Source organism: Archocentrus centrarchus, chromosome 11 (genome assembly GCF_007364275.1).
Source record: "Archocentrus centrarchus isolate MPI-CPG fArcCen1 chromosome 11, fArcCen1, whole genome shotgun sequence".
Taxonomy (NCBI): Eukaryota; Metazoa; Chordata; class Actinopteri; order Cichliformes; family Cichlidae; genus Archocentrus; species Archocentrus centrarchus.
The window spans coordinates 8,740,454-8,802,704 of NC_044356.1; the positions used below are offsets into that span (position 1 = coordinate 8,740,454).

The 62,251-nt window shown below is 44.3% G+C and overlaps 1 protein-coding gene across 1 annotated transcript; it reads right to left on the minus strand.

Annotated features, from left to right (window-relative positions):
• Nucleotides 1–1,176: 1,176 nt before the first annotated feature.
• nfatc1 (nuclear factor of activated T cells 1) lies at nt 1,177–48,398 on the minus strand. The gene is made up of 10 exons (XM_030741429.1): nt 48,017–48,398; nt 45,615–46,662; nt 45,157–45,316; nt 40,368–40,570; nt 38,577–38,749; nt 36,348–36,488; nt 22,984–23,039; nt 20,334–20,466; nt 15,707–16,327; nt 1,177–3,554 (listed from the first exon to the last, which is right to left on the minus strand). Exons 1-10 carry the CDS (start codon nt 48,033–48,035, stop codon nt 3,499–3,501), a joined length of 2,610 nt encoding a protein of 869 aa, XP_030597289.1. The 5' UTR covers nt 48,036–48,398; the 3' UTR covers nt 1,177–3,498.
• Nucleotides 48,399–62,251: the final 13,853 nt, after the last annotated feature.

Consider the following 62,251-nt stretch of genomic DNA (forward strand, 5'->3'; position numbering starts at 1 on the left):
AAATGATGTACCATAAGGCTGAAGCAGAGTCCACAAACCAATTACTTCACAGGGCCACTCCATCACTTTATGGCCAAAGTGTGGCCAAGAAACAAAGGAGCATTTCTCTTTAGTTCCCCTCATATTTATAGCAGACTTAACCTTCCTGACACTGACAAATACATCTGTTACCAAGAAATGCCACCTCAGAAACGGTTAAACAACTGTAAACCAGTGTGACGGTGATACAGACGTTACTCACCGCTCTGAAATGACACATTACAAACAACATTTTTCTCGTAAAGCCCTCGGTCATACTCTGGCTCCCTGAACTGGCCCTCAGTCATGAAACCTTTGGTCTACGGTGCGAACTCGTTTGGGTTTCCACCCGACACTGCAAACACTTTCCCCTTCAAGTTTGCATTCAGTGTGTAAAATGAACACTGCATTCAGTTGTTAGAACTAAAAATAAACAATAAAAATATTGATGGTTGGGAAATCTCTCCAGCTTTATCCTGACAAAGTGCCCGTGTGCTGCGGTTTGTCTGCCACTCCTTTCGGTTTGATTTGAGTGAAAAACACCTGCCTGGTCTCCAGCTGTGACAAGATTAACTGATTTAAAAGGAGCACACCAGTATTTTCTGCATATTTTTGTCTTTTACAAACATTTTTTTTACTGGCACGGCCTTGTTACCTTAACATTTCACCCACTGCTTTAAAAGAAAAATTGAGGGGTTGGTGGGTTGTGTGATTATTAAGGAACTTGAGCTCCGAGGTTTCTGCGGTAAAGCAAGATGACCTCGATCTGATCTTCCAAGATGAGGAAGCAGCAATCTGGAGGAAGAGCAAAACTCCGATCACAGCCCCGCTGATGCAGATGACTCTGAGGCAGCAAGAGAGATATTAAAGCCTTTTATGACTCCAAAAGCGACACCACCGTCCCCGTACAGCAGCTCCAGCAGTACAGCAATCTGTGCTGCACCGCCAGGTAAGACACCTGTCTGATCAACAAATCACACAAGAAGCAAACACAAGAGTGCAGGAGAGATGGAGATGCAACTTCTCTCAGTCATTACGGCTGTTTTCATGTCTCATCACCTCACAGCCTCCTTACTGAATTCATTCATACAGTAAAACTGAGACAGTACAGATCACAGAGATGAAGACATATTTATTGACAAATACACAAAATATCACAAAGGAGAGTTATGAGTTACTGATTGAGAATAACTGCATCCTCCGAAACATTTCAGTATGGCTTGTCTCGTGCTCCTCAGTTACAGAGATTAAGACTCATAAATACATAGAAAACTGGAACGAGTGTGCGAGCGCTGACAAATGAGCACGTAAACCACAGTATGCAGGTAACCGTCTAAAACAAGCGGTAAGATAAACATGAATAAACAGAGCTCATGCTACGAGAATAAATATGAAAATACAAAAACGTGTAAAAATGCATATATTCGTATTGCTGTTCACCGCTGCAAAGCAATCTTTGGATTCGAGACGCGGCGGTGAACGTTTACATTCTCTCAGAGACCGATGCTACCTGCACATTGCATAGCTTCCAGGGAGTAATAAAAGTCAAGCTTCATCAAAACTGAGATGATTTTTACACAAGTTAAACCAGCATTACTGCAGCTAACAGTTTGTTACTTTCAAGTCTATATGTATTTTTTTTTTTAATTTCTTATTAAAAATGACTGAACAAGGTGTAAAAAGCAGTTAAAGGTTGTTAAAGATGACGTGTTAATGCAGCGGCAGAGCCAGGCGAGTTTTACAGGGGAGGCCAGGCTGAAACCATTATTTACACGGGGGTGCCAAAGAAACCGACGTCTATTTATTTTTCCAGCTTGGCAAATTGGTGCAGTCTCTCTCTCTTTTTTTTTTTTTGGTCACTTATCATTTGCTCATGCAGCTTTGTAGCAGCACACTATGAGGACTCCTATAACACTCAATTACAGTTAGAAAATCTTTTTGCAAATGCTGCTAAATGGAAACTAAAGCTTATAAGATTATTACAATTTAAATTGATGGATGAGCTATTAAACTGTGCACGGTGGTAGCAAAATGTTTACAAAAATAGAAGTTACTAAATGTAACTCCAGTGCTGTGATTACTCACATACTTCTTTAATGAGCTGAGAGCCTTTCCACTTTAATGGAGGGCTAAAATAATTATTTATCCAAGCTTTTTAGGCAGAAACCCAATTTTTAATTTGTTTTTTGGCCATACAGAACTAATCTGAATAATGGAATATATGGATGAAAGTACTGGGACACTTTGAATTCAGGTGTTTTCAGTCCCTCTGTCACAGGTGCATAAAATAAAACACTGGTGAAAGAATGGGTCGTTCACTGTAAGCTCACTGTCAGCTGTAAGTGGTATTATTGCAAAGTGTTTAGGACCCACAGAAAGTTAGGCACAAAGTGTCAGACGGGGTCGCCGAGTCCTGAGGCGCACAGGCGGGAAAGTCACCAACGCTCGGCTGACTCAGTAACCGCAGAGCTCCATTAACATCAGCGCAGAAACTGCACCAGGAGCTTCATTAGGACCTGCTCAGGTGGCTGCTGCTGCTGTCAGCTTCGTGGCAGCTGCCATAATGTGGTTCAGAGTGCTGACCACAAATTTTTTGGGACACAGCTTCAATCCATCCTGGACTACAGTGCCTCCTTTTTAAAGTATTTGGACTTCACCTTTGGTTGTCCTCGCTCCACCCCTGCATTAATGAAACACTGACGGGAGATACCACTAATTTAGAGGATAAGTGCTTGTTGTTGGTTCTCTGCAAACAAGTTATGTCTGAACAGTTGGGAAAAAAACTTCCAACTTCCCACTTCCAAATGAAAGGCTGAACTCCAGACAGACATCACATGCACGTTACACTGTTACTCCATCTTTCTGTTTTTACTATAATCCCTTAATTGTCACTTTTACCCACAGTATGCACCATTCAGGAGAATGTACATTAAGCCGCCCTAAAATAAATGTAATTTGAAGTTTTGAGGTTGAATATGTGAAGCCATGTCTTTTTGCTTCCAGTCAAAAAGGCACTTGTCTTTTAAATGGTTTCTCTGTAAAGCCAGATATGCAAACCGAAGCATTGCACATACAAATTTATATACAAATGACATAACTCATAGGCACTGACTCATTTACAAACCGCAGCAAAAAACAAACAAAAAATAAAGTGAAATAAAATAAAAACAGAAAGCAAATCTTGGTCCTCTAAAAGCACACTTTGCCGTAAAGGTTGGAAATGGCAGGTTTGGCTGCTACATACTTAATTTACATGTCAGTCATGTAATCTATACCTTGGGTATTTTCTATGTAAAGTTATTATATATGAAAAACAAGGCACACGTTGGACCCTGGTCATCTGGACAAGACATTTACAATTGTTCTCCTCGCTGCTTCCTGCATGCTGCAGTCCAAACATGTGGAGCATAATGTCAGATTCGTTTGGAGCTTCACTTTTTAAAGTTGCCTTCAAAAAGTTTTGGCGGCGGCGACGGGAAACTACGCGTGGCTGTGTACGGAGATGCTCGACAGGTCGTTCCTGATGATCTCGTTTACTGCAAAGACAAAGAGAGAAAAGGACGATCAGTATTTCTGTGTTTCACCATCAGCCCTACAGGTGGCATCCAAAATATTCAGAGGCTCTTCTTACTCAGAGTGAACCTGAAACAAAGATGACGAACTCGATGTTCTGTGTTTTCAGCTTTTCACTGTTTCGTCTCAGTGTTTGTCAAAGTGGGCGGGGCGTCACCTTCATGCACAAAGTGTAAATGTGGCGTGGTTCCTGTCCTGAAGGGGCTCACATTGAACCCAAAACATTAGGTTTTCCTAAACCTAACAGAGGATTTTAGTGCATTGATTGAACTGGCAAGTGAAAGAACAATGACGTGTTTTTAAAGTAAGTCTTTAACTCTCGGCTGCAAATATTACCACAGTGCATCGAGGATCATCTCACCAACAGCCTCATATGATGCCGTTAATGAGGGTGCATTGCCATGGTGACGCGTCAGTAAGAGTAAACATTTAAGTGAAACCCCACCTGAGCGTTCAGCTTGTGTTTTCAGGACACGGTCAATCTGAACCTTTTTAAAGACTTGATTAGAAGTTTCTGACTGCTCTCTCTTCCTCTAAAGGATTCTTTTGTTTTTTTTTTCCCCCAAACTTCAGCTTTTAATATTGTAAGATTTAAATAAACATTAAAAAATTTGAAGGGAACGAGCTGCACAATATTTAAACAAAACACTGGCTTTTTATGACGTGAGCTGATATGGCTAACATCTAATAACAGCTGATAGTTTACATGTCTAACAGACACAGAGAAAATCACAACAACAGTTGCCTCAAGGCGTTTTACTCTGCAAGATAAGACACAACACTACAAGGGAGAAACCCCCACAATCAGACAATCCCTGATAAGCAGCACTAGGTGACGCCGGAGAGGAAGAAACCTCCTGCAAAACCGAGCTCAAGGAGGGGCACCCATCTGCCACGACCGGTTAGGGGGCTGAGGAGAAACAGGAAAGAAAAAGAAGAGCATAGGAAGACGGGACAAAACACACACTCTTGGAGTGAGAGGACACAATTTAATGACATGCCGCAGAGGTACATAAACACCTGGGAATGCTCAGCCTATCACAGTGTGTCACGTGAAGTCCCCCAGCAGACTGAGCCTACAGCAGCATAACTCAGGGTTGCTTGAGGGTCACCTGATCCAGCCCCGACTACAGGTCTAACACTTGTTAGCGCGTCTGTAAGGTGCTGTTTCTGCCAGTGTGAGCAAAACCCTCTGAGCCACACAGAACCTGTTATTTCCTCTGAGTCAGCCTAATAGAATCACTTCACACTGGAGGTCCCCAGACATTTTTTTTTTTTTATCAGGAGAGATGATGCAACATCCTGCTGCCTCCAGGTGCACTTGTTTATCAGTTTTTATCAGCTGTGTACAGATGGTGTGGGACATCCAAAGAGCAGCTCCACAGTCTGACTGACTGCAGCTGTGCATCAGTGCATCGCAGATATCGATGCACTGATAACGGGGAAAATCACAGATCTGTCAGACTTGAATAAGCTGTTTCCATCTTCATTTTTTCCGTTTTACTGTTCTTTGAACCGTTAACGTGAACACACTTATTACTTATTGGAAGACATTTTCACCCTCATCAGTCTCCTGTTTATTGTTTAACCCAGTATCTAGGTTAAGCCGCCCCCTCCTCTCCCCTCTTATAATGATGAGAAATGTGAGAGGGGAAGGGGAACACCCCTGGATCCGGCCTCAAGAACCCGAGCCAGAGAGCTGAGGGAGGAATTCCCTCTGTCTGACTGGTTGCTTAAAAAGTGGCCTGAAAACCTGAGATCCCCCCTTCACACAATGGAAGAAGTTATTATTTTTTTAAACATCTATTTTTACTGCAGGCAGCAGAGCAGCCCTTTCCTCAGGGACCCAGCACTGGCATGGACACTTCCTACCAGAAATACCCCACACTTCCTATCACAAAAACATGACAGGTCGCATGTGTTGAGCAAGAAATACACACACACACACACACACACACACAAAAAAGTCCGGGTGCGTGGGAGGCTGTCATGGTGAAAAACAAAATAATATGTGTGTCATAATCACCTAAATGTGTGGATACAAACCTTTCGTACCGAAACACGAAAATCCTCCAACTTGTCGCTGAAGCTGTTTACAATTACAGAGACGCGCTACACTCGTCTAGACGTGAAGTAAATGTGTTTGGCTCGCTGAGCGACTGCCATTAATAAAAAGGAACAACGAGATGTCTCTGGCATGTTTGATATCTACAGTATGGCGACTCCTCATTGCATCACAGAAACACATGGACACACTGAAGCTATTATGCAAATATGAGAGTCACAGTCACAGCAGCGTGTCCTCGTGAGAATCGACGTGGAGGAAAGTCATCGAGACAGCAGGTGATTTAAATCACTTCCTGTCGACAACACCGGGAGGATAAACATATTAAAATTGAAAATTCAAGGATACTGTCTTTACATTTCACCCTCTTATTATGAATAATTTACTGCCAAATCACAAGGTTGTTTTTTGTATCGAGTGCATACCTTTAAGTTACTTGATCTCATTATTTCACTTAACTACATGCTTACGAGCAGGGCTGAAATCAGTTACCAGTTAATTAATAAGTTGATGCACAAAAAATGAAAATACACTTTATTAAGTACATCTGCTCAACTGCTCGTGGCATGGCAGCTCAGCTCAATGCATAATAATATAAATAATAATCACTGACTACAACTTTTCAAATGTAAAGATTTTCTACTTCTCCTTGAAAACTGAACCTTTTGTCAGACATGAGCAGAATCTGGGAAATCACGACGAGCATCAGGAAAATTATAACCGGAGCAGCAACAGTTACAGTAACAAAGTAGTTGCACGTTGCACAATAACAGCGGCACGATTTTGGTGATTAAATAAAGTTGAGCACCTCAGCAAATGTAGGAAAATTTACCTACAACTTGTCATCAGTCACCTGTATTTATGTTTTATATAAATAGGTTGCAACTCCACCTTTATTTCATCGGTGAAAAACGGGCAGCGGCTTATTGTGTAGCAATCTTTCCTTCCTGCAGTTGAACCTAAACTCTCCAGAATTTAGCTTCAGGTTCAATTCTGTTGTGGTGACAGCAGAATCAGAACGGCCTGTTCTTCTGAGCATACAGGAGAGCAAGATGCTTTCACTGTGCGTCACCAGGACAGCATGCTGCCACCAGTCATGTGAATGTGAGACTGGCATTACCAGAAGACACACTTGAACCTGAAGAAATAAACTCTCCAACCTCGTCTCCACCCTCCTCCAGTCTGCTGCTCCGCTGCCATGTGTGCTCTCCTGGCCCGACTGCACTGCCTGACCTCCTCTCCCCTCTGTTTGATCTGGCTTTGACCTTGTGCACATCTGGAGGTAGAAGGATATAATAGCCGAGTTCGGGCCTCGAGGGCATGTTATTACACCGAATTCTCAACGTGCACGTCGAGCCAGGCGGCCGGCTGTAAATTGAGACCTTGTCAGGCCTCCACATCATGTCATCACCTGTCCAGTAACCATCCAAATCGTGCATGAATTATGCTCTGCAGATATTTTTCTTACGCATCATCATGCACCACATCTGGCGGAACGGCTTTCACAAAAGACTGACATGGTAAAAAAACATAATTCAGTTTATTCACATATGAAACAAAAGAAGAGCAGGCAGTAAAAATGTCTCTTTTACCTCACTGAGGTCACAGCGTGTACTGTTTATGCGCCTGTTGCCATGGCCTACTTTTCATTGTGGTGTCACATTTGATGCAGAGGAGCTAATTGAAAAAAATAAAGTCGATCTATCGATTTCTAAGTGTGTTTACAACGAAGGCCTAAAAATAGGCCCAGCACTACTGTGACATCTGTGTCACATTGATTTGCTTAAGAGAGCTGAGCAACAGAGATGCTGCAGACACAGACCAGCATCTGTGCTGCTTTTATTTCACAATATGAAATCTATGTGGTTTTTATTAAACTGTGAGAGCCATACCATAATCTTAAAAAAAAAAACTGTTAAGTGAGATTTTTCTGGAAGAAATTGAACCCAACAGATATATTGGTTAATATATTTGATGTATTGGTCTATTAAAGACAGCCTTTAGCAGAATCGGCATATATCAGCATATAGGTGCCAGATATACATTTTTTGCAGCACATGCAGCAAAGTAGCATAACAGCTGAGTGCATTTGTCATACTTTTGTGCAAAATTAATTGCTCTTTTCTCACATGGAAAAGGGTGGATTTGTTCAGGAGGTGGAGGAGACTGGCTGATGGTTTATTTCTGCCCTCACCTATGGCCATGAACTGTGGATAGTGACTGACTACAACCTGAGTGTGATCCCAAGAGTGACTGAGGTCACCAATAAAGGATCTCATTCACTCGGGAGGGTGTTCCTCCACTTCTAACACAGCAAGCTGAGGTTGTTCAAACATCTGACAAGGATGCCTCCAGGAGGTGAGATGTTTTGGACTCGTCTAACTTGGAGAGAGGTGTTCTGGGTATCTCTGCTTAGTCTGCTGTCCTAACACTGACCAGGATAAGTGACAGAAAATGGATGGATGGATTAAAATGAATAAACAATGTTCCCATCCTTGTCCGTCTGTGAGCCCGATCAATTTCAAACTTTGATGGAGTTCTGCTGAAGACCTGAGTTCAGAGCCACATTTGAGGATCTTCAGGTAAGGAGCGGTCTCTGTTGGTGGATAAACATCCTCTGACTGACTGATGACCGCAGGCACTGTATAAAAACAGTATCTGATTTTTACACTCTCCAGAAATCACTGCAGGTATCAGCACTGACCGCAGAGATGGAGTCGGGCAGACCCTAAAAATAAAACTGGAAATAAGAGTTAATAAAAGAAGCTCAGAAACAAGCTGAGCTCCATTCAGCAGATGTTGGTTTTGCTCAGCTGTCACTGAATTGCTCAAGTTTGAATTGGGTATGTTTTCAAGCTCGTATCTAATGGACCTTTTTTTTTTTCAGTGCTGTTATTACGTCTGTGTTCACACCAAAGTCAAGCTTCGAACTCCAACCCAAAGTGACAAAAGATTAATCTGACTGTAATTTGACGCAAGATTCTGAGCTTATTTCTGTCAGACTTAACATCTGCTCTGGATCGTGGATGTTGGGGTTTGATATGAAGTAATCCAGGAACCAGTTTCCTCTCCCATGGCTGCTGACTGCAGCTGCAGCTGCCTGATACAGCCCGGCTCTCCAACCAGGAAACCCCGAGGAACTCCTGAACAATTAGCAGGATAGCACTGTTTGCCTCATTAAAGGCTGAAAGTTGTCAGCATGAACCGGCCTATAACAACACAATAACACGGAGGAACCGATCCGGCAGCGAGATATCCGACTGAACCGTCAGCTGAGAGACCTGCAGTGATACAATGAGAGAGAAAAAAAAAAAAAAGGCCGGGGGCAGAAAACACCATGAACCCTCCCCCAGTTTACTGCCACGTCAAATCCAGGCCACAAGCCACAAGATGTTCTTGGCCCACATTATGAGGCTCCTACTGGGTTACTGCAAGTCAGTCCCACAGAGCGGTTCTGTAGTTCACCACAGATTCAGCCAAGTTTTTCTTTTAAACTCAGGTATTATTTTAAAAAGCAAATGTCTGAACAATTGACTACTGGAAGCCTTTTATACTCAAAGAAAATGACAGAAGGGGAGAAGGAATTATGATCGTGTATTTCAAATGCAGAATCATCGTTAGCCATACCAGCAGCAGCCTCTGAGGACGCCAGCGCTCGTTTGCCCGTCTGTCCAGGGCGAAACATCACCTTTAAATTTTGCGCAGCCAGTTATGGCGCTCCCGGGGGGGGGGTCAGATTTTTGTTTTTAGTGGAATATCTGCAGAATGATGAGATGGATGCTATCAGGGTGAACTGTGATAATATGGCAATCACACAAAGTCACATCATGAAGTCACAAAGATTAATTTGTCTGATATCTAAATCTAAGTATCTGTAAAACTAAGAACGTTCCTCTAACCCTCAGCTGCACTTTGTGTTTAGTGCTGATCAATAACTGTTAGCGTGTGTCTGTACATTTAAATAAGACGGAAAAAATGTTGGAATCATCTTTCAGTATAATTTAGGCGAAAGAGAGAAAAAGCGATTATAGCAGCAAATGGACTGCGTTTCTACTTCACTCTTCTAGTCAGACTGACCACTTAAAGCGCTTTAACCTAAAAGCCACATTCACCAAATGACACATATACAGTTCACACGTGGGCATCTTGCATAAGAACAGCTTCAATATGTGAACAGAAGCATGAGCTGGAGATGAGACCACAAACCTTCCACGTAGTAGAAGACCCCCCCCCGCCCACTCCCCCAAATACAGATGCCCAACAAAAGTCGTAAAGTAGTCGCTACAAAAAACTGGATGTTTTCCATCCATTTTCACTCTTTTCCAACACCTCAGGTCTCCAGTCCATTTTAGAACCACCTGGTAACCTAATAAGCTCTTTTAGGCCTGAAGGACACCGGGGTACCCGCTCCACACGCGCCCACTCCACACGGGGAGGAAAGGCCGCTGCAGTTTTGAAGCTGGGTGACGATGACAACTGCTGCGCTGCCGGAGCTTTACATTTTAATTCAGATAAATCTTTACCCCAGGACAGCTGCACTGCATTACAACATATCTGTGTGTGTTTTGATGGAGTTTAACGATGCAGCAGTAAATGGCAATGAGTAACACATGGCAGATGTAGATATTGGTGAATAGAGCACAAACAAATAAAAAGAAAGCTAACAATTCCTTCTAAACATAATAAAATGTGTAAAGCTGCGTTTTACTGTATGAAATCAGAGTGATTCAACAGAGTCAGGTATGACTCACTAATTTATTCTGAAGTTTTTTCCTGTGATAATCTAAATCTCTGGTCATCAATCGTAAAGTTCTGACATCCAACAAGCCACAGCATGCCATAAAAAAGCATTTCATAATTCTCTGGCTCACATCAGACTCAAATGTTTTGCTCGTGTTACCTCACCGCTGACAAAAGCCTTGGACACACTACTGTGCAGTATAACGTATGGCTCTCACCACCTCCTCCAGACTCGCTCTGAGCCAAAGGGAAGCATGCAAACCTCTGCAGTCAGCAGGTTTTATAGCAGCGTGGCCGACCTCCATCTCTGCAGCCTATACTGTACGTCCGGCTCGGGGCCAGACTGCACGAATCAGACTTTCCATGAGCAGACATGTTTGTAACCTCTCAGGAGACGGTGTGAAAAAATGTGCAGCTGAGGAGGGGGTCTTGATGAATGTAAGAAACTCTGCAAACATGTATAATAAGACAGAAACAGTACCACCTGTGCCACTTCCAGTTAAAGATGAAGTTTACTGTGGCTGTTTAAGAGGATGATTCTGTGAAATTAAATCAAATTGGGCAAAGATCACTCCTCGGCTTCAGGGAATAATGTGCAGATGGTTATGTGTTACGTAAATCAAATCTGCCCAGAATCATACTTCAGAGAGGAGTCACTACGACTAAAAAAAAAAATCTCAGATATAGTTTTCTGTGCTTTAACAAGCACGCTCCACATCACACCTGAGCGCGGCCATAAAGCTGCATCAGGTCGTGCCAAAGGTTTAATGAAGTGAGAAGCCACAATAACGCAGGAATGTTTAGCAAAATTTCCCTCAGTCTAACCGGGATGCCAACTGTTCAGGAATATCCATTATGGTTGTGATGGCGCAGTTAAATACTTTGATTTCATTAACTACACCTGGTTTGGACCTTAGAACCAGAAAAAAAAAAAAGCACATTAACAAATCAAATCTGCAGCTCTTGCCTGCCAAACATTACCGCAGACGGGGTAAAGAAGTGTTAATGTATTTATCCAGACTGCTCACAGGAAGTGGCACGAGAACAGTCTGAGTGCCGCAGTCTGAGGCCCAACAACAGCGTCTCACTCCCCATCATCGGAAAGCTCGGCCAGACAATTCAGCGGGGGCTCTGGTGACGGATCAAAGCTCCGCTGCTCTGACTGCTGATAGCTGCTGGTTAGCGTTGCTTCATCTACTGAACTCCTCTCCGCCATGGACCTTGTAACCAGCCACAGGCTGTTTTTTTTCTTGCCCCGAGGAAGAGCACTTAACCAATTTATTTCCAATCACTGCAACTCAGAGCACAAAGCCCCCAAAACCTCAGCGGTGAGCGCCAAGGGCCAGAGCAGTGAGATCATAGAGTTTGTGCTGCTAAAATCCTGCTTTCTGTGACAATAAATAAAGGGCGATGCAAAAGGGGGCATTTATTTTCTCAGTGAGGTTTGAGCAGACTCGTCTTATTCAGCGTCTAAAGTCAATTATATCAAATTCTAGACCACCAGAGGTCAGACAGTGAAGAAAGCAGTGCTTTAAAGCATTGCAACAGCAGTGATAAACATCTTGGCACACTGTATAGTCACTCCTACAACCATCTACTCCTGCAACAGCCTGTAACTGACTCAAGCAGTAACAGTGGAGACAAGTACATACTCTAACCCTGGACATAAAAAACTTTTAATCACAATTCACACAAAGGAAAAAGAGATTACACAAAGAAAAAGGACAGCATTTGACTAAATATACCTTTGTGGTCATTACTGGATGCTTTTTATGGTGTACTGAGGATTAGCAAGGGTTTGTGTGATGGGACCTCGAGAAGAAGTCAATGCAGGTCAGCGCAGGGGCAAACAAAGTGCTGCAGTGGATAGCTCTATCGCCTTTCTGTGTGCCTGTGTTTGTTTCCTCCGGGTACTCTGACTCCCACCCAAAGACATGCTCGTTAGGTTAATTGCTGATTTTATTCGATCCCTCTGATGGACAACCAACCTGTCTGGGATGTACTCTGCCTTTCTCCCAGCTGTGATAGCCTCAAACACCCCCTGACACTGTACGGTGGCTAATCAGTTAAGATGATAGATGGATGTCACTGTGAATAGGTTTCTAAATAAAAAGGGTCCAACTTCCAGTTCAGCATAAAGCATGTTCGCATATTAAATATAGTGAAGCATATTAAATTTGTGTAAGAGACACATTCTTATGTAACCACATGCTGAAAATGTGTGTTTGTACTGTGATGTAAGCTAATAAAAGACTCAGAGGTTAACTTTCTTGCAAGCAGTCTTCCACTAATCTAGCAGCGTGTAGCCCATCAAATGCTGATTTGGCTTAAATGGAGTTTAACATAATTAACAATGAAGAGGAAGAAGCATGAAAAAAATCCATCAAAGATCCAAAAAGGATACAAAAATCATGGAGAATGGCTTCTGTGGGCAGTTTTTACTTTTTTAAACATTGTTTCACAACAAACAAGTTCTTTGTCTGGTACAACTTCTACCTTCTCTGCTAAGCTAAGCTAAGCTAAGCTAAGCTAAGGGCCCAGTCACACTAGTGGAAAAACAAACCTCTGTGAGACCACAAAAAATAAATGAATAAAAATAAGGTGGTTGGCAACTGATGGCACAGAATTTTTCATGCCATCTGGGACCGACTGCAAATAGTTGCAGTAACAAATTGGTTGCCCAGATTGTTAAACGTGCAGCACCCTCGTCCTCTGGTTGACCCGAGTTTTAGGCAACAACTGCATACAAGGTTGTGTAATGGAAGGCAACCTTTCTCAGTCTGACTCAGACTGATTGCAATCAATCGGAGGTAGACTGGCAAAGGTCTGCAATTAATCACCAGCTAATTTATAAATGGTAGACAGATCGCCAAAACGTTGACTCAGTCTGCACCGATGAAGACGCCTCTGCACCACCGTTTATTTCTCTAAGTGAGGACACGAAATAGTGAATCACACAAAGTTACTAAGGTTTGCGTAGGAACATTCACTGTAAATTGTGCTACTTTTAACACTGAAAAGCAGGTCTTATTTTATCCCTCATACGTGTGTAAAGTTACCACTAGAAAAGTTTATTTATATGGAATAAGAGAGGGAGATGTTATCAGAACGAGAGTGTAATCAGCATAGCGGGACGGTACGCCATGAAAACATCTCCGCATGTCTTTTCTAACAGCGCGCTCACACACACACACCCATTTCTTTCTTTTGCTTCCACTGATAGGCGTTATTACAGATATCTGTCGAGATGCAGCTGTTAATGGGAGTGTGTCAGAATGTTACCGTATGTTAGCGTTAGTTAAATTAATGTGTAATATTCCCAGTCTCACGCTTTCCTCTTCAGTCAAAAGCAACAATACAAACAGCTTAACATGCCAGGATTAAGTCCCTCCATCCACTTAGTGCTTTCTGGCGAGCTGTGCCACTTAACTTCAATATTTAATAAGAAATAATGTCAAGCAGCAACAGCACAAAATGCTGTCAGTTTAAAGAAAGTATTAAGAAATATTACATGCAGGAAATTCCTAAGAAAGCTGTCAGCTTTGATGAGGGATTTTTTTTGTTTGTTTACTCTGTACAGGCATCTTTTTCCATTTACTGAAATCAGCAGCAGACTTGCCGAATTTTAGAGCTAACAAATAAAAAAAGACTCAGCTCTGCAGTGTGTTTCACAGCCTCTCGGTCCACAGGTTCTAAATGTGAACGGCAATCAGGTCAGGGTTGGTCTTCACACTCAGGAGCGTGGCTGCTCCTCTCCATCGGCCCTTCGCAGCATCTGCACAGCTGCAAATCCAACAGTAACACAGCGAGGCTTTCAGACTGCGGGACGTGAAACTGCAGCCAAGGCGCGCATTTATGCAGGCAGCACAGCGAGCGTCTTCGTTAACACACAGACAGCTCAGGGCCTGATAGGAAATAATGCTTTGTGTTCTTTTACACATTGCACATGTCAGATGTTACACACAGATTTCAGGGTTATATGGAGGAATCCTTTATAATAAAGCAGCTCTTCACTGGATAAATCCTGCGCTCCACCTGAGTCTCAGGTCTCAGGACCACACACGCTCCCCATCAACTTCTAACAAGACGTCACCCTTGTATCATACACATTAACCTTTTCATTTATCTCAGCTGCCACACCATCTTCAATGAGACACACAAATGTAAAACCTGCCCTTACACTGAGTACATGACTCGCGCCCTCATTTCTGAGCCCAGAACTGGACCAGTCTGTGGCTGGTGTGTTCGATTCTGCGCGGTCCACCATCGGCGAGTCCACCCCCGGCTCTGTATGGATGGCATCAGATTTGCTACAGATCTGAGATTCATCACAGTTAATCGCAGTATTATTGCAACCAGATTGCAACTTGAAAACTGATACCAGACTGACTCCGCCTTATAGCCACTTTATCCCTGTTTTATCACCGTCCCGATGCACCGATGTCGCTTTGAAGACAGAAGCCGACCGGGAGTCGTCTCAAATCTGGTCCCCATTCCCGACCACTTCAAAGGCAGGGATGGTGCAAGCGGACTACACATGGTCACAATTTTAGCCTGTTTTCTGTAGTGTGACTGTTAGACTACACATTAGGCTAAACGAAGGACAACAACACAAAGATCAACAAGCGTGTCCTCACTTAGAGACTGAGTGCAGACTGAGTCAGCGTTTTGGTGATCTGTACCATTTATAACTTAGTTGGTGATTAATTGCAGATCCACAAGCGCATCCCATGGTCGTTCCACATATGTCTGACACTGCCCCCGGTGACAGCACACAGTACAGCACGTAGCGCTCCACTGAAGTTTTTACTGTTGAAGCGCAAACTCTATTTTCAACCAAATATAATCCACAGAGGGTGCAATCAGTGAGCTTAAGAGGTTTCCCACACTTCCCCTCTTCTTACTGTGATCGGACCCTAAACCCCCTCGCATCACCAAAGATAAATGAGATCAATCTTATCTTCTAAGTCTCGGCAACAAAGCAAACAAACACTTTCCACATATGTTTAACTGCTCTTTTAAACGCCTCTGAGTCAGAAGATTTGCGCACAAAAGAAAAAAAGAGGAAAAATTTCTAAGTTGTGTTTGATGGCCAAAAATTTCCTGGCAAAGTGATACGTGAGTCATATGATAATCAAAAATGCTATCAGTGCCTGGAGATATATTACAGCCGGAGGGTAATAAAAACCTTATTGTTTCATCAATTAGAGAGCTCAACGGGGATTTCACTCCATAATTTTTTCCATGCAGTGTATTAGAGGTTTTTTGATTCCGTCTTGTTAAAATAAAATAAAAAAAGTTTCTTCTCACCATCATCAAGGTACATCTGATCCAGCTCTTGTGGTTCTTGTTTGATGCTGACGGCCAGTGCTGAGGGACTGCCATCTTCCTGCAGGGAGGAGCGACCCCTCTCCGGCACCTTGGGGTGCTGCTGGGCGGTTGGGCTGGTGCTGCCGCTCACCGGCTGCGCTGCTGTCATGCAGTGGGTTGGAGAGAAGGCGGCGTCAGTCGGGGTGGAGGCCTGTGAGGTTGGGGAGGAAGAGGAGCTACTGGGCGGGTAGAGGTTCGGTGGCTGGTAGCGCCCGGGAGTCTCCTGGATGATGGAGACGTGTGGGATCGGGGACTGTGAGCCCGGCTGCTGGACGGCCGGGCCTCCAGGGAGGCACTTGGAGAAGGGCGAGGGTGCGAGATCGTGCTGTTTAGGGCTGGTGCTCGGTGGTGAGGAGGAGGAGGGGGGCTTGGCTGCAAGTTTCTGCTGGCTGCCAGAGTAAGGCCCGCCAACTACACATGGCCTGAGGTCAGAGGTCATCACTGGGGTCATGACTTGCGAGGGGTAGTATGGCTTTGGGAGCAAGGACAAGCCAGGGCCATGCTGGGTGCACATCAGAGGAGCATCGTAGTCATCGCGAGGCTCCGTCTTTATTGTTGGAACTGAGGGAAAACAGGAGGAAAACCTACATGAGCAAACACATATTCCAACCATCCTACGAGTGTGAGTGAGCGAGTGAGTTAGTGAGTGGGTTTGTGGCTAGGATACACACTGCCAAACAAACACTCTCATCAATGAGTCTCTGTGTTAGGGCCTGAGCTCCCCCACCCAACTGAAAACATTCACAAAAAGTAGAAAAAAGCAGTGAAAAAAGGGATGACTCATCAACATGAGAAAAATCTGGCTGCTTTTATAATAAAAGGCTCGTTTTCTTTGGATCCCGCTCCGGTGCTAATATCCACTACAGTGCATGTGCGATATGAAATATGTTGCTGCTGCAGCAGCAGCAGCTTCGAGCTCAGTGGGGTTCAGTAATTTAAAGGAAAAACCAGTGCTTAATCACTGAGACAAAGAGAAAAAGTTTAACCGAACACCAACAGATGAAACTGGGCCTTTGGGGTGTCTGAGCACGGCGCTGATAGCGTGAGCGAGGACCGATGCCGAGTTCAAATGAGGCACATCTTGTTCTCAGTCGCTGTCATCTTGGCCATCGATCCGGATTCCACAGAGAAACATGTTGGACAGCGACTTTCAAAACGTGGGCCATCAATCAGCTGCAGCCAACGACACGACATCAATCTTATATAACAAGCGTTTCAGTGCAGTTACAAGCAAACGACAGCACGGCTCTGACCCTGAACTGCACCACCGCGCCACCAAACTGGAGCCTTCTCTTTTTTTTTCCTTTCTGCTGAGGCGGTTTGAGATTTATAATACGAAGCATGTGTTTGAAATAGAAGCTGAAATACTTCATAAGCCGTGCTTTCTTCTACTTATTCTTGCCACACGTGTTTGATTTTCTGTCTGCTTTTGTGTTATTCTGCAGCTTTCTTGGGGATGTCTCTTTAAAAAAGATATTTTTAATCTCAGAGGGAGTTCCCAAGCTCAATAAAAGGCTAATTAGAGTAAAAGAGGAGCGAAACTAAGACGTGTCATGCCTAGTGAAGCCTCGCCCGTCAACAACTGTAAAAGAGGAACTGCGATGAGGTGGTTACGCCAACCGCAGCACTAAAATAGCAAATGCACGCCTATTTTGGGTCTGTTTGGAGGAAGTGTGTCTGCCTGCCTGCCTGTGGAGGGTAGGTGCATGCACGTGCAGAGAAAGGTGCAGAGGTGCCCTCGGGTTTCCGGAGTGTGAAGATCAACAGCGTGTGCTACACGTCCCAAAATAAATCTGTTGTTTTTGTGTGAGCTGTTGTAACACCTGCTGCTGATGAAGGAAAGAAAAAAAAAAAAAAAAAAAACGAGGTACAGAAGTGATTTGTTTAAAACGGAGGCAAAAAGTGAAAAGTTGAGACGACGTGTAAAATTTAAATCAAAGCAGAATGGAAGGATCTGCAGAGGACTTTAACCCAGTATTTAACTTCAGTGCACCAAATGCTGAAACGTGATTGAAAATAGATGCACGACTTGAATTTGTAAAAGTTGAAAAGATGCTCCAAAAACTCTCCACAGCCCACAAGCAGTTAGTTATGAGTAAAAACAGCATCTTTCAGGAGCATTCTGGGAAAGAATACATGAGAATATAGTCGAGCAATTTAGGAATAAAGTTTCTCAGCCTAAAATTACAAAAAAATGGGAGAAAAAAAATGGGATTTCATCATCTGAGGTTCATAATATCATTAAATAATATAGAGAATCTGCAGAAACCTGCAGATTTCAGTCTGTAGAGGAGGCTGAAAACAAATCCAAATACTGAATGGCCACAATCTTCAGGTCAGACACGAAGAACAGATGTAAAAATGATTGAGAAATGCTGCTGCCTTCTCTGGACCTGAGCTCCAGATGGACACCCTTTAAGCATCAGTGACGGTACAGGGGTCCGGCTTGTGCATCTGTGAAGGCTGCATTAATGCTAAATCATTTACAGTGGTGGGCTGTGTGCATTAAGATGGCACAAACTGGCCTGCCTGCAGTCCAGTCACTTCATGAAACAAAAAAACTCCCACATTAAGTAAGAATGGGAAACCTTTGCTTTCAGACCTACAGCAGCCGCTCCCTCGGTTTCCTGAACGCTGTAAAAAAAGAGGCGATGATGAAACACACCGGTAAACTTGGCCCTTCCTCCTTTTTTAAACAAATTGCTGCTATCAAATTCAAAATGAACGAGTACTTTTTTAGCAAACAATAAAGCATATTTGAAAGGTTGTCTCTGTATTATTTTCAATTAACCGTGAGGCTGAAATGATTTGCAAATGACTGCGTTCTGTGCAGACGTCTCATTGAGGAACTGAGGGCTTGATCATTTTTTCCAGCTGTGTTTTCACTCAGTCTGTCCATTTGTTTAAACTTTCTCAATGATTTTCTCCCTTTCTTCGAGACTGGCACATTACATTGTTCGGCCCGCTGGCTCGATGCCTTAAAAGCTTTCACCTTCTGGGAGACACCGACCACGCTCGCTGTCCCGCGGTCTGTCCACTCCCTTACACTCTGCATCCCGAGGACAATGCTCCACTTTCACAGTGGGGCACTCCGCCGCCCACGCACAGGGCTGGGCCGGTTCAGCTGAATCGCAGCTTTGAACCACCCACTGGATTTTCACTCCAAGCCTGGAGTGCAATTAGCAGCGGTTTTTACTTTTCAGTTGGTGGGTCAATGTTTATATTTAGCTTGGCAAAAGGTTCCCTATTCAAATAACATGTTTTTCCCATGCCCCTCTCCCCACCCTCGTGCGTCCAGTCGCTGCAGCATTCATGCAGCAACAGGTATGGAAAAGAACAGATTTTATAGATTTCTTTTTTACAATGGAGGAATAATAGCGTTGCTTTGTTCCTCCCTTGCTAACCACCAGACAAGGGGGGAATACAAACTGTTTGTTCTCGTCTTCAGAAGTAAAATCCCGGCTAAAATGTTTCTAATTAGTCTGGGATGTCAAAGGCAAGAGAGGAGACGGAGAGTAGTGAAGGGCCGGCAGGATTTAATGCTGTAGCTCACGTGTTGGTGAGCTACAGCAAAAAAAAAAAGTGAAAAACAAAAAATTAACCAAGAGGCTGGAGCTTAATGGAGAGATATTTTTCACTTTGTGACCAAAACGCTCTGAAGCTGACTGGACTGTTTTTGGGTCGACAAAATGTCAAATGACAATGAAAGCAGCTGTTGGCTGGTCATTACCAACACGTGAGCTACAGCATTAAATCCTGCTGACTCCCAGCTTAACATAATATCTAAAGACAGTTCCTACTTTATTCACATTGTAGCAAGTGGGAGCTGAAAAAGTTTTTTTTTTTTTGGCAGTTTCATCACATCATAAGTTGCTGAAAAACAAGTTGTGATGTGATGCTAATCTCCATTCTTGGACTCTTCAAAATAATTCTGATTGGTGCAGCCCTTCTGTTCCCTTTCCCTTCTTTTAAGGTGGGTAGTTATTAAACTGTGGTGTGGACCTCACAGGTGAGACCTGGACTACATGAAAGTGTTTTCTGATGCTGCGGTGCTGCCCGTCTCTACAGCTTGGACCTTTTTTAACTGTCCATCTATTTTCTTCTGCTTATCCAATTCAGGGTTGCAGATGGATGGAGCCCATCCCAGCTGCCACAGGGCGGGAGGCGAGGGTACACCCGGGACAGGCTGCCAGTCTCTCAAAGGGCTGATTGTTAGCTTGAGTGGTGTAGGGCCAGAAACGTTTGAGAATCACTGCTTTAAATGACTTTCTTCTGATTGGCTGCCCCTCTAAACAGGGACAGCAGGTGGGTGGGTTTCTGTGCTCATGAAGATGCCCATATTAGGGATATCCTCCCTCACTAATGTAATTCAGAGTGAAGGACAGAAAAAGACAGATTACTTAAACTTTAGCCATTTTTAATATGAGCATCCAGCACCGTAACAGCATATGTATGTCAGAAAAATCAGGGAAACGCACAACAGGTCCACTTAAATAGAGTTCACCACAGTTCAGCCTCTTATTAAAGAAAACGGTGACAAAACTTGTAAGGAGGAAGACAGATTTACCGGTGGCAGGGACGTAGGTGAAGCGCTGATACTGGCTTCTTTTCCTCTTGCCGTTGCAGATGTAGAAGTTGACGTGGACGGGAGTGGAGAGTCTTTGGTTCTGGTAGGGGGGGATTTCAACAAGAAGTGAATTCTGCAACACGGAAAAACGTTCTGTCAGTTCTGTCTACCACAGACAATAAAGTAAACTCAATAAAAATGCATTATCTGTTGGCATATCCATTTAATTAGCATACAGTTTTGTATAATTAAGGTACTTAATTGATCAAAGGTGCCAAAACTCCTGAATGAGTAGTTGTGACAAAGAAACTGAGGACACTGCATGCTCATCTGTAGCAATTTGTCAAGCACAAGCAACCCTTGGAGTCGCCCCCTGCTGGTCATTAGAAAAATGCAGCTTTAAGGGATTTCAGCATTGGCTTAATTTACAAACCTGGAAGCCACATTCCTCTTATTTATAATATTTGATATTTAACTTAGTTATTAATTGATTAAACCCCCTTTAATTCTTTCTACATTTCTGTCTTCCTGGTGGAGACGGTGTAGGCAGTGAGGTTCAGTAAAAAGCAACTCAAGCTGCGGTCCTATCGTTTAAACCCACAGCTTAAGTTTAAGGGGCGGTGAATACAATGTAAAAATCTGGTTGTCATCTGAAAACCACAAAGAGACCATGAAGCAAGGTTAGAAGGGACCCTGGTTGTTTGCACAACGAATAACTCAGTCGATGCGAATAAGCTGAATCTGGGAGTGTCCAGATAGTTTATTTCCCCAGCAGAGCTTCCTGCTGAGAGCGAAGGCCAGAGGTGACCACACTCCTGGGTTCAGCCCATGGACACATGAGCCCCACGTGTGTGTTTCTGTGCATGTGTGTGGGAATATATATGACTGAGCGTGGTGGAGGCACTGCTCGGTAGTCGGGGAGGAAGTCATCTGTCTGCAAAACTGTGCTTCGGAGGACGGCCGGCCCCGACATGTACAGGTGAGAGCTGACACACGTTATATTAAATCACTACAACTGTAAAGCTAAGTGGAGCCAGATGAGGCTTTTCTACTCTTCCTACTCCCTGAAATCCATCTGCCCTCAGGAAACGGTTCCCCGTGTGGACTGTGTATGCGGCGTCCAGATTAGGCAGCAGTATTTGCAGGATTTACTTCAGTTATTTCTGTTTTATGCTTGCATATTTTATGTTACATCATAAAAATGCAATTTGTCTATAAACAAACAAACAAACAAAAATCTAAGAAATTAGGTTTGAGAGGTTTAAGATAATAAAAAGTAGTTCCTATCATGCAAACAGGGGGAGGAACAAAATGTGCCAAAACTGAGCACAGAGGAGCATTTTTGGACTCCTAAGTGAGCACGTCAAGACCATCTATCTAAGTTTATATGAGCAATCTGTATGTAATTATAAGCAATTCTTAAAATGAAAACGTAATGATCCCTCATCTGCTCTCACTGGGGGGCAGGTCAGCCTGTTCAGGTGACGTGCTCTGAGTTTGTGGTCCAGTCTGAGATTAAAGTCGGCCAAAGCAGCGTCATTGTTTGAAATGGGACCAATCCAGCAGACTGGGCTGAGTGGGGAGGGAAGGAGGGAGGGAGGCCCTTTGTCTATTCAAGCAGACAGATGTGCCCCAGCAGTCACTGTGAGAGTGTGTGTCTGTGTTTTGCAGAGGGAAGACACTGGGAGCAGGTGCAGAGCTTCACATTTATACACGCTCTAATCCCCTCGTCTATCTCCCAGACTCCCACCACATCTCTGCCTCTCTGTCTCTCAGCTGTCTGAGGCCAAGACAGGACACACCGCCGGGCTCCGACTCCCACAGGTGGAAGGCTGAACTCTTGAACACCTTTTCCACACATTTCAAACACAACATGGAGGCTCCCCTCCAGAGGGCTTCTGTCCTGGGCTGAGAAAATCAAGTCATATTACAGTTAAAATGTTGGATGCAAGAGTCGGCTGTTTTCCTGCCTGCAGCGATTTCCTGTCTAATGTGTTTGGTTTGAAGGTCAGAGGTCAGAGGCGAATGGCCAGACTGCTTCCAGCTGACAGGAAGGTGAAAGTAACTCAAATAAACACTCGTCACAACCAAGCTACGCAGAAGAGCGTCTCTGAACACAGCTGACTGGCTCCAGCAGCAGAAGACTACACCGGGTGCCACTCCTGTCTGTTAAGAACAGGAAACTGAGGGTACAGTTCACACGGGCTCTCCATTTCTGCTGCAACATTTGGAGGGTGGGGTATCAGCAACAATGAAAGCATAGATCAGTGGTTCAAGCTGCTGCTGGTGGTGCAATGAAGTGATGGGGGATATTTTCTTTGGGCTCCTTAGTACCCAAATACCCATACCTCGGATAGCTGCCTCCAGCAGGACAGGACTCCACGTTACAAAGCTCACAACAAATTCTAGCATAAATTTACTGCAGATTAATCCACTGCTGTTAGCTGTGAGCTCTTCTTCAACAGAATGAATGGAGATCAAGTGGCTCTCGGCTCACTTAAGACAGACAGTTTGTTTTTCAAATGCGACGACTAAACATTTTGGCACTGAGTTCAGATAACTGATGGGGAACAGCTGCTCTTCACACGGCGCTTTAATCCTGAAACGAGAGCAGCTTTGTCACCATAACTGCGTCACACGTGTCACTTACAGGCTTTGAGACGTCTCTCTCGACTTTGGCCTCAGTCTCCCAGATGTGGTGACCATCTGAAAGAAAGGACAGGAAGAAGACAAATACTTAGTGATGAAATAACCCACCTACTTGGCTCCCGGCAGAAGTGAAGAAATGCAGTGAGTGTTGTTATTATTATCGGTTACATCAGTGATGCATAAAGCAGCCACAGAGCGGAGGATATCACAAACGTCATATGAGCTCATATTCTCAGTCTAGCAGACCGGGGACAGACTGAGACACAGCAAACGCACACACACAGAAATCTGATGCAATCCTGAATACCAAAGAGATGAGCGACATCTTTGGTGGATGAGAGAAAGCTTGACTTCATCGCCGTGTGGAATCCCAACACGCTCGGGCAGCTGGTTGGCTCATTAACGCGAAGTGACTGGAAACCGACAACTCGCCTCGACTTTCAAACCTCTCATTTCTTCTGTTCTCATAGGAATCTTTGTGCCATCCCCACATAATGATTGTTAAACGCTGTTTTTTCTTCTTTTTAGTTGCCACAATAAAAAGGTTTTCCCATCAAGCAATAAAATGAGGCATCATGTGAGCTGCTGGAAATGCAGGCCAGCTCAAAAAGCCGAGTTTGATTTGTCATTGTGCCCAATGAGGTGTGAGTAAAACTATATTTTCAACCAATTTATTAGACACAGAGGGAAACCACTGATTTTTTTTAGACCCCTGACTCATTAACAAGGCTCTAAAATGACATAAAAAGCCTGTGAAATTAAAAACTGCACTTTAAAGGGTGGGAAAAAAAGTCAGATGTGGCCAAAAGTCATGAAGAAAATTGACCCCTGCGCGCTCAGCATGAATCCTGCAGTTTGACAAGAGGAGCGTTTGGATTGAGCCGACTGCTCGGTGGCGACGGACGGGAAGCTTTGTGTGTGTGGTAGACGGGAGCTGTGAGGTGGCGCAGGCGGAGGAGGCGCAGCTCGGCGCTGACAAAGACGACGCCGGAGAGCCGCAGACTCTCTCTCACTTTCATTTTCCTTTTAGTCTCTCCACGCGCCCGGCACTGGACTCCAGGAAGGCGTGATAACAGTCGCATCACTTAAAGCTATGAAAGCGCTACAGATTCCCCTAAGCTGATTTTAATCTTTCATTTCAACGTTACCTCTAAATGCTAAATAAAAGTTGTTTTTTTTTTAACCTAATGTTTCCACAGCACTCCTTCATACAACACACAGGGCCAACTCTCACCCAAGAAAAACTAAAAGAAAAGGTTGAGACAGAGCAGGCTGTCGCTTCAGTAATAACTTGAGGGAAACCTGAGAGGAGCTCAGCTCTCATTTCTGGAGACATATTTTCAGACGTTCAAACAATCAGAAGCTTGTCTCCAATATTGTTTTTAAAATGAGGGCTCTGGGTATACTGATTGTTGTAAAATTTTCAGCGCACCTGCCGTGAATTCGAATGTGGAACTTGGACCCAGTTATGGTCTAAACTTTTCTCCATACGCCTGCTATGCTAGACATTTAAAAGAGTGCTTATTATTTCTACTAAATATCAAATGTCTGACCTGTTCTTTACTGCCATTAGCCACATAATGCTTAATGTTTGTGCTACAGTCGTTACAGAGATATTAAGTGTTTGATTTCAAAGCGATGGAGAGAACATTTATGATGAGATGCAAACCAGACTACAGACTGCAGATCTATCAGCAGGTTTGCAGCTTATCATCAAACTTTGCCATTATATGCATGCCTTTGTCATTGGTAAAAAAAGATTTAAATTTAATTCCAAGTCAGTTTTCTCTGCATAGTGCCACATACTGATCTTAGGGAATTTACAGAGCATGATAAAGATTTCACTATCAGAGAGCGAAACCCAACAATCCAATTATTCCTATAAAAAGAGGAAAACCACATGCAGACTGATCCTCGTGGCCGGTCAGGATGAAACATGAAGGTAGGGGAGGAAGAGAGGAGGGGAGTTTACAACAGCCTCCTTCATGAGATTTACGACTTACTGACGGGAACGCTCTGAAACTTCTGAGAAAAAAAATGGCAGCTTATAACAATAAATTTATCATTACCTACATTTTTCAGCCTTAAAGCTGATGCTCATTATGCTCATTTCTGTACTCCATTTTTTTTTCTTCTTGGACTTTACTCGAGATGCGTTGCATTCACAGTTCAAAATAGTCATCATTTATCTGTAGCTGGGCCTCACCTCAGTTCATCCTCTTTACACTTTAGCTCACCTCCCTTTATGGCAAGTTTCTTCTGATTGGCTGCCCCTCACAAACAATAATGGGTGGGACTTCTGTGCTCACTGAGATGACCATATTTAGGATACCGACTCTCACTGACATCATAAAGATCCAAAAGTAAGAAAAACTGTCAGAAACAAAGCTTTTAGTGCAGTTTATGGCTCAGAGGGATTACTCATACATACAGTGACTTAATTATTGGATATGTTTAATATGAGCATTCGCCACTGTGAAAGGTGCATGTATGAGAGAAGTGAAGGTAACTCATAAAAGATCCACTTTAATGCTCAAGAACAAAAAGATAATGAATATAAACACAGCTAAATCAAAGGCATTCTGCAAACTCCAAGATAATCTGGTGCAGATGCAAGGTACACACACACACACACACACACACACACACACACACACACACACACACACACACACACACACACACACACACACACACACACACACACACAGAGATTAGCGTGTGGTATTATGAATCAAATGTAAGATTTATAAACAATATGGCAAGAAAACCTCCCTATAAACAGAGAAGGAAAACAGCTTGTCATGCAGGAAGTTCTCAGTGAGGATATCTGTACGTAAGCAGAGCTGACTAACTTTAAAAATAGTTAATATGACTAATCTGAGCTTGTCTGTCTTTCCTCAGTCTCACTCCGTCTCTTCACTGTAGGAAGCTCTCCAGAAGGGAAGCCTTTGCAGTAAATCCACAGGAAGTAAACTTGTTTTTTTTAAGATCTCCTTCAACATCTCTGCCTCTTTCTCCACGTCTGCATCTGCCTCGCTCTCTCTGACTCACGCACATCATTTTTCACATCAGCACCAAGATAGAAAATTTGAATTGAGCAATTTGCTCTCAGTGCCCAGCTACCTACTGCCAGGAAAGTTCTTGAGAGCCCAAAAAAAAAAAAAAAAAGGAGCTTTGAAAAGTTGAATGCGTGGGATGCCTTTGTTTGAAAAGGCTGTACCGGATAATTGATAACCACAGAATGTAATTGATAACCACAGAATGTTCCAGTTATAGGGCAACATCTGCGCAACGCCTGCACTGATCCAATGAAAAACTTGAGCAGCAGTTTCTCTCCAGCTCCCCTCCCACCAAATCTCAGCGAGTACGCTTTGGTTTCTAACCCCCTGGCCCACTGTGCTGGATAATACCCAATATTATCTAAGCTAAACAACTCAGCCTAAAACCACCTCGACCATATAAACCCAGAACCCCTCTCCAGCTCTCACAACGCCCAAGCTCCACCGGCCTTGGCGCCGTCCCAGCCTCTCATAAGTCGCACAATTCACATTTCGTTAAGAATGGTCCACACAAATCATTACTTTCTCAGAGCAGACATAACACAGAGCAGTCAATGACACAGCGGCGGTGTGCTGCACAGAGTCATGGCAGCCGAGGGGGATCAAACAATATACAATACAGTTATTTGTCATGTTGTGTTTAAAAAGAGAATCAAACAGCTCCTTGTGCGTCTTAATTGGGGCTGGGTGGAGTGAAACTTTGGTGCCCAGAGTGAAACAGCGGGGTGGCATGTGCCCAAGCCCTCATAGCGTATAGTAAATATAAACACATGCTCTACCCGGGCCCATGTGGCACACTGAAAGAGTTCCCTTGTCCTCTCACTGAAGACGGAGACTTCTTCCCTGCTGCACTGAAAACACTTGGAATTTGGAGGCGAGCTCAAAGCTGATAAATGGCAGCAGATACTGAAATGTGCTCCTCAAAAGCACCACTTAAAGCTACAGCGGCGCCTGCCACTGCACAGCGTCACCCATTTCATAAAGAAATCCACGACTCACACTGTAATTTATGAAAACATAATCCCATCTGTCCATGTGACTGTAATTGATTTGTTTATGAAAACAGCCATTGTTCCCAGAAGTGTCAAAGGCAGCCAAACCACTGGGCGGCCATTGTTCTGTCAGTGTAATGAAACTGATGAGCGCTGACCATGAGCACCACTGAAGGAAAGCAACCCTCCCTCCAAACCAAACCACTGCTCACAGATAGGAAATGCTAGCTGAGTTAAAACAAACTCACTCGCCCCGACGCTACAGTCATTTCGCTCACAGCTCATCAGCTTAAAGAAGGACGGTTATCTGTAGTTTTCTACCAGTAATTTTAGAAGCCATCTCGCAGCAATGCAGCGCGGTCAAGTTCAATTTTCAGATCGTCTTACTTGCTGCTCTGACCAAGAACAATTAGACTAAATTGTTTGGGTGTTCCCATTAGACAGGGAAAGCTCGGCTTTTCTACCTGTTTGGTGCTCCAACTCGTTGGCCTGCAGGAGGAGGGACGGGTGAGGAAGACGGTTCAACAAAAACACAGCCATAGTTTGATGGATCAGGGAAATTGTTATTCACTACGATGCTGATTGCAGCCGACCGGTCGGCTCTCCAGAACACCAGGCCAGATGTGAAAGTGCTCTTTTCATTTGGGCTTTTTCCTCTGAAAGGATTTCCTCCAGGATCTCTTGCTATTATCAATCACTGTAGGGAAACACTGTGCAGAACCACACTCGATTAAAAATACTGGAGGAAATAAAAGAGGGACCCGGTGAAAGTAATCAACAGTGTGCATTATTTTCCAATAGCTGCACAGTTGTGAAACAGCAGCCTTGTTATTGTTCCAAATGGACGCTTTCTGAACTATCCAGTTATCATCAAATTTGGAGGAAAATGTCAGCAGCCAGGTGCAGTGGCGGTCCTAGCCCTGTTTGGCGCCCTGGGCGAGCATCCCCGCCGGCGCCCCCCCCCCCCCCCCCCCCCCACACACACACACACACACACACAATAGCGATCGCCGCACTACTACACTTGGGGGGGTAATGAGCGACTGCTGTGTGGTGTATGTAGCTTTCTGCCATGGTCTGACAGACAGGCTTTAACAGAAGGTCCCCCCACCATCACAGGCACACTCAGAATTTCTTTTAAATTTCCATCCATCCATCCATTCGCTTCCGCTTATCCTGGTCAGGGTCGCGGGGGGGGCTGGAGCCTATCCCAGCTGTCATAGGGCGAGAGGCAGGGTACACCCTGAACAGGTCGCCAGCCTGTCACAGGGCCTTCTTTTAAATTTTATTTGAAAAAACATGGAAGAAACTGAAATATTACACAGCTTCTGCTTACCTTTATCTTTGCTTGTTTCTCCTCTTCTTCTTTTCTCTTTTTCCTAAACTGTGCACCTGATGGCTTTGACCTTTTCCTTTCCATCTGCCACAATTCGCCACCACCACCGCCCATCCCCAGGGTTGTCAGATCTGACTGACAGTTGCCAGCCCAACACAACAAAACCTCCACTGAAACTCATGTTAATAGCACCAGGTGTGATATATATTTAAATATACAAGCTTTGGGTAACTTGTTAAAATTTTGGCTGCTTTTCACCATATTTGGTAGGTTTTTAGGAAGTTTTTATTGTAAAATTATATATCTATATAATTTTATAATTATATAGAAATATCTATATAATATTCCACCCCAATGTGTTCACAAGCTGCCCAATCTGGCAACACTGCGCCATCCACCAACATTTGTCCAAACTGTCTAGATTTGTATTTGTGTTATTTTTTTTATCAGGATTCGGGTTCACACAAATACTGTGATTTAATGACCATATTTACAGTATTATAAATGAAATTGGCTTTGTGTTCTATCAGTTGTGTGCATCTAATTTTATTAGACGCACAGATTCATTCTGTGGAACATGGGAGGAAAAAAAAAAAAAAGAGTCAGTTTGCATATCTCGCAAAAGTTTTGCGAGATCCTGAGTTACTTTTGCGAGATCTCGCAAAACTTTTCAATATTAGGACATACACTTCGCGTTAATCTTGATATGGCAGTGTCCGTGAGGATGAAAGGTTTGGCGAGAGACTGCCAGCAAAAGTCGCCTTTATTTATAATTCAGCGGTTACTGTTGGCTGTAACCAGGCCCAAACTGTACAGGCATGAATGAATGAACCCGGCTGACAGTCTCACTCTCACGCCATCACTGCTTCACTCGACTCGCACCCCAGGCTGAGAGGAGAAGGGGGCGGGGCAGCGCTGTGTGTGTGACGATCGAGTGAAGCAGTGACAGCGAGACAGAGAGAGAATCCCCCGCCTGCCCTTTTTCTTCTGTTACAACCTGTCTGACCATGGCAGAAAGCTACATGCAATACACAGCAAGCAGAGGGCGCCCATTATCCCACAAGTGGAGCAGTGCGGTAGGCGTTGCTGCGGCGATCGCAATGCGTTGGGGGGAGGGGGGCGGTCATGCCGCCCTAGATGAAATGCCGCCCTGGGCGGCTGCCCATGTCGCCCATATCAGAAACCGCCACTGGCCAGGTGACAGCAGCGGGCCTCGCTAAAATCTAATATCGAAGATGCATAAAAACAGGAAGGTTATTTTAGCTCCTTTAGTCAAAGCCAGTCGCTGAATGAAGGCCACGAGGTGCAGCCGTAAACTGGTAAATGGGGCTGAAAGCTTTGTTTATCATGTTAGTTATATGTGGAGGAGGTGGAGGAGCATCGGTAGAAATGTCTAGGAGAAAAGGAAACAGGTGGCAAAGCAATTAAAAAAAAGTATTAATTAAACCCAAAGAAAGAAAAAAAAAAAACACACTACAGCAAAACTTAGGAGACAGTCAGAATGGGGCGAGTCAAGCTACTTAACATGTTCCTCTCCACATTTTAGGAGCCCACACAGTAAAAGGACAAAGGCTCTCTGCACTCTCAGCAGGCCTAATTGCTGAGCAGAGTCACCTGAAAAGAAGGGCGGTACCAAAGGAAGAGAAGAGAGAGAGCAGAGTTACCCTGATAGGAAATAAATTTAAAGGGTTTCTTAAATTTTCAGGGACGGTGCATCTCCCATGACTGGCTGGGATGAAACACGAAGGTTCAAGAGTTCCTAGCTGATAGTTATGAAACTTCTTATAACTTATAGCCATGAATTTATCAAATTTTGTGACCTTAACCTGTTAACTGGCAAGGGCCCGCCCCCGGGCCCTCTGTAGCGATTTCCGACTTTGAAGCCTCATAGCGTCACAGTAACGCTGCCGTTCGCCCTCACGATGCTTTTATATGACAGACTAGACCCTCAGATTCGATTGACACCTCATTTAGCCAATCATGTTATGAAATGGATTTTCCAGAGCCAATAATATCCAGAGAGCGTCATGTGACATTTAAGGACATGCCCCCAAATGTTCTCCAATCGTTCTTATTGGTCAACTCTAACCTGAAATCTAAAACCACAGATGGATAGCAAATAAAATTCCCGACACGTGGGTATATGGCACTATGGGGTGTGTTTTCACATGAAGGCATAAACTCCCTGCGTATTCAGTGCGTATTTGCTGCGTCCTCCATGCGTAAACCAAACAGGAAGTAGGAGTCTATGCGCTGACGTGCATAAACAGTATTTACAATGTTTTCTCTCGGCAATGGATTGTCAGAATGCATCAAAAACAGACTACATTTATTCAACGAAGTGACTAAATGACTCACGAGAGTGGATTATTTTGTATTAGAGAATGTCGTCGCTGATTTGACCAGTTTTATCGCTGCAAATGAACACCTGTTACTCAGAAGGCAGAAGGTAAGTTTTTATTCTCAGCTCGTCCTCGTATTATATGCCGTTCTGATGTAAATATGTATGTAATGCTGAGCTTGGCATGCACCATTACACAGAAAATATAACCGTGCGCCGCTGTGGCGCCACTTATATTGTGTGTTTGCGTGGGCGCTGTATAGTGGTGTGATTTACGTATTGAAATGTGCCAGGTGTTTGGGGGTAGGGAAAGGTGTACTGTAAGTATCGATTGGGGGTTTCGCGGGCTTCTCTATTACGTCAGCATCACCCGATAAAAGGGCAAGGTGAGGTGGACAACGTCTCAGAGCTTCATTTGAGATTCGTCGTGATCGCATCGTTGTTTTGGAGTTTTGCGAAATGGCACAGCGGGCCGCCGGCAAGACCAAGTTCAGCGCTCAGGAGGTTGTGGAATTGCTCACACGGAGAGAGAGCGACGTTTCAGCATCAGACTTTTTGGGTTCAACTGATGATCCAACATCAGAAGAAGATTTGTTTTCCGATGGAGATGACCAGTAAGTGTCTAAAGTTTTACAAGTTGGGGGTGGGGGTTATTGTATGGGAGGAGGTTGTACATTTTGTATCAGACAAGGACTACTGGGAGGATTGTGTGGTTTTTATTTTATGTGTGTATGCACTGTCTGCATTTACTGTAACTTTTTTGATATACAATGTATTTATTTGTGTGTGTAAGGGAATCACTGAAAAATGACTGGGTTTTTGGTGCATGAAGGCCTGACATTTTCCTTCTTTTACAAATTAGGGGAACCTCTGATCATGAGTGGCAGCCAGCCAAAGAGAAGATGGTGGAAGAGGCTTCTTCATCTGATGAAGAGGATCTAATGCCTGTTACAGCACAGGCCAGAAGGGCCAGTGCACCACATGTGACAAGCCATTGTGCTTTGTCCCAAACAGAGACTGCTATAACCAGTGGCACATTGAAAATTCCATGTGAGGGGGGGTGGGGGTAGAGCAGAATAATTGTAAATAGTTGCAGTTTGCTGTGCTGTGTTTTTTTTTTTACATTACTCTGAAAAATAAAATAGCATTTACAGAAATGGTGATTTGTTTTGTGACTATTTTTTTTTTTACAATGTACAATAGTGTCATTCATATTTTATTGGATTAGTATGGCTTTATTTATGATTTATTCAGTAATTTTGTGTGTAGTACAGGATTCCTCAGGACAGTATCTTTGATTAGAGCCCTCATTGATGACTGTATGTTGAAGCATTGAGGAGTTACAGCCCTTTAAAATTTGCATGTCAAAGGGGGCTTAGATGCGGCACTTGGACTATCCAAATGGCACATGAGAGAGCACGCCAGGGCATCAATGCACAAAAACCTTTACAAAACAATAGGCTTTTGTGCTATCTTGATGAAATTCGAAATGCACGACAAAAAGACTTCATTCTACAGCTCCAATGTATTTTCCAGTCGTTACCTTCTATATTCAGTGTGTAGTTACATGATAACAATCAGGAAAAATCTAGGCGAGGCAAAAATTGTCTACTTTTTCTGTGTTCCAAACTTAATAGCTACAAACTCATTACAGTTACAGTGCTTTTGACTACATAAATGAAAAATATAGGTTGTCTGCTTCGCAAAGACACTAAACTTTTGTGTGTACTCCAAAGAGTTCAGGAACAGCAGCTGATTTAATTTGGGTATGCTTTTTCAGGCGTTTTTTGTTTTTTTTAGCCGCCAGTTAAGTGGTTAAATCAGACTTGTGATGCTCATTAGAGTTGCTTTGCCTGATTCACAGTTAACAATAATTAATCCTTGGTCATCTTTAGCTGGGCTCTGGTGCAGATCCTCAGATCATCTCCCTTAAGGAAAACTTTCTTCTTTGAGAGTGGTCGATCTTCTGATCAGCATCCCCTCACACAAAGAAGTTTTGAGCACAGGTGGGCGGGGCTTCAGACAAGACCATATTAGGAATATACACTCTGACATCATCCAGAGCCAAGAATAGAAAAAAAAACTACCTGAGCCTGAAGTTTTTGGTTCACAGGGCCTGCTTGCATGTACACTCTTTAACACAACATCCACCACTGTAACACTATATACTATGTACCAGAAACAGAAAAACATTCCACTTTTACTTGTACTTGTGTATTTTTGAAGTAAACAAAGTACAGTTCACACTGTTGCAGACAATAAATAACATCTCCCAGTACTAATCAGCATGAAGAGGTAACTAAGGACAGCAGGACCTGATTCCCCTTCTGGAGAGGCTGTGACTTATCAGGGGAAGCATCTTTAGGGCAGGCCTTGGCAAATGAAAGCATGATGAGACTGAATTAGGTTTAGATTACAGGCTGATGCGTGCAGCACCAAGGCAGCACCAAGGCCATGCAGCAATCTCTTATGAGTGACTGGCTGCAGTCATGAGTGACGGCTGAACTGATGCTATCTCGGCCGTTTTTGCTGAGGCTGTAGACGGGCAGGACACGTGGGCATGATAGGGCAACGCTGCCATTCAGTTACTGCTTTCAGATTGTGCACTGAAGAGCAGGTGACGGAGTTCGTGGCTCTCTATGGGAAACAGGGATTTCCTTTATGAGCATGAGTCATGGGTAGCAACAAAAACACGCTCGAAAACATGAATATGAAACTGCACATGCCTAAAAAACACAAGGTCGCCAGCTCTTCCTCTCGTTCTGTTTAACACACACACCAGAAGTTTCCCCAGAACCTCATTAGTTAACACCAGTGGAAACATCATTTAGGCCATCGGACACTAAAACAGAAACCAAAACAAATGGATTTTTCTTTTTTTCTTAGCAAGTTGGCATCTCAAGGCAGGGTCACTCATCCTGCCTGTAATTGCAGGGGAAACTCTGACAGAAACATCCACAAACACACACTTGTAAGTACAGGATGCACGCAAATACACAACTCTGAGGAATATTTGCATCTGTCAGCGTCCGCATGTTCTGTTACCGCAGCTTTGTGAAAGTTATTTTGTGAGAGCGCTTTATGGAAGATTTGCAGGAAAATTGTCCATCGGTAAAAATAAATGCCGAAGCCCTTTATGGCAGCAAAATCCACCACTCTGGATTTATGAGTTTGATTGTTAAATGGTTTCTCAGAGCTCTGCTTTGGCACGAGTCAAAGAACAATAAAAGTCTATAACTTTTCCAGAGCGTACGAGTCCTACACAAGGATTTGAAAGCAGAGATCAGTTGTATATTTTTGAATATGCAGATTTGTTCCTTTAGCCCTCAGCCTTATTATTCAGTATCTTATTATATCAGTGACGCCATTTCACCCCAGAGAGTGATGATGTCTCTGCTAGTCCACTGTTTCTATTTATCTATCTGTTTATACAGAGAGCAGCTGTAAAGAAGAACCAGTTTGATCCACAGGGAGCCTGCAGCTCATAGAGTTAATGAACTGAGAGCTGGTGGCAAAGAAGCAGCTTGGATGAAGAGGTGGAAGGATGGAGGGAGGTGGAGGGGGGAGCAGTGTTGTGGAAGCCTGGCTCAAGGGTGTTTCCATGGTAGGATTGCCCAGGAATCTGATGCTGGTGCCAGACGCGGGGAAACCCTCATCAAAAACAAGGGAGCACGCCCATCATCACCAGTCCACAAGGCCCTAAAGACGGCCAGATTCACAGCTCAAGGAGAATCAGAGCAGCTAAAAGTTCCTGTAGGAAGATTTGTCAGACACTGCATGGAAATGAGGCGCTGCGCTGGTGGTGGGTTGCAAAGTGGCTTATAGATATGCAGTAACTGTGTGCAGGTTACAGCAGCCGAAACAGCGCGCTCTATATGAAATTTCCCAATAGGAAGCATAGAAATACACCAACCGAACCATCAGCTAATGTGGACTGGCTGTGAGATCAGTGGATCTGGCAGGTCTACGGCTGAGGGTGAGGCCTGTTTGAATTAACGCTTTGCTCAATTTAGGGTCAAATAGGTTGTTTGGTAAGCAGGACACACTGATTGGATGAAAAGCCAGGGGGCGGAGCTAAAAGCTGGTATTTGTGTGGAAACAGGAGTTTGACAAATGAAAGAAAGCAGTTCTGTGTTGGCTTAATGTGCACCTGGTCAAAAATAACTCCAAGGTTCTCCACAGTAGTACTGGAGGCCACAGTAATGTCGTCCAGTCTAAATATCTGGTAGGACACCACATTACTGAGATTGTTAGGGTTATTCCAGGCCTTTGTGCCTTTAACACACGCCTGTCGTCTTCTTCTTCTTTTGGTTACTCCCCTTAGGGGCCGTTACAGCAGATCATCTCCCTCCATCTCACGCTATCCCAGCATCCTCCTCTCCTCCTTCACTGCATCCATGAATCTTATCTGTTGGCTTCCTCTTCTCCTCCTGCCTGGCAGCTCCATCTTCAACATCCTTTGTCGAGTATATCCACTATCCCTCCTCTGCACATGTCCAAACATCTCAACCTTCCCTGTAGGTTAACTAATTCATTTATGTTATCAGGTCTCATTAATAAACATAGCTGTGTATCATCTGCATAGAAATGAAAATGTATGCAGTGATTTATAATAATATTGAATAAGGGAAGCATTAGAAGTACAGGTCTCAGCACAAACCCTGTAAAACTCCATGACTAACGTTCATGTGTGAGGAAGACTCCTCGTTTACATGGGCAAAGTGGATCCTGCATATTTTTCATTTCTGTTCAACCCAGAGCTCCAGCTCGTGCACCAAAAAGCAGTTCTGGTGTCAGATCTAATTCATCAGCAGACATTAGTTCTGACTCTGATCTGCCCTTTTCACCTCATGAGATCAGAGTTAAACAAAGAGTCTGCGACGAGAGGAAAAAAGATTCTTCTTCTTGTGTTGATAAACAATCTCACTACCCCATCGCACACCGCTGGAGGCAGGCCGCCTGTGCGCCCGGGCAGCCTTGCATTCCTCCTTCCACAGGTGGAACAATGAAAAGGCTTCCCTCTTTTTTTTTTTTCTTTTTGAATGAGTCAACGTCCTGATAGGATCACACGTGTTTACATTGCTCAGCCTTGGCCCAAACTGTACCTCACGTTGCTTTGCTAAAGCTAATCAAGGAAATTGCTGTTTGTAAACGTTGTCGTATCAACATCTGGGAGCAGTCCCCTCTCCCTCCAAACCAAAACGGCTTAACGTACAAAAAAGAGAAACAAATACTGATGCGCACACACACACCACACACACACACACACACACACACACACAGACACACAAGTGTCCTCATCACGTGCACAGCCACCCACCTACATGCGCACACACACACACACACACACATACACAACACATGCTGCATTTGTGATCCATTCCTCTGCTGAAAAGGCAATGGAAACTTCTGCAAATGTAAATCTGCTGGGTTAAAAATACAGCGCATTAATGTGCTCCACATGTGGCACTCTGGCAGAATGTTGGATATTTTGACGGCAGGGGGAGAAGAGGAGCTGGGAGGGGAGGGGAGGAGCGGACCTGGGGTTTCTCCAACAGCAGAGAAAGGGAGACACACACACACACAGCTACACTGAGATGAAACAGCACAGACTCCAAATCTCCTCCCGCTTACCTTGAGCCTTTTCCACGAACACCACCTTGGAGTCGTGCTGGAAGTTGTGTCCATCGAGGAGCATCCTCTCCCCTCCGGGGGCGGGACACGTCTCCAGGCTCTGCTTATCCACGAGCGGCAGCTCTTGGGCTGATCTCTGAGCTGTGGGAGGGAAAAGAGAAACCGGGCCTCATCGCTCAGCTAATACACACCCACTCCCCATGCAGACCTGAGCATCCAGACCGAGGCTGAATCACTACCTAGACAGCTTTCCCAGAGCTGTAAACCTCGACTTCTCCACGTTAAAATTAAGATCCCTGTTTGGCAGTAAGCAGAGAGAGGCTTCATGTTGTGTTTATTTGTGTTTCCCTTAAATTACAGTGGATGTTTCATCTCAAATATTTCCTCTCCTGATCCTTTTTTACACTCCACTCTTACCTTTTTGGCCTGTTTTTCTCATTCCTTGCTTGCTTTCATTTTTCTTTCCCAAAATGATCCATGACATACCATAAAATAGATAGATGTAAAGCCGATGTCTTCGCCAAGTTCAGCCTGTGTAATTTCGCTGTAATTGACCTGGATACATAAACAGAATATTTCCCTCATGTGAGAATCGTCTTTTTGTAATTTGATGCTGCCGTTTTCCTGATTTTGATAAAACTCTCAATTGTCAGTCTTTGCCGACGATTGATCGTTCCCACATCTCTCCCCCTTCTCCTCGGCTGTGTGTCGTCCTGCCGCGCTCACACACCAAGTGAATTTTTGGTCAAAAACAATTGCTTCGTGGCAGTCGTTCAAAAACTAACAATGGTCTATTTCAAGGGGTTGAGCACATGGTTTAACTACTGTCTTTCATTTACCTCATAAGACTTAATCTGTGCGGCAGCTCTCTGAGCCAGAACCACATGAAGTGGTTGATCTGCCTGAATTTAGCCCAGTCCATTGAAAGGTCAACTCCAGTGCAGCGCAGTCAGTGGAGTCTATCGAGCTCAGCCTGAAAAGCTTTTACACCGGGTAATACTATTAAATTAAAAGGCAGTTCACCATCACGTGAACCACATTCAGTGGCTCTCGTTACACGGCTGCATCTTTATCGGTGAATCAGCAGCTGTTTATTTCTTTCATAATTTTGACTCAGTCCGAAGTGGCATACTCATCTTGTTGAGCAGCAGCCAACAAAATTCAATTTGCAAAGAAAAACAAAACAAAACAGAAATTGTCAGATTTAAGAAGTTTACATCAATTCTGTTAATCCATTAAAGATTAATCAGTTCTCAGTGTTTCTCATTAATCTGCCGCCCAGTCTTTTGGTCTTGTGATCCTTTTAAAATCAAGCAGTCTGGTACAAAGCATCCATATGTATATAGATATTTAATATAGTGGATACTTCTGACCGTTTAGGGCAGGGATCCTCAAATCCAGGCCTCGAGGGCCGATGTCCTGCAGCTTTTAGATGTGTCTCTGCTTCAACACACCTGAATCACATATAGAAGTCATTAGCAGGACTCTGGAGAACTTGACTGCATACTGAGGAGGTAATTCAGCCATTTGATTCAGGCGTGTTGGATCAGGGACACATCTAAAAGCTGCAGGACACTGGCCCTCGAGGCCTGGATTTGAGGATCCCTGGTTTAGGGGGGTGTCGCAACCATTTAGGCAGTGCAGGGTTCAGAGGTTAGCTTTGTGCCTTGCGGTCCTCGGATGCAGGTTTCCTCTGGTTTCTCCTGACGTCACAAACACGCTTCCTGAACTCTCCTATTAAAGGCACTTAAAGAACCGTCACTGTTAACATCCTATTTATCACATAATCCAGATCATTTATCTTTTCCATGTCATAATTAAGACATTCTTGAATTTGCACCTCTTACTTAGTTAATTTATAATTCTCATTGCAGGACTTTTATTGTGAAGGCCGAGCTTGTTTAGAAGTCCTGCTGTGCTGCAGGTGCAGTATACCTGTGAGGCAGTAGCGAGCATCTCATGTGCTCTGAAGGAGGTTTGTGCTGCTCACAGTGAGGTGGAAACCTTTGAAGACTGTAGTCTATTTTCTTCATTTGCTTTATTTTGTCAGCACTGAGCGTTCAGTTGGGATGGACGTCTCGAAATGAACCCGGGTCAAGAAAATGACTGGAGTTGATGCAACACGGTGGCCGTCCCATCTGACCCACGTTCACAGTTACAAGGCTGACTAATCTAGGCCTTTAAATGGTTGTAGGAGACTGACGATTACATATGAGGCGATGTACTTACAGCACTCGATGGGGTTCGACACCGCCTGCAGAGACACCGTTCTCCCCGTGTTTTGGTTGATGTGAACCCTGAACACCATCCGCACACGCGTGTTCTTGCGCCCGATGTCGGTCTCCCCCTTTCTCAGCTCTATGTCCGAGTTACGCAGCTTCAAGATTCCTGCGCAATCAATTCTGTGTTCGAGACAAAGAGTTTGTCAGACACATTTATATCATATATAATCTCACAGTTACTCAAGATGTGATTTATATAGCGAAGGTTTTCACACTGGACTCTATCAGTGTAGTCCTGAAGGAGGCCGTCATCACCAGCAGCAGAGCTTTTACACCTCAGTGGATCTGCCCTGGGGTAAAACTGAAGCTGGACAGAAACAAAAGCCTGGAAGCATTCATCATTTCATCGTTTCATGAACGTGTTTGTTATAATCCACATGAGCTGACTTCTTAAATATGGTTACTCCCGCACCAATCGCACCACCAGGAATTGACTCTAAGATGTGTTTTGCAGAGTCTTCATTGAACACTTAATAAACCCCCACTTTACTGAACTCCTCTGACTTTTTTTCATACTTCAAAAACTCAGGCCCTTCCAAACGGTGTCTGGCTTTTCCATTGCTCTGCTACTTGATGCTGCATTCCTCAAAACCTACTTAATGTCAACTTTTACACACATTCGAACACTCCCTTACATTCTTCTGGCAGACGCCGGGGTCTGCTTCACTGGTGAAGTAATCAGGTGTTGAAGCTAAGGACCCCAGCTGTTCCGCTCTCTGTCTACACAAACAGACTGAGTGCAATAATCTCACATTGAGGACAAAAAGAGAGACTCTGCTTCTGTTAAGGCGCTAATTTATGAAGAGTTAATTGAATTTATACCAAGTCGATTCTTGCGGCTTCATTATCGGCTGGGTTGCTGTTGCTTAACAATTTAATTTGAAACTTCTCCTCCTAAATCATTGCGAGCAACAATTTCAGGGGTATAATAATGCCTGGATTCTATACCACATTATGAAACATCCATGCGTCACACTGGACTGGAGCACATGTCAAATCCCCCACAAATCCCTCGACTACACCGTCAGTGCTCTGAAGAGACCATATCCCGAGGTGGAGCTTATGTGTTACATCCATTAAGAAGCAGGGAAAGTGCTGATGTAGCAGGATGCTGCTACCTGCAGCTCAGACAGAAACCCCAGGACCCTGTTAGCAGCCTCGAGCCTTCCCAGTAATCTGATCTCTGAGGCTTACAAAATGGGAAAGCCACCCGTCTGTGTGCAGAGAGCAACACTTTCAAAACCCAGGCCCTAAAGGAGACACGCGAGCTCAAAGACAAGCAGGATAAATCAAAAGATTGTCAGCTTTGTTACAAAAGGACCAGGCGGAGGCCTCAGTTGAGATAACTTCCCTACATTTTAGTGCAGAGATTTTAATATGATAACAGTGAAACACATTTTTGCAGAGCAGCTGGTGTTTACTGGCTGCATTGAACTCCATCCATAGAAGAGCCAGAGTTATTTTAAGCCTTCTGGACTCAGTGTGTTAATTGTGTATTTGCTTTGAAATGTAAGTCACAGGGATGCGGACCTCCGAGTTCACTCTGAGACTTAAATGCTCGTCTCAGAAGACACCAGATTTGCTGTCAGTGGTCCTGATGGTCTTTGGTTAATGACTCGAGACTGGCACTGCTACTGTCTCCGTTGACTCTTTAAAAGGTTTCATTTCCAATCAGCTTCATCCAAGATTAAAACCAGTGCTTCTACCACTTTTTTTTTAAGTCTACAATGGTACTCACATGGCCCGCATGTTGTTCTCTGGCAGCAGTGGGATCTCTAGCACCTTGGTGTTGTTGTGCATGGCCTCGTGGCTCGGGGTGGACACCGTCTTGCCTGTGATGCGGTGGACCTGGTAGAAGGCGTGTGGCCTCAGCAGCCTGTCGTCAGCTGTGCCAATGAACAGCTGCAGAGTCAGAGGCTCGCTCTCCATGTAGCCATGGAGCTAAGAGACAAAAGAAAAGGTGAAGCTTACACACTGTCAGAAACAAACGCAGGGCTTCCAGAGAGCAACAAAGCAGCCATTTAGGACCGTGTAATCATCACCCTTTTCATCTTTAGTTTCCTACCAGCAGCCTGCGCACACTTCCTGTTTGAGTTCACATCAGGCCTGCCTGATGTTGATCCAGCAGTGGCTCAATCTCAGGGGCCATAAAAAACACACCTACAGTCACAGCAGCTTTGGGATTCGTGAGCACCATGAGGTAACAGTCGAAAAGTCAAGGCCATTTCCATCCAAACCTGGCAGATCGGGGTCAAATAAAACTCTCAGAATTGACCCCGCTCTGATTTTTATCAGCAAAACGATCGCGGGCGTAACGGAGGTGGCACGGGTGTAGCTGGGGGGCTCGTCCCAGAGCATCTAAAGTAATCCCAGACCTTCATAGGTGTTTCTTGACAAGAGGCCTCCTGCCAGGGTGACCTCAACCTCCCAGAGCACAGGCATGAGGCCCAAACCCGCGGGCTGAAATTTGAGAGCAGCGGCTACTGCGACACCCTGTCAGAGTTATGTATGTTATCCATACAGCACGACAGCAGAAGAATTAGAGCAGAATACTCAACAATTTGAAGTCAAAACAAGTGAAAGAAAACAGAATCTGTCCTCACAACGAGACTAAACGGGCCCGAGAGGAAGAGAGTGAAAACTTCTTAGGTTTAAATGAACTTTGAGCTTCAGCTCAGATCAACACGTGGGTTAATATCAAAATGAGCTTTAAAAAAAAAAAAGTGTTCTTTTTTTTTCCAGTCTTTAACTTTCAGGCTTTCCTCAACCCTTAACCAAAACATCCCAGCTGGACTTGCTCCTGTTTGGCGAAACAGTCTTAAAGTTTTTCCATCTTTTAAATTACATTAAGCAGTTCTGCTGCACTTGAAACGTCTCCAGTTATCAGGTTTGAATTAGTGCTGGACAGTCAGGGTCCAGTATTGGGAGTTTTTGTCTCTCTGGGCTGTTAGTATTCAAATGTGTTTAAAAAGTACCCTTTACTGAGTGCTGTCAGGAAGAACTGCACTTCATCTGCCTGAGTCGGCATGCAAAATGTTATAAAGCGAGCACCACCCGCACATCAGCGTGCACAGACCCCACCAAAGTGTAACAGAGGCCGACACTCAACCCCAACTAATTATGAGGCACTTTGGAGAAGAGCGCCGGCTGAAACAATCGGTGTGGAGATGTGGAAATGAAGGCCGCCGCTCTTCACTTACACAAGGGGAGCGCTCGAGGTGAGCGGCGCCCAGAATGAGAGTGAAAGCCTCAGACTGGGGAGGCACAACCTGTGATTTGGAGGAGGATCCCTGTCAGGGTTAAGAGCCTGTATATTTGTGTAAGGAAATGGGCTGCTGCCTAGCAATGCTGTTTATTCAGGCAGCAGAAAGGAGTGTGATGAAGTGAGGTAGTCTGCTCACGAGGTTAGTTACTCTCAAACTGTAATTACTTACAGATTACTGATTATCTGCTTTGAATTATTATCAGCAACAAAGTCTAGACAAATAGAAATAATCAAACTTGATAATATCATCTGACTGCTTTCAGCTGTTTTTGGTTTCTTTGCTTCCAAAACTTCACAAAGCACGCATTTAGAAAGGCTCCTTAATTTATGTCAGCGTCATCATCCATCATTTTAAGACACAGGCAGCAATCATGAAATTAAGAAACCTTTTCCTTTTAGCTTTTCTGCCCCGTGATCTAAATCATATGTTTTTATAAAGCAGCTCAAGCGGACAACTGTTATGATTTGTTGATGCAATTACAATCCCTGTGATACCGCTTCATGTAAATGCACTGCTCTTCCTCCCTGGCAGCTTGACGTCTGCGAAGCAGCCGAGCCTTCCCGGTTCCCATTATCACCCACATGAGGAATGCCGAGACTCCGGCCGGCTGAGGGCGACCGGGGCTCCCTCCCATTCCTGCGGTGCCCTCACAGCTCAGAACTGGTGATAAAAGGGACTCGGGCATCTTCGTTTTCAGAGAGGGATAAACCAATTTGCCTCACGTGGTATTTATTAATTACACTTTATTTAGAGACCTAAATCCAATCGCAAGGATCGAGGCCAAGAAAAAGCACATGACGCCCAAATAATAACATCTAAATTTACAAAAACATACTTCAAAAGAGTATGTTGGGTAGTTTTTGGTCAGATCATAAAAGCTGACTTCAGACAGAGTGAAAAAGAGGACCTCACAGTATTTCCTCTCCACCAAAGTACAGCCTGAAACCCTGAGCATTAACTGCGGTGAGGACTGGACGCAGCACTTCAGAGGGGCATACTTCAGTCTGCTGCTGCTGTAAGGGCGGGTGTGGTTGAGGCAGGCAGCAGTGATGGCACTGGAAAAGAACAGAAAACAGCCAGCTTAACTGTGCTGATGCCGGAGGTGGAGAAAAAGTGCACCGCACTGAGCAGGACCTTCCAGAATAAACTCTGTAAAGTCTGCGCAGGGTTTGAGTCAGAGGCCGGCCCGCGGAGGCTTCGTCAGCCAGCATCTGCGACAGAGGTTGCGGCGTGGCGCGCACCGTGTAATCAGGAAGTCGCAGAGATGGGGCTGCCTTGTCTGAGGCTCCCTCCAATCCCTGCATCACAGCCTGCCAGAAACGTGTGCGGTTTAGCTCGCTGCCGCCTCCGCAAGACGCAGCGCGCAATGATGTCAGCCGTACAGGAACTTTCCTAAACAAAGGGAAGTCTGTGTGGTTGGGGTGGTAGCTGGCAGAAAAGTAAGGGGGGGAGGTTTAAAGGGAACACACACTCTCTATTCGGCTGAGGTGAACCCAGACCCCTGTCATTAAATCATTAGCACCTTCTCATGGTGAGCCTCACGCAGATGTGCGGCTGGAGTTGCGACATTGTGGATAATGCAACATGTATTGCTTTCCAGATTTTTATTTTTATTTAAATGCTGCATAAAAATATGATGTTTCTGCTCAACAAACAGAGGACTTCCATCCAAACACTATTAAACTGAACCTTTTTGACTTTTTTCCAGCTATGAGCGCCTCCTGCTCCATGGCCCACTCAAAGTTCAGAGTCTTAACTTTTGTTAACAGATGTTTGTCAGTCTTGGAGCCAAAATTATCACTATAACTGACCAGTTCTCTCCCAGAGAGATTCATACGCTATACTTTAAGCCCTTTAGATTTAAAGGCTCTTTGACCAGGATGTTGATGGTTATTTTGCTTTTATGATAAAAAAAAACAAAACAAACAGCTTTACATAGTATATAGAAATCAATATCGAGTGCAGCTGGCATTAGTTGTGTCTATTCATGCAATTTAGTCTAAATCTGCTGAGATTTAACATGTAGCATGGACCAAGCAGCGACCTCAGGGGCTGAAAATGAAGCCAATGAGAAGTGCCAAACCTGCAGTTCCTCTAATGGCCACTTGAGGCTGGTGAGTCAATACACGAGGAGGGTTTTTTTTTTTTTTAATAACCCATTTAAATTCTATCAAGTCCTAAAATTATGAATTAGTAAGGACACAGTTTCATCTTATTCTGTGTTTGGCTGGATTAAAACAGTCTGAGGAGTCAGAGTTTCAGTTTCTGAGGGAAGTAAATTTTGTGTTAAAGCTGTTTTTTTGTTTGCCAAAGTTTGCATCTAATTTATCCCAGTGAAATACAGACGCACCGTGCTAACCAAGGGAGTTAGTTAGCAGTGAAAGAATACCCAAGGAAACATGGAAAAGTGCTCAGTCTAAAAAGATACTTTATCAAAACTGATGGAAAAACACAAGAAATTTGTGCCAACTGTGATGAAAGTCTACTAAACATGCTGACTTATCGTAACGTGTTAATAAAAAGCCAGAAGGTGTTAGTAAACCCGAGAGACCTGCTTAACGCTTGCTTTGTCTGACGCCTCTCTGGAGACCCTTTATTTATTCAAAAACTGAGGTCAGCGGTGTGGAGTAATGGTTGGGGGACCAGATGGGTTTATAACCAAAACATCTGCAGATGTCCACATTTTTTCTTCTTGGACTCGACCACCAGAGCTACTGTGGTTAAAGCTCATGACTAAGCTCTTACTGGCCATGCTACATTAGTTTGTAACTGTCTGCGTTGCACTTGAGAACGCAATGGAAAAGTCTGAGTCACCCTCGTCTGGACAGGAACTGACTGACTGAGTGGACCGGTCTAATAGCATACCTACGGTATTCCATTCAGAAATGTGACATCTTTAAATAACACATGAGCCAGGTCATGAAACACACGTCACTCTAATCTTTTTTAACACATGAGGTAAAGACAAGAGGAGGGAAGTGTTGAGGTGTGAGGTGACGAGGTAAAGGAGCAGGAGTGAAAATGAGCCTAATGGCTGAACCATGTGTTGGTCTGATTACCGCAGGAAACCGAAGCTTCGGGTCGGGTCATGAAATTTGAATCCTTTTGTTTGTTTGTTTTTTAAGCCAGTTTCTTGTGAAATTCTGGATTGTTACTGAAATGCTTGTATAAGACAATCTACAAAGGAAAAGCATCACTTTAAATTTAATATGAAGTCACTGCAAGCCAAAGTAAAGTTAAGAAGCAGTGGTTGTAGCAGACCTGAATGACCGGGTGTCCTCCTGCCAGAGCTTTCACTGCTCCCCTGCTGCCCTCGGTCTCATAATGGGCTCGGTGGTGGGACTTGGGCTGCACTTCGATCTGCAGGCTGTACGGCCCGGAGCTGGACGGCAGCTGCCAGTCGAGAGCTGGCAAAGACGGGCTGTGGGGGCAAAAAAACATGTCCAACGTGTCAACTTAACGAGGGGAGAGGAGGGCTTGTTTTAGATGCACTTATCAAGGTAGAATGTGCAGAATGCAGACACTGAGCATGTGATAAAGCCAGGGGCTTAAATATGCTGAAACACACTTCTGCTTAGGCAAAACTCACAGCAACTCCATGCATATTAATTGCTCAGATGCCAAAAATACTGAAACTATTTTCTATTTAATTGTATTTTTCATGCTTGAGTAAATCACACCTTTTTTCAGGTTTATGAAACCTTTCACTTCTTCCTCACCTGACGTATTGTTTGGGCTTTGACCAGGAGTATGGGTGTTGTGGTACATCCAGAAACCCACCACAGTAGCCCTCCTTCTTCAGGGGGAGGCGGTTTGCAGGGTGCTCATCCTGACAGAGCTCCCCAGGGCTCTGCTCCTCACCTCTAGGCTCCACCTTCAGGCTGACGGTGGGACTGGGCTCCAGGCTGGTTTTCCGAGCCTTCATGGGGATTCCCTCTCCGAGGTCAGTCATTCCATCTGTGGTCAAGGCGTTGATGGCTGCCAGGATGGCTGAGTTGGTGTACTGGTTGGTGTTTGGGAGCCAGGTCTCCTCGGTGACACTGAGGCGAGGAGACGTCTGTGGGGACAGACCTGGGGAGTGGTTGGGTGAATAAGGGAAGTGCTTTTGTGGCGCTCCGCTGCCATTGAAGCTGTACTTCCTCTTTGCACCACAAGGGGAATTGGGCCTGGAGCCACGCTGTCCCATCCAGGTGTCGTCTGTTACACTTGTGCGAGGGGACGTGGAGGGGGAGTGACGAGGAGAGCCACCGGAGGCGCAGCCGTCACCGGGGAGGGCGAGGGTGGAGCCCTTGGGGGACACGGACGGAGACTGCCAGGGGGAGTTCTGGGGCGAGTTGTCATAGTTGTAGGAGAAGTTTGACTCGTAGGAGGATGCGTCGGACAGGCCGCTGCGAGAGGAGACGCTGCTGGCTGGACTCAGGCAGCTGGGGTCACGATAGCCATCTGCACTGGGGAGGGTCAGTGTCACTATGGAGTTGACTCGCTTAGCAACAGGAAGGTTGCTTTCCTCCACCTCGTCCTCAGGAAACTGACCGTAGGCTGTGATCTCAATACGAGGGCTCTCCAAGGTCGGGGCCCCATTTGGCCGGACGCTCGTGGAGGAATAGTACCCAGCCGCTCTCATATCATCCTGGGAGTCATAACTGTGAGGCTCGGTGACAGAGACAGATATGGCAGGGCTGGACTGCAGGCTGTGGTACTGGGAAGGAAGACAAGGGTTGCCCAGTGGGAGGGAGAGACTGACGTTTGGCGTGTAGCCATATGCATCTGGAAAGTAAACAGATTGAGTTTGTTACCATGATAATCAAACACACATTCACTGGCTGCACTCACTGAGAGGGAGGCTGATGCCAAGTTAAGTCTTATGAGAGCTGTTGCAGAGGCGTTGGCTGTAATGGCAAAAGAACAGCTTGCCTACTGGATTTGGCCTTGACCGTTTCCGAGGCAGAAGGTATGCGAGCTGAAAAAGTATCGCCTCATCTGAACAGGACCTCAAAACACCCTCAGGCCAGTCATACAAACTCTTTCTGAATGGCTCAAATTGTACAAAGAAAATTGGGTGGGAAACCTGAATAAAGGAGCCAAAAATAACTCAAGTCTAAAAATAACCAAAGGTAATTTTTTTCCCTGCTTCACGTTTGCTAGACTTATCCCACTTATTGCACATGGTGCCCATAAACTGTAATAGTATGAAAACACACTGATGCTTTTGTTGGCCCGTTTCATGTTCCAACAGCCATCGAAAATAAACACAGGAGGGGCACGACTCGTTTATTTGCATGCCGTAAAGGTGCACTCTGTACCCGGCCGGGGGGGGGGGAGCTCGCCAGTGCTCCCGCTGGGTCACATGAAACTCTGCCCATCTGTGATGCTGGCTGAGGTCACAATTAGATGCGGGGGGGGGGGGGTTACTTGGGAATGGGAGTAGTGGTTATATGGTGCATGAAGCTGGCTTAGTGTGACCACAGCAGAGCACATTGATACGAATGGAGACGGCTGCTGCAGACAGACATATGCAGTCACCGCAGCTCCTGCCTGCTGTAAATTAGAGAGAATTAGGGGCCCCGCCATAAAGACTATGACATCAGTGCAGCTCCATATGACTCCTTGTAATAAAAGAAAATTATGCCTACATTTAAAATGCTGCTTGTGGTGGCTGATACAGTAGCACTGAAGTGTTTGTTTTCTAAAATTAGCTGACAGTTAGCAGGGGGGGGCTGCACCATCAAATGACTGCTCAATACTGTCCTCTGAAACACTGTTACCCACAATGCCATGCCAGTCCTTAACACAGGTTCAGTTTTTTCCCCCCTTACTATTTTGGGCGCACTTTTTAGTCATGACAGATTCACAGCAGCAGAGCCACGCCCACCTCATCCAAATCAGCAGGGAGGGGCACTCAAGAAATATCTACACCGCTGCTTTAATACTGACTACTTAACGGGAATATGTTGAGAAAGTGTAAATAAGACCATAATTTAGAAAATTATCCCAGTTTAATCATCGCATGCGGGTGTAATAGTACTGATGAGAAGCTGAAGAATGCCACGTTAATAGCCGCACCTCACTGTGATTTAAAAAAAAAAAAGTCTGATGCAACCTGAATAAAAGTCAAACTTACCTTCTTCAGCGGATTTCATTTTCCCCTTTTAGCAGAGCAACTTCTGAGATCAGACTGAGTACAGCTGCAGGCGGATACTATTCCTTATCCATATAGTGGAGTGGATAAATTTCCCAGCTGTTGCACAGGATCCTCTCTCGCTGTGTCACCACGACCAGACGTCAAAAATGATTTCGGTGGAGGAGGAAACGCTCGTTCTGTTTCAGATAAAGGGGGGAAAATGGCATTCAAAGTGAAAAAAAAAGCGAAGAAATGTTAAAACACGTGGAATAAGGTCATGGCTGGGATGCAGACGTTTGCGCTAGAAAGTCTATTTTCGTGGCTGCGCTGAGATATCTGACTCTTTGTTGGGGGATCCTGCCTCTGCTGGGTCTCCGTGACGCACTGCTTCGGCGCACAGAGAACTTGTGCGCTTTTAAACTCGGGGATCACCTCGGCAGCGACGCACCGCCCTTCCTCCCTCTGACGCATCCGCGCGTACGACCACCGCACGGGTCCAGCGGAGATCCTCACCGGGGGTTTCCAGAGGCAAACGAGACCAATTAGAGAAGCTGGCAGAGAAACCTGAAAAATCCGAGAGAGTAAAAGAAGCCACGCCAAACAGCCGACCTCTGAGTGACTGGAATAAAACATCCAATGAAGCGGCTGCTAAAGCCAATCCTGCAGAATCTGAGCTTGGGTGAATCTGAGCGGTGGGATGTCGCTATAGGGAATTGTTAAGGTAACAGATTTTTAAACGCAACTCAAACTGCGGCCCCATCATCCATTAGTGACCTAATGAGCGCGAGCAGCATTAATCTGCAGTTTCCACCCACTTTATCACTGAATCTGTTCCCCTTGGAGTCATCTACAGCGCGCTGCTGTAAGACACTGCACATGGAATCTCCTAAATCAAGATTTATGTGCAGTCTAATCCTCACGAGCATTTTACATTAAACTGCTGCCATTTTCACCCTGAAAGAGTCATCCATCATCCTGTTGCTGCAGGATGTGCAGTGAAAGGCTGCCTGCTTGTCAAATTGGAGATGGAGCTGCAGAAGTAGCAGCAGCAGGAGAACAGGTGATCTGATACATGCCAGAACACACAGCGAACACCATATGCTGTTTCATGGCAAACATAAAAAGCATGGGAATTCCTTCAGATCACGTTCAGGCGTCTCATGGGTTTTTGAAGTTATTGCAAAGGCAAATAATTGTTTTTTCCACTTCCCCCCTGACAGACTGCAGGTCTGCGGGGCACAAACACATAATTTTCTATACTTGCACAGGAGCACTATATAAAAATCAAGTGCCATACCCAGTCATTCGACACGCCGAACTGAGAATCTTCATAGAGTTTTCCATAGGCCACTCTGCGGTTGGTGTAGACTTATTCGGCTTCCCTCTCCTCAGCACTTGCAGGCTGGGTTGTTGCTATCTTTGGAAGGTCTGGACCTTCCAGCAGCTGGCAGCAGGCCCGAGGTTTCTGTGATGACAATAGTCACATGAGGCTCTCCAACAGTCTGCCCGTCCCTGGAGGTGAGAAGCTACTTTACAGCATCATATCAGCAGGCCCTGTTTGGTGTGATATTGGTGGTGTCAGGCTGAGGCCAGTCAGTTTGGGAGTGTTGTAGTGCAGCTTTATTTAAAGGTCATTCTTTTATCTTTTTATTTTAACTCGAGTGTCTGAAGTATTGTCTTTGCAGACACGCCACACCCTTCTCTCAGGTCATTCTGCAGTGGGCACATGCAATATGTCAGTATATGGAAAAGTAGACTTCTGCACATTATTCTATCAGACTGATTTGAGCCTTTACTCCTGTGTGCAAGAATAAAACTGCAGCACCACGGAGCTGCATGGAGATCCCTGCAGGCTCTCTTCAGAGGAAATCCTTTGTATAAAAAAAAAACAATAGAGATTTCACTTAAACGCTACCTTTAACCAACGTACAACATTTCATCCTGTCTTAACCAAATTTCATGGTGATAGTCATGACATTTCAATTGAAACCGCAAAAGGCTGTTTTGTTTTTTTTTCCTGCATAAAGAAACTTTGGCTCCCCTCAAAGAGGTTTTAGCCATGCCCAAAGGAAAATCCCCGGCACTGAAACAAAAAAAAAGGCTTTTTTCCCTCTTTTTTTGGCTAAAAGTACTCAAATATAGTGGGGATTTTTTGTTTATTGGATGTTGCAAGCTAAAAGGAAAACACACAGTTTTCTATTAGACAAGGTAACCCCCCCCCCAAAAAAAGACCTGTTCTAAGCCTGAATGGTAACCTCATGGCAGTACTACAGGAAATGTCAGAGGATCAACAGAGTCAACAGGGTTTTGTCCTGTGAGCATTTGATAGATAAGAGTCTGGACTGACTAATACTGGAGCCACAGGACGAGCGGGACTAAAAACCTCACATTTACTAAAGAAAAATATTCTAGAATAAAGATGGGCTAATCAATATGTTCTCACATAGTTTGCATATATTTAGCAGCTCATTTCTTAAATGAAATGCAGAAGGTGCAAACTGCATTGCTTCTGTGTGCATGTTTCTCACCTGTTACCTCATCTGTGTCACGGTGCAGACTACATCCTGCACAGTTTTCTCCACAGCATGAATCCCTCCCTCCACTGTGCAGGACTTTAGCAACTGTTAGAGAAACTGTTTCAGAAACCAGCTCTTAATCCACATTTGTCTCCATTATGCAACATCATGGCATGCATGCCTCCAACATTCAAAGCAATATTCCCCTCCTCACCCACTGGGATCTCATTTTGGCCAAGCTTTCTCTCCTCACCAAAATATCTGCGGGAGTGACGGCACTTGTGAAATCTTAGCCGCCTGTTTCATCATGGGGACGTGGCTCGGTGGCTCTCCAGTCATTTAAAGAGCCCCACTTGTTTCTTTGACCTCATGGAAATCTCTCATCGGGGTGGGGGGTGGGCTAACTGGGACAAGGGGGGGGGGGGGGGGGGGGGGTGTATTGCCACTCCACAACTATGTGTAACTCAAACATGTGCTGCAGTAAACACTTCCACCAGTCTGCAGTTAATAAATAGCTCTGCTGCTGATTGACTCGTGGACTCTTCTACGTCAGCGAGGTGCTGGGGCTCGTAGTGTTTCCAGCCTGGCCTGTTGCTGGTTAGTGAACACCTTAGTAACAGGCCACTAAAGGCCGGATGGGTCCAAAGCCACAACTGACAAAAAAAAAGAATGCAGCATGTAATGAGAAACAACGCCAACATCCTGCAGTGATAGTGTAGGCACAGCAGAACTGCTTTGATATCAGCGAAGCTACTTGTCACTTCTGATGCAAAGTGACACGACACATGTTGACCGGATGGAATCACAGAGCTGTTTTTAGATCTATGGGATGGCTTTGAATTAAGTCTCAGATCAGTTAAGACACCATCAAAGTCCACGTCAAAGCTCAGGAGTTGAAGAATTTGTAAAACGGGTCTCAAACAGAGATTTGATTGTAAATAAAAAGTCTTTTCAGTACAACAACGCGTTCACCAAGTTTCCTCCTGGATTCCTTTCTGTCACTTGGCCAAAATTTTATATTTCAGATGAGTGCCTGCTCATGTCCTCTCTGTGACTGTCAAAACTTGAAGTCTACATTACTTCTAAGTATGGAGTTGTGTTTCTGGAGGCACCGTCAAGTCTTAGATTATTTTTTGTGACATGCAGGTGCATTAATCAAACATTTCTCTTTACAATTAATCTTAATTTTAAAGCAGAACTGAGCAGCAAACGCAAGGCTAAAAAAAAAATGGAGCCAACATGGAAGCCCCAGAAAGTGCAGTTCCTCAAATCACCACTTGAGGCTAGCTCCAGAAGCGAGTCATTTCCGATATACTCCCATGTTAAAATGCCCAACATCACAGCAGAAATAAACATGCCTGGTGCAGAAAACCGTTTTTGATTTTGTAGTCATTAAAAAAAAACAAAAAACATTACATTATTAGGAATGTAGCCACATTAAGTTACAGATAGGTGCCAACACAGATGGATGTAGCCAGCACCTTTCAGCCAGGCTTCAACTCAGCTGAGTCACTGAGTTGGACCTGCTGACTCCACCTTCAGTTGCATCTTTTTAATGTAATTATCTGATCAATAACTCTGGACCAACCCGTCAGCCATTCACCATGTCAAACTAGCATGGTTACCACTGCCAAAATCCTACAAACCTGGAGTTCAAAACCAATCGGTCATGTCATGGCAGCTGTGGCCATCTTTTATCTACAGTCTGTGTGTGTTTCACTAAGCACACTCATTAGTTATGACACATCCACTGAGGCAATGTGACATGGAGGGGAACAGTAGGTGAGTTAAAAACATATTCAGCTGTTAAGTTACTCTTTAATATAAAGACTGACTTTGCGATTTTGTAGCACACTGAGGGTTAAGGGCAGTAAAACACAGGGCAGTTGTTGGGCAATATAGAAGGGCAGCAAGCAACTGGCTCAGATTTCCACTTTAATCCCAAATGAACATCTTGTAACAAGGGAATAGTCCCTGTGGCACACTTGAGTTGTTTGCCAAAGAGCATCCAGCCAGTTCAGAGTCTTAAGGTGGCACACATGTGAAATCACATCATGACTGTAGCAGGTTTGAATCCCTATAATCAAACCGCCTTTACAGAGAGGCCTTCACACTGCGCCAGTGTGCGACCTTCACGGCGAGCCAACAGTGTGACTTAATTTGGACAACACAAACACAAAGCAGCGCACTGAACACACAATCTTCATGGTGCAATCTCTTTGGCTAATGACTGACACAATCACATAGCTAATCTAATCAGGCTGTAGATCATCTTTGTGTCCAGGAAACTCTTAAATACACGTTTGACCCCGCGTCTCACTGTGTTCCCTGCTGGGAGCGCTGCCGAGCCGCGTTTCCCAGAGTGTCATTTTAAAGGCCTGGGAGGGGTAAATCCAATCAGGGGTCGGGGGGTGGTCTCCCCGTCACAAACCCACACATCTTTTTTGTCATCTGCCGTTCCGTATGTGGCCGCTGCCAAACTTTGCGAGAGAGGTATGACGCGGTTTGGACGCGGCGAGGTGGAAAAGACCTCGGCTGGATTTTCTTTCCACAGTTCAAACCCTCAGAATCCAGAGCCTGGTTTTATTTGGGTCTGAACAAAAACATGATGGAACATTGGACGGCACTGTGAGTTATACATAAACCGAGAAACAACTGGCCCAAAATACCAGCTTTCCCACTGCTGAATCACCTGTTTGTTTTGGAAACATAATTTGGAAGGAAAAGGAAAAATTAATACTGTAGGTCTTTGTATTTTTGAGCCTCCTCACACACCCCTGTCACCACATGTGCACTCATAACTGCTATTTTATAAAGTGTTTCTTGATGTAGAATAATAAAACATCAAAAATAGTCCCTGTGACCAAGAGTTGAGTTCAGGCTGCCACCGGAAAACTGCTTAAGGGACGTGAAGTAATCTGGTACCGGCAGAGCTCTACGGTGGCCCGAAAAGACACGAGAGAGTCGGAAAGGTATTCAGATGTGAGATCACACAAAAATCTGATATGATTTAGTATTAGATCACCACGAAAACACTCTGAACAATTCTGCTTTATAACTGCGTCAGATGTCTCAGCACCTGGTTGAATCATTGGTACTGACTGACCCCTGTGCTCAGCTATGAGGGAGCAGAAAATCTCAGTTTTTGGACCATTAAAAATTCCTCTTTTGTCTCGTGGGAGCTAAAATATTCTGCCTGTCAGAGGAGAGGTGACCCCTCACCACACCCCACCACCCGTGCCCGCCCTTTCTTACAGTCAGACTTCCTGTCTCCCATCAATGTTCTCCTTTTTTCTCTGCCACCGTGACAGAATCCCCTGCTCTGTTTCCTGTTTTGAAGGCCTGTCGCTTAGTTACAGGGTAGGGAGGAGTTTGCAACAGAAGGCCGGGAGGTTCCTTCTCCCTCTCCCTTTCCCGTGCTCTGTAACGGTCCCACAGCTGGCATGAGGCTCGGGCAGGACACCGATTGAGCAACAGCTCCCCAAGGCACACAGCAGGTTACTGTCTCTGTTGGCTGTGGCTGCAGGGACGCCATGTCCCAGGGCCATTTACATAAATGAAGAACGGAGATAGTGTAACTGCAGGGGAGTGTGGTTTGCGCCGACTAGTTTGTTACTGTGGTGCAAACCAAGGTGGGAATGAGAGGAGGAAGTTTACACTCAGACGATTCTGGTCTGCAAATATCTTCAGTCAGTGCAGCAACCTCAATAAAGTGAGCTTTTCTTTGCTGTGATCACAAAAAACAAGCTTATTTTTAGTGAATGTGACAAAAATAGCAACAAAGTAGACACTGTATACATTATGATTATCACAGGAGGATGATGTCATACACAATTATCCAGCAAGAAGAAGAAGAAGAGCAAAGAAAACCGATACTTCCTGATTCTGTAAGAACTAAGAGAGTAAGCAGCACTCAGGTGCCGATAATCGAATGGACCTGATTAACTGATCATCAGCAGCTGTGAGCACCTATAAGTTTTTGCAGTCTGCAGCCTCGAGCATTCAGCTGCCAAAGAGGAAACACATTAAATCAAACAGCGTATCAGCACAAACACCTCATACCAACTGTCAGCACGGGGGCGGAGGCGTGATGATCTGGGCTGGTTCGGCAGCGACAGGATCTCAGCACCTTGCAGTCACAGGGTCGACCATGAACTCCTCTGTGTAGAACACCAAAGTAATCTCGAGTCAAATGTGAGACCGTCTGTCCGACAACTGAAGCTCAGCTCAAAAACAGGACACAGCACCGCAGCAAATCTCAAACAGAAGAATTAAGGTGGTTGCCAGTCAAAGTCCAGACTTCAACTTGACTAAAATGCTGTAGCAGAGCCTTTAGAGAGCTGTGCACAGAGGTGATAATAACTAGTAAGTAGAATCTGCAATAAATACATCAATAAATGCTGCGTTTGCTTACACTGAAAAGCAGCCTGTAGAGTCAATCTTGTTCATGCTGATGATGATGAAGCCAGTTTTAATGACTAATTACTGCAAGCATTTTAAAAGTTTGAAAAACTGCAGGTGGCGCCATTGAGCATCCTGACCCTAACATTGTAGGCTTTTACCTTGGAAATATTAAAAGCACTGAAAAGAACAAGAGCTTAAAAAAAGGGAAGAGACGGAGTAAAGAGATGAAACACCGGCTGTGGGCAGAGATGGAAATAAATCACGTGAAATTTAAGCTGAACAGCAAATAATAAAAGCAACTTAAATTTAAGGTGGAGCTAAAGTGCCAGAAATAGTTGAAGTAGTTAAACTATTGTAAAATATTTACATCTGAGAGGGTTTTGGAAAGTCAAAGGAGTTAAAACAGTTTTTTTTTTTTTGCTTTCAGTACTCGCATACAAACAGTGAACAGCTGAACCGATGAAAACAACCAAATAATCTGCTGAATTCTAATCTCAGTGAGTGAGCACTGAAAACCATCACATCAGTTTAAATGAAAAACTGTCTGAGGAACATAAACTGAGCGCGAGCACCGTTGGTATTTAAGGAGAGTTAGAACACCAGCTGGCCTCCCTCACATCTTAACACCTAAAATTCAGACTTCAGCCAAATATTTTAACTCAACGGCTGCTTATGTTTAAAGGCTAAATGTGGCTGAATTGCCCACAAATTAAGAAATTTTAAAGCCAGTTGAGCAGTAAACAATAAAATCCTTTCACTCTGTTGTTCAGGGTCAGTATGGAGGAGTGATGAGGACCTTCCTTATTTTCTGTCATACACAAACTTCAAATATCGAGGTCAGCGTGCGTACGAAGAATCTGTGAGTCGACGCTGTCTGCTTCAGTTTGGGACAGTTTTTACTCTTGAATCTGAGTAATGTCAAAGAGAGGCGACATGCCCAACACGTTCATCTCAGACATCTCTGGCTGTGAGTACAGCAGCCTCAACCACCTACTGTTAAAGCCTTCTGTTTGTGAGGGACAGCCAATCAGATGAAAGCTGTCTCAAAGGGGGAGGAGCTAAAACAGTTTATTTCAGACTCCAGCTGAGACATGAAGATAAAGTGTTAGTTTATGTGTTGAAGAAGAAGAAGAAGAAGAAGAAACAGCCTTTATTGTCCCACAGAGGGGAAATTTGGGTGTAACAGCAGCCGCAGTTATTATAAATATAAATAAAGATATAATAATTCACACTATTAAGAAAAGAATATATATAAAATCAACAAACAATATTAACCTTAATACTACTAATAATAATAACACTATATACAATGTGCATGATGTGCCGGACTATTTACAGTATAAATATGGCTGCCCCATATTTATAAATATGGCTGCCCCTCCCTGAGCGTGGTTCTTTCCTGCTGCCAAGCGTTTGCTCATAGGGGGTCATGTGGTCATGCTGGGGTTTCTTTGTAATATTGTAGGGTCTTTACCCTTACAATATAAAGCTCTCGAGGTGAATACTGTTGTGAATTGGTGATATATAAAGAAATGTCAATTAAACTGAATTTTAATTAATAATTATATTTTGAAAGATCCTGTGGGACTTCCATATACAGAGGGACAAACTGATGATGGCTAACCAACCGGACATACTGTAGTAATGGTGGGCAAGCAAAGGAGGACGGCTGCAGTGACGGATGCAGCAATACCAAGTGACAGTAACATTAAGAAGAAGGAACATGAGAATCTTGGAAAATACCAACAGCTGAGACAAGAGCTAGAGAGGATGAGGAAGGTGAAGGTAACAGTGGTCCTCAGGGTAATCGGAACACTCGGGGCAATGACCCCCAAACTGGGAGAGTGGCTCCAGCAGATCCCAGGAAGGACATCCGAGATCTCTGTCCAGAAGAGCAGCTAAGATACTGCGCAGGACCCTCAAGCTCCCCGGCCTCTGGTAGAGGACCCGAGCTTGGAGGAGGACAAACTCCCACAGGGAAGGTGGAGATTTCTTTTTTTAAATATACATTTATTTCCAAGGAACAACGTTCCACAGTTACAGAATGATTTAAAGCCACCCAGCACAGCTAAAGTCTGATAAACTGAGCTGCTCCTCTGGGGACATATAGGAGTTTGTGGCCACCCCCCCCAAAAAAAAAACAATATCTGAGAAGCTGGAGTACCTTTTGCAGATTCTGTCATTTCAGTCGCTATTATTGGATTTTTAACGCATGGATAAATAATTAAATGTTGGACTCCTGGAATGTAAAATAGTCTCGTCTTCCTTAAGGCACTTTAAAGTCTTCACCTCTATTAAGCAAGTCAGAATATCATTAACGGTAACTTTATCTCTGCTGGTTGCCATTTCTTAATTCAAACAGGGTGCTGTGGAATTTTATAATAAGCCCAGTCAGAGGGAATATGGCTACAGAAGCCACTTAGCCGCTTAGTAACAAGATAGTATAATGGCATAATGGCAGGGCTCTCCCTCCAGCAAATAAAAAAGCTACAAAAAAGTGAAAAAATATAGTAATTTGACAAATGCTCCATGCATCTGAACTTTCTGCTGTGTAAGTGTTTTGTATTCCACTTACGGGTTGGCTAAAATCGAGTTAGGTCAAGAAGTGTTTTGCGAAAACGTCTCATCCTGGAGGGCTTCAAATTAAGTTATAGAGTCATTTTTTTTATGACACGAGACAATCTGTTGTATATGAGAGATGAAACATTAGATTATTAACTTCCATCCCGACAGTGTAACAGCTTCACCGTCGTGTGTCTGCACTCACACAATTAAATCTGAGCACGCAGCGGTTTCAGCAGCGTCTACCGGGGGGGGGGGGGGGGGGGGGGGGGGGCTTGGAGATGCTGGAGCTGCAGTCTGTGTGTGGACTCTCATCTCAAACAAAGTTTACTGAGTGCACACAGAAAATGCATACTGAGTTTATCTGTTATAAATATATATTGTCAGTTCACTGAGTCAAAATAACACCTATTGCAGTTGTTGTTAAATACATTACACATTACAGCTCTGCAGATGGATTTCCCAAAAAATCTCATACATGCAGCAGTTTAACTTAAACTGTTTAACCTGCAAAAAGCTTACATTTACCCCAAAACCTTTAATTTACTTGCCAGAATAAAATTTTTGTGATAAATAATAAGTCATTACTACCAAACCTATAAACTTCTCACACTTGGTAAACCAGCGTGGCTCATTCTCTCCCTCCATGTTTTCAGACTGCAGATTTTTCTCAGAATAACTGAAAGTTGAATTCGAGAGTTTTCGCTTTTTATTTTGTTCAGTAGAAGAGTTTTAGTATTTGCGTGTGTTGTAAACGGGAACATATTTTCATTCAGCACATAAAACAACATAAAAAAGGCAGAAACGTTAAAATTTATGTGGACAGTGCCAAAAAACATGAACTGTGTCTTGTACTGTACGTGTAGTACTATATTATAGTAAAAATATACTGCTGGGAATCCCTGCGCCTCCTGCCAGTAACAATGACAATATGCTGCATCCGTACTCTTGGTTCTTCTGCACCTCCCTGTGTGGTGTTGTCCCAGCTGTCATGGGGTGGGGTGGGGGGTGGGGGGTGCACCTTGGACAGATCACCAGTCATTCACAGACATTCACACTTTCAACTCACACATGTGTTTTTGGACTGTTCGAGGAAGCCTAACTGAAGTGAACCCACGCAGGTACATGAAGGATGGATAAACACCACACAGGAAGGCCCCGACTGGCTGGTGGATTCAAACCCAGAACCTTAGTGCTGTGCCATCCACGTCCCTATATCCTCTTCTTTGCTACACCACCACATGTCCTGACTCCTTTTCCTCTCTTCCTCCACTTTTTTTCCTTGCAAAATAATTATCCTCCCGGGACCCAGCCCATCCATTTGTGTCCTTTTTAGTGGACATCCAAGCCCAACATCCTGGGCTTTGCAGAGATGGGTCATGTGACACGTTTGCCTGCTGGGCACTCACTTTTTCAAATAACAAGGGGTTCTATAAACTGAGAAATGAAGGAGTCAGACTGTGTGAGGCCAGCCAAACTCTACTGGCCTAAAAGTTTTGTCCTTGCCTCTCCACATGCCCTGGTGCTGGACTGTGGAGTACCAAGGGAAGAATACGTTCAGGGGCTAAAGTTTGGGAGTTGGAGCTGCAGCAGTCTTGTGATCGGTTGAATCTGTTCCCACAGGAACATGTGTATTCTTTGATCAATACATCACAACAGTCGATCTCATGGATGCTTTGCTCGCTTCCAGCATCTGGAACCATAACGAAGAACCGAGTAGTAACGAAATGCCAGTTTCTAGGAGATTAACGACTATGGGAAGAAGGGAGAGAGCATCAATGACAGCTCAGGTCCGGAGAAGGTCTGAGCCGGCAGTCACTAAATATTCCGACAATAAACCAGTGCTGATGTTTCCACTGTATGTGAAAGATCCAGAAGAATGAAAAGGCTCATGTCCAAGGTGACCAGCAGTGATCAGATAATAGTGGGTGGCGTAGACCTTTGTGACCGAACGCTGAGCTTTTATCACGTTAACCAGGACCAAGAAACGGGTGCCACTCGTGATCTTTGATGTTGCCATCAGAAACGCGTGGATCAAGTCTGGCAGCAAAGCACTCAATCGAGCAGCTACGAACACTCAACAGTACCTGGACTTCAAAGTGAACCGGGCCGAAGAGCTGTCGGATCGGAGTGAAGCAGAGTATCAGCCAGCCAAGAGAAGGATCCCGCAACCATCAGAGCCATCTGCACGCAGAACAGGAGCCGGGCACATGCCGGAGAGGCGGATATCAAACATGTAATCTCTCTGCACCACCAAAAGGGAAACATGCATCCAAGATTATAACCACTAAAATATCCAAGAGAAGAAATGCAGAACTGTGTTTTCATCTGATTTGAACAATTAGACTCCTCTGCATGCAGTGCCTCACACAAAGAAATAATGCCAGCATAACAAAATTAATGTTGTCTATTTTGCTAACAAAGGCTTTTACAGGCATTTACAGACACCTTAGTTATTTGCATAAATATCCTAAAACATTTTCAAATGCTAACAGAGACTGAGAAATGCTCTTTATGATGCACACAATAACAAACTGTTTAAGGATTTCAGAAAGTTTAGAAAACTTTGTCATTTGAAAATGAAGCCAAAAAAAAAAAAAAAACCTGCATTTTTTTTTTCAGTGTGCAGATGTGGGTGAAAAGATCTGTTTGATGAAAATGCATCAGACGCAGAGGCGTGATTTGTGTGGCCTGTAGTTTAAAATGAAAATCAATATTCTCACATTATTGTGATCATTTCTAAACATATTCTTTTCTCTGACCAGATTTTTAACCTTCAGAAGCACTTTAATGTTTTCTGGGCTCACTTCAGTACATTTGAACAAAACAGAGCACTTAGGCTTCTTCCTCCGTTTATGTGAGATGTTTATTTATCAACCAAAGACTTGAAGAGCACTTCAGCTCGTTTCTGCTTCACTTTGGAGCAAATGTTCGTCTTTTGGATGAAAATTGTCTTCTGTACGACCAGCTTCACTCTGGATGCTAATTAATCTTAGTCTCAAAGTACAATTAAGGAAAGTCAAATCTCTGCTGCTGTAAGCAGTCTAATCTAGATGCTTAGATAATGTTTACTAGCATCAGTGCACTAAAAAGGTTCTTGGTTACTTTTGGCACAACTGGCTGCGTGTCACTCGACAGTGCTTCTTAATGCTAGGCTTACCCTGGTTGCATAGCAGCAGTTTTTTTTTGCACCCTTAATGATGTCACAATGGCCTGAAGTGTCACATTTATATGAGTCTTTCTACAAAAACCACTGGAGGGATTACAGACAGGCTCCTTTTATTGGTCTAATTGGGCTGCAAATGCATACGTGCTTTTTTTATTGAAAAGCCAAAATTTCATAATTTAAAGTAAACAATCTTGTAGACACTTTATGGACTGTGATTCACAGACCCCTGGTGCTCTGAAGCCAATGCAAAAATGCATTAAATCTGCAGTCTTTCTAATTGCCAGTAGGGGGTGGTTGCAAAAAAAAAAAAAAAAAAAAAAATTTACTATTTACTAACAGTCTATGAGGAAAATCTTAGTTCAATCATTCAGTAAACCCCTTTCTGATGGGTTCATGGTCTCAGTCGCTAGTTTAAGGTATTACTGAATACAACATGTTGTTCATTTTATAAACTCTGGTCCCATTATAGTCAAAAAGGACGATAAGCAGGACGTACTGCGGTGCATTGTGATTGGTTGACTAGTCACTATGTCCCCACGGTTCTCAGTCACATTCAGCTTCAGAACACAATGCTGCTTAGCTTGAGGTTTTATTTTTTTAGCTCGAGGTTTTATAATGGGATCTCTGGCCTCTTTTCGACCGACCAGGTGCTGGTGCCAGTATTTGAACCAGTCAGTGTTTTTCCCACTGCGAACGCACTCGGTGCTCAGCCGAAAAACGGGTTCAACTCCGGCACCGCAAGCTAGCTGGTCTGGAACCAAGAACTTGTGATGGAAGCGGCAGAAGGGCGTGACTCTGCTGTCTCGACGTAAAGTTTTCTTCTGCTATTTCACTGCATGGTGTGTATTACATGAGAAAAGCGATGCGATTTTCACGGCTGTGAATTAGGTTGGTCTCTAAGGCTGAACTTGCTGCTTTGTATCAGTTCATATCACAGATAAAAGGACACAAAGTGCGTACTTGTCGTCTTGCTCGTAATAGCGGTCTGTGTTTCCCTTTGTGCTGCACACAGATGCTGCAGTAGTTTGGTTTGGACCATAAAATATGTTCGCAGCACAACAGCACTTTGTCCCCATTTGTGTCCGGACGAGGACCCGCCCACACTCATACTAAAGGATCAGTTCACAAAGACGCAGGCCCGTTCTTAAGTGTTTTGTCAGTTCATTGAAACCGACACCAGTACTGGCACCAGCACCGGCACTTCAGCAGTGGAAACAGAGTAACAGTAACCATGGGTGACAGTGCACTGGTTGTGCCCATCTTTTATATACAGTCTATAGATGGTCCATGGACCCCACTTTGAGAAGCTTTGCGCTAAACTGTCTGCTTCATGAATGCTTCGCAGTCTGGAAACATTACATAAACATTAAGTCCACTTAAGTCAAAGTCATGGTCTCTGCATTTAAAACCACTTTAAAAGTTTTGAGTTTTATAAAACAAGATGACTTTAAAATTACTGTTTCATCAAGAACACAAATGAATGCAAGAAATCTGCATGAAAAGTTATTTTCCCCAACTGCTCTCTGCAAGCACAATAAATCATCAGTCACATGAGCATTATCCGGTCCATCAAAGCTCCTCGTG

Bases quoted from the DNA above. Each gene is read 5' to 3' on its own strand.
- nfatc1 (XM_030741429.1), bottom strand. The intron at 45,317-45,614 runs GTGAGGAAGAAG...TTGCCCCCACAG, and splicing joins AAGCCCAAACAATACGTCAG to CCCGTCTTTGCCAGCTCTCG. The intron at 40,571-45,156 runs GTCTGCTACAAC...TTTGTCTCTTAG, and splicing joins GAGGACACCCGGTCATTCAG to CTCCATGGCTACATGGAGAG.